We start from the raw sequence: 72,089 nt of genomic DNA, 5'->3' as shown, positions 1-72,089 counted from the left end.
ACTTTTTCTTTTTGTGGCTGGAAGAAGGATAGATTGTGGGGCTGTCAGTGTATTCCATTGTCAAGCTGAAAATGGTGCCTCTTTCCTGGCAAAAACAAGAGGCAAGAGACGACAAAAATTAAAAGTCTTTAAAGGTCACTGTTTTCAAGGAAAAATATACTATAAAGCACTTTCAAGCAATTTGCCAAACCCAAAAAGTAAAATAAACACAATTTCTCCACAAAAAAGGTTGTTTTAAACACATGAAACAACTTTTAAACTGACAGGAAAAAAGAGCGCTCCCATTTAAAAGTACAATTCAGTCTCACAACAGTCCATTAAAATACAAACTCCTAGCTTTAAAATAACTTTCCTGAACAGGAAAGTGTTATCAACAAAGAAGTTTTTTTTTAATAAATAAGTCTTTATCACCAAAGGGAACATATCTGCTCAGCAAAGGAACAGCACAAGCTGAACATTGATCTTTAAAGCCTCAGAGGAGCATACTCTTCAGTAGCAGGAAAGCTCTGAAGGGCTTGATATGCAAACCTGTCTTTGCAGTCAGCTCAGCTAGAGCTGACTAACTGTTTGGGTGTTGGAAGTTGCCCTGAAACTTTGGGAGCTGTGCAGGTGTTATATTCTAAGCAGGATGTAACACATATAGCTTAGGCTACTTCACCAGTGGTCAGTATGAAAAACATCTGTCTAAATTAATGCTACAGTAAAGTTCTAAACACATGTTTAACACAAATACTTAATTTTCAAAAGCATTTTATGGGCTAAGAAGTGAAAATAGAATTTTACATGTTTATTGTATAGGAGCCACAGCTAGTAGGGGCATACAAATGCTTCATTTTGGCTGGGTGGAATGTATAAAATAGACATATCCGGCTACATGCTTAAATAGCAGCCTAGTTCTTTTACATGCCCATATTTCTCAACTGTCCAGATTTTGATAGAATGGACAGATTTTTGCCCCATATTTATGGCCTGTTCCTCTTAAAATGTTTAGGTTTCTGGCAAATCATTGAGGATTAAAGTCACTACATAATGACAGACATTTGAGTTGTACACGTCATGTCCTTTAGAAAATAAATACTAATGCAAATCATATTATTCTAGCAACTTTCTGTGATTATATGAGCAATATGTAAAACCTGTCTTTCATTTTAGGCCTTTGTCACCCTATTATTTTTGTCTTTGTCCAGAATGAGTTTGATAAGTTGAGAGGTGTGTACAGATTTAGAATAGTTATATCATATGTTTCATTAGATGATTTACTTTAGTATTTAATAATCCTTCATAACTTGAGAGCATTGTTTGTTTGTTTGTGTTCTTGCTTTGACAGCCTTAATTTAGTGAAGTCACTTATCATTGTGGTGGTGCTGCGGTAGCGTTGTCGCCTCACATTAAGACGCTGTCCGGTTCGATTCTCAGAGCATCATCTGCGTGGAGACATGCGTGAATGGGCATACCTTCGTTGAAGGTTGTGCGTCAGGGCTGGTAACTCGGCACGTAAAAATCAACTACCAATCATTAACGGACTGGAGCGACCCCTAACCGGGAAAAGCTGAAAGACACAAACAAGCAAACAAACTTATCATTGTTGATGTTTTCTTCCTGATAATGTAGTTCTTATGAGTCCTAAAATTATCAGTGTTAATTAACCTTACACATCAAAACACTTTCTTTGTCATTTAGCCTATACACAACCTATATTATCCAGTCTAGAAACTGCCTTATTTTCAAGCAATAAAAAAGTTATTTGTGAAATATCCTCTAGATGTTAATTTTTATTTTGGAAGATGTGGAGTAATATTGTTTGCTTTTGTTAACATGTTAAGTGAACCTGTCTGAGAACCGTTTCCAGCTACAACCCAAGTCTTAGCAGGTAACACAAGGGTTAGCATAAATTACTTGGGTTACAAAACATATAGCATAAAACAAATAACTTACAACTCATACAAAAATACTTTTTTAGGCTGCGTTACATGATAATACTGTTCCAGTTAATAGTATATTGCCAAACTATAATTAATTTACAAATCATTTTGTATAAACATCAGTATGTTTTATGACAGAATAGTCTAATTGTGGTCTGTGGCAAAATATACAGTCTTTTGGAATTGTCAGAGCTTACATTTCTCAAAGTTTTTATTCGCAAGAGAAAAAAAACAGGTGAACTAAATGTTGGAAAATTATGCATTTCTCAAAAACTCAAAACTTTCTAGAACAATTAACATCAAAAATGAAGCTTTAAAAAAGCTGAAAGGCATAAAAAAACAATTGTGCATATTTTTGTGAATGGAGTCTATTACTAAATAACAGCCAATACTATTTCAGTAGAATATATTACACAGCATACGGATTCACTGTTCAAAAACAATTCTCTTCTTTCTGCAGGATAATTATTTCGCTAACTCTTTAGATAGGAAAAATGTGTATACATATGCATTATATGTGCTGCTGTCAATACTTTGTGTTATGTTATTATTATTATTTTGTGTAAAGCTTGTAGCACCTGTGCCCTTATCACGGCTCAGCCAAAGTCCTTGGATATAATACAGACTGGTAAGGAAGGACTGGTGATGCTTTAATTTTCAACTATCTTTCTGCTTTATGCACATTTCTAAAAAATGTATCTGTTTGGCTCAAGTACGATAAAGGAGGATACACAAATGAGTCAATTAAATGCATTTAAGAATAATTTTTAAAGAATGAGCCAATTAAATGCATTTAAGAATACATATTTGTCTTCTAATTTTAACAATGAAAATTAGACTGTTCAAGTGAATGTTTTTATTTTTTTTTTAATTTCAGCTCAGCATCTTATTCCAAATATTAGCCATTTACAAAAAAAATAACAGTGACCTTTTAAATTATATACCAATAAATTAAAAGAAAATATTCTAACTATGAAACTGTCCTAATGGAACTGTTAATGGAATGAAAATCTCTTTGTATGTAATATGAGATATAGTTCATGTGTGGATCATGGCCTTGAAAGTAATAATGCAAGACTATTCCATTAAGCTCATTTGTAAGCAATAATACTGATACAGTCCTACTTGGATTGTGCAATTAGTCATTTAGTGTTGTAGTATTACTGGTCTCATTTTAAGACATATTTATTAACGGAAAAAAAAATCAATCAAAATGAATCATCAGTTATGCTATATAAATTTTGTTGAAGAATGTTAAGAAAATCAAACTCTGTTTGGGATGGTATAAGAAAAAATATGCAAACTGTGGTATTTAAGTGATTACTATATATATACATATATATATATATATATACATATATATATATATATATATATATATATATATATACATATATATATGTACATATATATATATATATATATATATATATATATATATACAGATATACATATATATATATATATATACACACACACACACACACACACACACACACACACACACACACACACACACACACACACACACACAAAATCATCTGCTAGAAAACTATGGTGCACTACAAAGATGTACAGTTTCCATGAACTATAGTTTGTATAAGATTGTCTCTAAAGTTTAGCCAAAATACTGGATACTGCTAGCTGGTAACTAGGGTCTATAATGAAACATAAAGTCTTAATTAACCAAGACTCACAATATTACATATTTAAGTATCTAAAAATAAAATGGAGCAGTTACCAAACATTGGTGTAGAAAACGTCACAGAATGCTCATAAAACATATTTTTTGCAATGTGGCTGTACCCCCCTGCACCATTTTAACTTTGGTGGCCCTGTCCCTTATTCTCAATCTTTCGATATAATATATGTAAATTTTTAACAGAAAACAGAAAACAGATCTAAGTCAGGAATCAAAAGTAACAAAACCTCAGAGAATAGGGGAAAGTAAAAAAAAGCAAAGCTTACCGCTTACCTTTTCCCTTTACTCAAAGCTACCCAACCTTATAAACATTACAAAACAGCATATATAAAAAATACAACAGACACTTTACTGAAACATTATTCAAGACTTTGATGAAACAAACATGTAATTTCAAATGTCAACAAAGTATTACATGACAAACGATATTACTAACAGATAAAACAGATACTAATGACATTGGTGTTATCCATATGAAGTCAATGTGTTCATCAGAATGCATGCATATGATAACCTCAGTAATGTAACAAACATAATAAAAATGCATATTTCTGATAAAAAGTATGTATCGGCATTTGGCAGCTTTCATATTACAGATATGTTTTATTTAGAATTGCATTTATAAACCAGGCTTCTGACACTAGTAATTTATGCTGGAGTTTCTTTTTGTTTGGATGTTTAAACGTAAACACGTAAACCACAAAACATAGAACAACGAGTTGCATTATCCTGGGCCACATACATAAGCAGTCTACTGAATATTCTTACATTATACCATAAGATATGTTCTGTTGACAGTAAAGCAGATCATTACATAATTTTATATAACATTTCTCCATAAGATTCATACTATAAAAAGATCTTATGTAGCTGTGTTTTTTTTTAATACTCATACATTCTTTTATATTTTGTGTCTCTGATGAGCTTTGCAGCCAGAAATGTATCATCAGCACAATGTTCATCCTTGCCTTTTGATATTACTTACCTGGGTGTGAGCTTAAACCCTGAGTGATATTTGAACCTGGGCACCATAAGTCTGATCGTGGTTTGGGAGAAGAATGGAGCTGTATAATTAATCTTTGCCATCTGTATCCAGTTTTAACCCGTGGAAAGAAGGTTATGTAAAATAGTAAAGCAAGCTACTTCTGAAGATAAGCTCAGCATTTTTTTAAGTCCATGCATCTATATACCTCAGTATGTGTTACATATGTTTTAAACATACAGCTTTTATGTTAAATGAATATCCTTCCTTCCCTTCTGAATTATAGGGCCACATAATTGTGTACATTGCATATTAAAGCATCTATTACAATGGATATTGGATAAAATGTTAATATGACAAAAAATAAAAATTAGATAAAATGAATGTATCCTTAACATGCTATTCATCATGTTTACCTACAGCTATGCAAAAAGATGACATTAATTTTTTCAAAAGTTAGATTTTAGTAATGCATGCAAACTATGTGACTATTTCATGTTTTACTAGAATCATTTTATTACATTTTCTTTCTATTCTGTTATAAATTACATAACATTTCTTAGTATCTATATCTCACAAATTATTAATTATTTATGTATTTACAACTGCTAGCTCGCCTCATTAATTGCATACTAGTAAACCATATACCATTTAATATGCCAAGTTGCAATACTCCCAAAGGAAGCATCTGGTAAATAGATCCTAAGGATACAAATTGTACTTTCTTTTGTCTGCATCTTTACAAACAGATACTAAACAGCATAAGTGCCTTAATATCACTGTTACAAAAATGTTTCACTTATTACTGTAAGAATAATATGAGAGCATTGAACACAATATTTTTGACTATGTCTATTCAATCCTTTGTTGCCTGGTTTTGTACTGTCAAAATAAGAGACAGTGTACCACTGTAATGCAAATCTGCCAAAATAGCAACTTAAGTCAAGACATTATTTTGTAACCCTATATCTTTTTCAGAGGTAATTCATTTCAGACTATATTAAATTTACAAAAAAGTTGCATTATTTAATAAGCTGAACACAGTCCTGAAATAATTTCCTGTATATAAATGCCTATAAATACTTATAATATGTCTGACAACTTATTGTGATTTACAAGCAGACAATAATTTTCATGTAATGTAAACTCACATAAATTGTAATTAATTTGTTCAGAAAAGCAATTGCAAGCCTGCATTTACACTATGTACACATAAACATTGCAAACTGCATATATTTCAATTATTTGTATCAGGATATGTCCCAGTACTTCAACGTGCTAACCTATGTTCCATCTCATCTTCTCCAGCTACAGCTCTGCGCATAGACATATGTCCTGTCATACTGTACTGCAACAATATATTTGTCTATTTCAATAACCATATCTAATTTTAAACAAAAGAAATGAAATATGCAAATATGTAAAAGATATGCCATGTATATAAAAGTTTTCCTAACCTTTTAAAGCAAATGTTTCTTGTCTTGTTTCATGTTTTCAGTCTTCTTCCTGTGCTACTATCTTCCTAGACTGACTACAAATATAAACTAGTTATGAATAAATAAGTTCTGGAAGCTATGCAAACATACATGATTGTTCCTTTTGATGACATTTGTGCTAAACATTAATGTCATCTTTGAACTTAATTCCCTGGAATGGTGAGGGGGGGATGGGTTGCAGAGGTTAGCAGCAGTCCTTGGGTATCAGCCATGCTCTAGTGACTGAAAAGATCACTGGGAAGGTTTGTGGCAGGACTGTCAACTCCAGTCAGGGTCTCACTTGGTGAACAAATGAACTGCTTGCCTCTGAGAAACAGTGGTATCAGACAGCAGGTCATCTATATCTAAAGAAAGCCTAAGCCAGGAGGACAGAGAACAGCAGAGCTATTTGAGAGTAGTTTAGTAAAATAGAGTGGAAATCACTACTAATAATTAAATACATTTAAGTAACTAGAAGACAATTAGAATAGCACATTGTATTCCTGGAGGATATACCTGCTGATAATAACGCATTTGTGATCTATAAAGTATTTGGAAATCACATTTTTTAAATATTTCACAAAAAATGTATGCCTCGTAGCTATATAGATGAGCTTAGTGTTATGTTATGGGTCATAGACACTGTATTTAAAATTATTCATCTAATAAGTCATAAGGTGGAGTATATTGTTATGAAATAGTGATGTATGTTAGGTAACGACACCAGAGGTAAGGATGAGTATTAAAACACATTCAAAAGCTGCTGTTATTCACAAGTGCAGAGAACCCATCAACCCTTTCACTGATAATTAAGGTATCATTATATTGTTTAACTCTTTAAGGAAGTTCAAAAATGTTTATGAATTGTTACAATGATGAAAACACTGTTTTTGTGATTTCAGTTAAACAATTACAGACAAGATTTTTACCACTTCTCATAATGCTTCGCATTAGAAATGATGTTGTGTGTCTGATTGTTGTCATCTGATTGGTGTGTAAACACTCTGCAGGGGTACATTTACAGATAAGGATCAGTAACACTTATCAGTGAATGAGGCAAGGTTGGATTGAGGTTAGTGTACCCCTGCAGAAAGCTTACAGATCAATCAGAAGACACAGTTCTAAACTGTGCCACTTCTTGTTGCAAGAAATTAGTGATATCATCTTCGAAATAAATGTAATATCTATTTTATGTACTATGCTATTCCATGAACAACATGGAAACAAAAATCTAGAAAAATGTGCCAATGCAAATTTTTTTTTCTGAAAGAAGCCCAACTTATATAGTTTGAAACTAGTATTTCCTGCTGTACAAAAGTCATTATTTTCTCTTCTGAACAAATGTAACGTATCTTCTGTACTATAAATTATTCCATGAAGAGAACTCAGAAGCTAAAATGTAATGCAGTTAAAAACTTCAATACAAAAAGTCCAGGTTGTGCAGTTTGTTTTGAAAAATTAATTAATTTTTCTTCTGAACAAAGGTAACATGACCTTCTGTAAAAGTTATTTCATGAATAGATTTCAGATGCTAAAAATAAAAATGATGATGATAATAATAATAATAATAATAATAATAATGATGATGATGATGATGATAATGTAGAGCACTAAAAGAAAATAAAAACTTTATTGCAAGAAGCCTGGGTTATGCAGTTCAAAGCTTTGCTATTTCTTGTTACACCATCTCAGTTGACATTTAAAAAGAATGAAAAAAAAAATGCCTGAAAACCAACAGGGTGAAAAACTCCTTTATTTTGTCAAGCAACAGTCAAGCCCCCCGCACCCCCCAAACTTGTTTATACCAACTCCATTGTCACACCAATTCAAACAGGGAGAAAACTCCCTAAAAAGTAAATCACTGCTGCTGCACAATTTGAACTTGCACCATCAATGATTTCCTGTGGGGAAAAGCATTCATCTTTATGCCATTCGTCTTTTTTTTTTTCCTGCCACTCAAGGAATTTATCCTCAAGGCAGAAGCCTAATTTGAAACAATAAATGCAATTTATAATTTCAGCACTTTAAGTAATGCCATGAATATAACTCAGATACTGAAAATACAAGGCAAAGTGATGCAAAAATAAATGATTAATGTCTTTATTCATAGCCAAGAGACATTTACAGAAGAGATGGCTGCCTATATTTGTTTTCCATCCTAACAGCCACACAAACTATTGGAACCACTCAACTATCCAAAATCAATCAAATGCATAAAACAAATGATTCATTTATCCTGGGTACTGAGAAATAAAAGTAACAATTTTGTAAACATGCTTAATGCTACTCAGTTTCTGACCTGACTGGTAACACTGCTTCTACTTTTAAATGCAGAGAGTAATTGCTCATCTTCAATGCCAAAAAAAATATTCTTAATAACATCACTAGCTGCTGGGTTATAAATAAAAAGTAATTCAGGACTATCGAGTTGCCCCTTACTATTGTGCAATAAACTATGCAAAGAGATTGCTGTTTTTCAGGATTAACCTCAATGGTTAAAAGGTCTGGATAAGTGACTTCCAAACAATCACATGGAGACTAAAGTAGGAAACTGAGAAGTATAAAATTCACTAGCAGTTTATACCCTTAAATCTCTGTTAAAACCCCAGATGTGCAAAATCAGCTTTAATTACCTTGGCTATCCAGTCAACTACCAACAGCCTACAACCAGTCTCAGAATTGTATCACAAGGTATACAAATGCACCATCAGGCAATATCCTGTCAAACTTGTCCCCATCACAGTTGCTCCCATGCTGTGCAAGCTCCTAGAAAGTTGCTGCAACTCATATAACTGTATCTCCTCCATTACTTCTGGAACAGTTGTAGACATGGACTCAACATTTTTACGGTTATCTTGTTTGCAAGGCCATTGCCTTCATCATGATTAGACAGATGTACAATGTTTCTCTTCAGATGTACAATGTTTCTCTTCTTCTATGTTTGCTTATCCTACCTCTGATAACATCCAGAAATTAAGCTGGAATATTTCCCCACATACAGCTATGTACAACTTAGGAAAGATGAGAAACATGTAAAAAGAGCAAGATAAACAATTGTTTTATTGGAGGAACAGTCACTCTTGTTGACTTGTAAAGTCATGCCCTCACTCTGGCAAGGTAGCATCTACCTACAGAGGTAGTTCTTGCAGCCTTCAGCCATTGTCATATTGACAAAAACACAAACTTTTAAGAAAACAGTACCCCTACCTGTTCATACACAGGGGCAAATAATAGGGGAAGAGTTTAGTCTCCCAAACTCTGCTTGTCAGGTTGGAGTTGGTTAAATTCTGCAGAAGTTGCAGTTTGACAGATTTCAGTGATATATGAATAAGGAAGATAAGTTTTCTGTAGGGGTATTCCCCTTAATAGTATATAGTTTCTCTAAGGTGCTATGACCTTGGGGTTGACACATAAAGATAAATGGAAAATAGAGACCTGCCCAATCAACTCTTACAATGTGCCTGCCTGAGAGATGAGTGTGTTTATGTGTGTGTGTGTGTGTGTGTGTGTGTGTGTGTGTGTGTGTGTGTGTGTGTGTGTGTGTGCGCATGTGTGTGTGTGTGTGTGTGTGTGTGTGTGTGTGTGTGTGTGTGTGTGTGTGTGTGTGTGTGTATGTGTATGTGTGTGTGCGCACTCGCACGTGGTGTGCATGTATGTGTGTGTGCATTTTCTGAAATGTCTATATCACTCATGTAAGTTTAGGATATGACTCTTCTGAAAGAAGTATTAGACCCATTTTAAATTCATTATCAAGATCTGATATAAAATATCAAGTACAAGCCATTACACCATCTATTCTGCAATTCAGATGAAGACATGTTGCATTGATAATATCATTATTATTATTATTATAACTTTATTTATAATTTTTTATCCTATTTTACTATAGTGCCTTATGATCATAAAGTAAATTTGTGTAAGTTGAACTTACCATAACAGTAGAATTCTATTAGAATCCAGCCCTTTCCAAAAAGGCATAAATGAACCCAAGTCTGTGGTAGAGTAGACCTTGACCCTGCATAGAACAGATTTGCCATGGTGAGTACAACAAAAAGTAATAGTTTTAGACAACCATTTGGAAACAGTCTGCTTTAACACAGGATGTGCCTCCTTCTTACCTTCACAAGAAATGAACAATTGATCAAAAGATCTGAAAAATTTAGTTCTCTTAAGATAGTACCTGAATTGTATATGAATATCCAAGTTATGGAATATCCTTTCTCCCTCACTTTTTGGTTCGGGGAAAAAAAGAGGAGAGGAATAATTTGGCTAAAAGTAAATTTGATACCACTTTAGGCATAAAAGAAGGATTAGTTCTCAAAGAAATCCTGTCACTATGGAAAATGAGGAAGGGTTGACTCTCCATAACAGCTTGCCACTTATATACCCTTCTTACAGAGGGCAGATCAATCAGTAAAACTGTTTTCCATGTTAGGCCTTAAGTCAGCAAAGTCTCTAACACAAAATTAAGATCCCAAGGAGGGGCCACTGGTTTACCTGGAAGCCACTTATGCAAAAACTTTTGAAGAACATTTTGACATGAGACTCCCTTGAAAGATGAGGATCCAAGGGCAGACATGATGAAATGGCTGATAAATAAACCTTGGTAGTAGAATAAGAAAGGCCATAGTATAGTAACTCACACAAATATTGTAAAAACAGACAACAACTAGCCCTGAGTGGGTGCAGGCTATGTTGTTGGTACCAACTAGAAAACATTTTCCATTTGCAAATATACCATTTTCTAGAAGCAGGCTTTCCTGGCTCCATTAGTACCTGCTGCATGTCCTCAGAAAACAGGTGCCAAAAAGGAATTAAAACCCTACATCCAAGAAGTCAAGCTGAAGATGATTTATGCCAGGGTGTATCAAACACTCCTGTTCTTGTGTGAGTACATTCTGTGAGGAAGTTTATGGTAATTGCCTCTGGCCATTTCCAAAAAAAGAGAGAACCATAGTTGCCTGGGTCAGAAGGGAATCACCACAATACTCTTGGGGAATTCCTTCTGAATCTTCTGGAATACATTTGGTGTTAGTGAAAATGGTGGAAATGTATACAGGAACATTCCTGTCCAAAGAAAAGAAAAGGCATTTGTCATCCAGGCCTTCTTGCATGGAGTCCAGGAACAGAACTTTGCCAGAAAGGATGCAAAGAGGTCTAAGTAAGGAACTCCCCACAGATGGATCAAATTTTGGACGACTCCCTGATCTAATTTCCATTTGTGAGAGTCTGCCCCGGTACTGCTTAGATTGTCTGCCAGACAATTTTACTCTAACAGAATGTAGAATGCCTCTAGACTGAGACTGTGCTGTGAAGTTATATTCCAAACCAATATGGCTACTCTGCAAAGGAAGTACAACCTGATTCCCCCTTACTTGATATATCACATGACTGCGGTATTGTCTGTAACCACTTAAAGAAGTCCAGAGGACTAGTGATGTTTCAGAGAGATGAGTGCCTCAATCAGGTGAAGTATCTCTTTGGTATTTATATGCTTGCATCTGTCTGTGGTGTCCCACACCCGCTGCACTTTTCTCCCTCATGAAACTGCTCCCCAAGCAAAATCTGAAGTATCTGTGATGCCTGTTTTGGACCAAAGAGGAAGAAGGGGAGACCTGGATTTAAGGATAACTGTTGTCTCCACCAAAAGATTTCTCTTGTAACAAACCCCAGTACTGGGATCTGAAACTATAAAGAGTGTTTGTTCTGGGACTAAAGAAATTTCATATGCCACTATATCTTTCTCATGTGGAGTCTTGTCAAGGGTATCATGAGACTCACAGATGACATGAGACCCATAATCCTGAGGTATTCCCTCACAGTGAGAAAGTCTGAGTGGAAAACCTTGAAAATAGATCTAAATAAAGATCTATTTTTCCTTTGGATGAAAAGCTCTTTGAACTGAGGTGTCTAGTTAACATCCCAGGAACACAGTCCTCTGTGAGGGAGTCAAGAAAGACTTCTGAATGTTTTCTTGGAATCCCAGCTTCTCCAAGCAATCTCTCACCCAAGGGAGAGAGAGAAAGAGACATAGATTCTTGGCATTCTGAAAAAGACTCAGCAAAGATAATCCAGTTGTCTAAATATGGAAAATGTGGATACCCTGTAGCCTGCAATGAACTATAATTGGAGCTATAGACTTTGTGAACACTCTTGGTGCAGTGAGTATTCCAAAGGGTAAGGCACAGAACTGATAATGGGATCTAGACACACAAAACTGTAAGAAAACTTGATGTCTGGATGAACAGAGTTATGATAAGCATCTTTTAATTCCAGTGTTACAAGGAAACTTGAAAAAGGAAGAAGTAATAGGTTGTAAAGTGACATCATTTTGCATTTGGGTACTATCACAAACAGATTTAGGAATGAAAGATCCAGAACTCTTCTCCAAGCATTTTCTTCTTATGAAACTAAGGACATCCTTGAATAAAACCCCTCACCAGCTGAGAAGTGGGGACTGGTTCTACTACTACATGAGACAGCATGTGGGGAAGAAGTGGAAACAAAAGAGTCCGAGCTGCAGGATGAGAAATGACCTCCTGGAAGGGAGGAATTGCCTCATTTTTAATACTAATGAATGATTTTCAGTACCCATTTGCCTGAAACAACATGTTGCCAAAGCAAAAAATGGAGATTCAGAATTATTTTTGGATCCCCTTGACAATTCTTCTTAAATGTTTGTTTACTTGAATTCTGTGGAGTTTGTTTATTCTGTTTTTTGCCAAAACTGGATGAGGAGAAAGAAAATCCCATGGACAATTTGATAAAGGAGGGCTAAAAAATATTAAGAATTCCTCCTTTCATCACACATTTTGATCACCTCTGCAGCAGAGGGGCCAAACACTAAATCTCTATCCAAGGGAGAATTTAAAATCTAATTTCTAACATCATCTGAAAGATTTTGAGAATGCAGCCATGAAAATCTCCTTAAAACCATACCAGTGAACATAGCCCTGGAAGAAATATCAGCAGAATCATACACACACTCTGCAAACAGCAAGTATTGACCTGTGCAATAAAGGAAACTACGTTATTTAAAGCAGATGTTTCCTCACAAGAAGAAACTGCAGATAAACAATGACCTTCTCAACATGTTAGAACAAGCTTTGACATATGAGCCTGACAATTTAAAATTCTGAAAATCAAAGTTGCAGAAGTATACACTTTTTTCCCATACCTGTCAATAATTTTCCCATCATTATTAGAAAGAGTAGGATTGGAATTAACTCATTCCTTAGCAGCAGTGATGTCAACTAAGGCTATAGCTGATGGGTCAGGTTTGGAAATAGTGTATACAAATTTAAAAGACTGAGGAACTTTATACATTCTAACTGCCTTTATAGGGGTAGCTGAATGACTATCAGGAAAATTGCAGGCATTAAGACATACACCCTCTAAGGCAGACAGGACAGGGGAAATGGGTGCAAGTTCTGGAAAATCATTCCGTACGAACTCATATTATTTTCTGAGGGACTGAGAAACCTCAGTGTTCTCCCAATGAAAACATTGGGACATTCTAGCAATAGTTTCATACAAACAGAAACCTCCACAGGGAGAATTAGAAACTGAGCTCTCCTCCGAGACTCTGTCAGAAATCTGAGGACAAAACCTTGAATCTAACTCTGCATCTTACTGTTCAGAATCTTGAACCCTTCAGTAAAAGAGGAATCCATCTTTATTTTACCAGAAACTACTCTACCAGAAGTATCAACAGTCTGAATTAAACCCTGTTTCAGTCCCAGTAAACTACTCACATCCAAAGAAATTTGAGGAGTAGTAGATACATGCTTGGTTTGCTGTTTTTCTGTTTATTTTTGACAGGAAAAGTGGGGTCTGCAGTGTTATTAATGGCATCAACAGCATCCCTAAGGTTGGGCACAGCATTCTGACAAAACTGGGAAACCTTCCCTGTTCCCTCTCTCAGGACCAACAAGAGTGGCTCTCCCTTGCCCACTAGGAAGAATCAGACAGCCACAGATGATATGGCTAACCTCCAGTCCATAATGGCCATAGGTGCTACACCAGAGGAATCAGGAGTAGAAGATGAATGGTCTAAGGCACAACAAATCACCACAGCTCTCACCTACCTATGGCTGAGGCAAATTGCTAGCCTGCTTTGGTGGCAAAGGCTGTTTACTTAACTTTTTCTTTTTGTGGCTGAAAGGAGGACAGGCCATGGGACCAACAATCTGTTCCATGGTCAAGCCAAAATGATGCCTCTTTCTGGGGAAGACAATCAGGAAATACCAGTGAAACTACCAGTCCACAAACATTACTTTTTAATAAAAAGCACAGTAAAAATGCTTTGAAACACTATGGCTGCCCCACAATGGAAAAATAAACACAATTTCTCCACAGAAAATATGTTTTCAGTTAGTTTACACTACTTTTAAGCTGATGGAAGAAAATAGTACACTGTTTAAAAATACGTTATAGTCCTGAGGACAGGAGGAATGGGACTGTACACAACATTCCTAGCTTTAAAATAACTCTCCATAAGGAAAGTAATAAAACATCAACAGTAAATTTAAGAAAATGCATGTTTTTTCCCCCAAAAGAGAACTTATCTGCCCTGCAAAGGAAAGCACAAGCCGATTGTTGTTCCTCAAAAGCCTCTGAGGAACATATTCTTCAGTGCCAGGAAACCTCTGAAGGGCTTCACACTTAAACTTGTCTTTTAGTCAGTTCAGCATGAGCTACTTGACAATTTGGGCACATGGAAGCTAGCCGGCTGTTATATAATTGGCAGGATATAACTCATATAGCTAAGGCTACACAGCAGTGATCAATATGAAGAACAATTTTTTAATCTTTTTAAATACTGTATATGGTGCTCTCCATCTCCAATCAATATAATAGTCTTATATTGCCTACATGAAACCAATATCCTGAGACATATTTCATGTATTAATTTATGTCGCAGGGGCCCTTATCAGAAAAGTAAGACCGATAATTGTAAGATTCGTAAATGAAAAAAATAAAGCTCAATTAGAAAGTAAAAGCAGCAAATCGGATAATGTGATGCACTGTTATTAAAGCCTTTTTGCATGGTAAGCTTTTCTGTGACACACACACACACACACACACACACACACACACACACACACACACACACACACACAAATTTATATATTATTAACTCACAAATCTCTGTATATCACTGAGATACCGATAAGGTACTGCAGTCTCAGACTTGGTGTATATATTCAACCACATTCACATTTCCTGTCTCGATGTTCTGAGGACCATTACTGCAATCCTCACACTTTCATTGGGTACAAGGTAGTGAGATAAGAAGCTGATAGGAACAGTTTTACCTGTGCTGTTAGTTTTAGATGCTGGACTGTAAAATTAAGGCTCTTATTCAACCATTAACAAACATTATACCACATTTAAATACTTTGTCATTGTCATTGTTTGTGCAGTAACTTATTTAGGAGATAAATGTAGATCAAACAACAGCTTAAGAGCCATGCTAAAACTAAGAGAAAGAGAAAAAAGAACATTTTAAAAATCTCTCTTACAGTAACTGTTCAAACAATTTATTGTCTACACCCTTAGTAATAAGATATTTTATTTAAAACTGAGACAGTCTTCCCTCTCTTTAATGGAAGAAGCTACACTCAAGACCAAACACTCTAGTCTTACTTAATGTGCTCAGTAAAACAATTCGGAGTTTGAACTTTGTGTATCTACAAAAATCAGAAAAGCATATTTTGTATCCCAACTAATTCTAAAGTGCATATTTACTCACTCCATGGAGATCATGTAACACTTTATACCTCAGTGACTTCAGCCAGTATTGAATACAGTGCTGCATTTTGTAGTCTTTGTTCAAGTGATCTAAAGGAATGTGAGAAGCTACATTGTTTCCTTAATAGAAAAATCAAAGGGATGGAAAGCTTGAGCTATTCAGAAAGGTTCCAATGAAAGTCATTCTGTTTCTAGTACGTTATTAAGAGAAGATCACTGCCTGGTCTGGAGACAGTATCTAATCTAGCTCTGTTTGAAAACCTATGCCTGGAACCCACTACTGACAGAGCTGTTAATTGTGGTCCAGTGGTTTATGGTTTGATTCCCTTGGCCTCCATTGCCTAACAGTGTGACTTTAAGCAAGTCACTTAATCAGACAGCACTTCTGAACTGAAACTGAAAATGGTCCGTGGAGATCCAGTGCTCTACTCCAGTCAACAAATACCAGTGAATTAAATGAACAAAAATTCTTTCAGCAATAATCTTTATATGAGAAGCAGAAAATATCCACATGGGATTACAGCAATCCAAACAGAAACATAACCCTAATATGCTGTCACACAGTCTTTGCTTTGTAAGTACTATTGGTGAAGAAAAGCACTGAAGTAGCAGTAGTAGTGATGTGGCTTGTTCTAGAACCATGTTTGGGTTTTGGATGCATACTGTAGTCCTCTAGGTGTTGTGAAGGTATGATGACCACTTCATAATGTCTGACAAGTGGGTGACCATGTCAATGGTTCTGTAAGACTTAGTAAGGTGTTTTGCCCTTACCTGGATATGAAAATGAGTTTGGGGTGGGGTGGGGGGGGTTCTGTAATTGTGGAAAGGTTTTTTAACTAAAGGGTACTTACGTATTATCGCAACCACATTTTTGCGGTAATACCACTTGCTTCCTGGTGTGCCAATTTAACTATAAGTATATACAGAATCACACTGACAATGTTAACTTTATTAAAACTCATTCTTTCGGTAGGAAAGACAGTATAACATGTAAGGAATGACTGCTTGTTTCAAGCTATGCCATTTCCCCGACATCATGTCATTGGAAATACATTTTCCACAGCAATTATGTGTAACACACATTCCATATCTCAAGCCACGAGCCGCTAAATGTAATAGACTCACACGCTGACAGTTGTCCACTTGTCTACTACTTCTTGACAGCTACATCAAAAAAAAAAAAAAGCTGTCAAACTTTGCAGCATACAGTTTATAATAAGGGTGATGGCAGGGAATGCGGTGACAAGCCTTAACCCTTTTATTCTTTATTGGCACCGTTATCAGTGCTGACATGTGGGTAGATTCTGACAGCTTATCAGTGCATTACCAATCAAGAAGCGGCAAGCGCAAACAGCATAAGTCCACCAAAAACATGATCTGCACCATTTTCCACGATACCCCCTGCCTAAAACAACCTTCCAGTGTGAAGGAAAACACACTTATTGACATAACAGCAGCATCAATGTTTATATCTGCGCACAGGGAAGAGAGCGGTATTACCACGAAAATGTGGTTGCGATAATACGTAAGTACCAACTAAAGATTTATTGATGATATAACTAAGTGAGATGTTAAGGAATGTGTTGCTGTACCTTAGAAATGTCAAGTGCTGCCCAGCTGATCTTGGTTGGCCATAGCAAACTATTGATTTAAGTTAGTTGTTTGCCTCTTTTAAAGTTACTGCTGAGCAGGCAAACTTGGCTACTTAGTTAAAACTGCTATGAGATGGGTGTGGGGGTTTCTGATGGTGTAGATGGCTCTAATAAAGTGTCTGCCTGCTTGTAGGAATAATATGTAAAATATTCAGTAGCTGCAGATGAAGACACACTCTTTCAGCTATTAAGCACCAAGGTAATGATGCAATTTGTTTTAGCTCTCTGCCAAACTGTTATTTTTTTCCCAGGACAGTTTTTAGTTATCTACCAAAGTGGTTTGCATATGCATAGGTAAGAAACTTGAACATTTTGGTAAGTCTTTTGCAATTATTTCTTATGCCACCATACGTAAATAATTCTGAGTAGGATTTGAGATGTTATTTTCCATTCAAACTTCTTTCCTTTTAGCAAAGTTTTTTTTTATCTCAGTTCTCAGCCTTGGAACTGGCCTCTAGCTCTATGTATATGTAGATATTAGATATAGATATAGATATGCATATACATATAAATATAGATACAGATGTGTGTGTGCATGTGTGTGTGTGTGTGTGTGTGTGTGTGTGTGTGTGTGGTGAAAACAAAGCCTCCTAGCCCTAAATATACTATAATATCTTTCCTTTTATCAACATTTTTTTTTATCTCAGTTCTCAACCTTGGAACTTGCCTCTAACTCTATGTATATGTAGATATAGATATACATATACATATACATATATATATATATATATATATATATATATATATATATATATATATATATATACACACACACATATATATATATATATATATATACACACACACATACATAAACATATAAATATAGATACAGATGTATGTGTGTGTGTGTGTGTGTGTGTGTGTGTGTGTGTGTGTGTGTGTGTGTGTGTGTGTATGTGCACTGAAACCAAAGCCTCCTAGCTCTAAATATACTATAATATCTTTCCTTTTAGCAAAGTTTTTTTTTTTATCTCAGTTCTCAACCTTGGAATTCACCTCTAACTCTATGTATATGTAGATATACATATACATATACATATAGATATGGATGTACATACGTGTGTGTGTGTGTGTGTGTGTGTGTGTGTGTGTGTGTGTGTGTGTGTGTGTGTGTGTGCGCACTGAAAACATAGCCTCCTAGTCCTAAATATACTGTAGAACTGACAGTTTTCTCCAAAATATGTTTATTTGTGCAATAGACAAATCCAACCAAAGACACATGTAGTGGTACATACATTTGATTACCCTTTGATTGTCTTATTCACAAATAAATATTCCCATCTAACTCAGGGTTATTTTTTGATTAACAGCTTGAAACGGGTTTCTCTGGTTTTAACTTTGTTTGTTTGTTTGCCTGATTGTTTTTGTTCATCTTGTTTCCCCAAACCCATTCTGTACAAATCTCTGATTGAATCATGTTAACATATATTCCAACTGTTGATTACTACAAGCAGCTACAATAATAATCCACTGATAGATTTTAAGATATTGCATTAATGTTTAAAGCTGTTACCCTGTTATGTACAAACATATATGATGTAATAACTTATCCTGAATGATTAACAAGATGCACAAAGGACAACAGCCTAAAAGAGTGTTTAATAAGCTGATGCAATTATTTTTCCCTTAATATTGCCAACATGTTTTTTCAGAGTTCCTGTTGACATATTAATCACTGCAGAAAAGCTGCAAGAGTTGTGCTCTTTAGCTACCGCTGAAGCATATTTAGAACAACAGCTAATTCTATGCTTGAAATCACAATGTTTGGTTACTGAAGTCCATTTCCATGCAAAGGGCACAGCTATGAAGACCCAGTTGTATCACATCAGAATATGCAACAGAGCCTGATGAGCTCTGAAACATTCTGCCCTCAGTGGTTTGTAATAATGAGTGTGATACTCAATGCAGAACTTAAGGCATTTTGAATGCAACCACTGATTTTTTTCTAAAGTCTCTTTGGCCACTTACAAGTGCTCATTTTTAGTAAAATCCATACATCCTATACACTTAACACTTTCTCACAATACTTCAACACTCGATAAGAATTTTTGATTTCATGATATAAACTTCGAAAGCAAACATCTTTATGGTGTAACAACGTATTTCATATTCACCTCACTATTGGGTAATATTCCTGGAAATGGCTTATGCTGTAGAGTTATATATTCTTCACTAGGACAAACAAAATAGCGGATGAAAATATATTTTTACATAAAAAAGTACACGATTATAAATGTTTATTTAATGATATTGGACAGGATATACTCAAGACTGATATGATGGGATCTTCACAGCATGAGTGGTGATGTCACAAACATTTTTTAGAAGATTTAGTGCACCAAAAATGACATTGGTCAACTTCATTGGAAGAGAGGGCTAAATCCTTGACTATGGCTCAGGTTACCAGAGTTCAGCTGATGGGCAGGCAGTGGAGGAGATGACCTGAGAGAAGAGACGTACATTTAATAGTAGGCTTTTTTTCCCAACCATGCACAATAGTTAGCATATCAGTAGACCAGTCAGTGTGTTCTACATACATGTTGGTATCCCAGATATAGGTATCACTGACATAAAAGTTTTTAGATTTTAAAAAGGCCACCATACTAAAGGTTGAACATTACTTATGTTATTTAATTAATGGTATAAATGAGGTTAACATAGCCATATAAACTGCCTCTATAAGGTAGCTCCAGCAACAGTAAGAACTATGACAGCATCTCTGTTCTGAAGTTTAAGGGACAGCAGTTATTATGCCATGATGTGGTTTACCAAATTAGGGCCACTGCCCAGCTAGGGTCTACTTCACAATGTCGAAAGCCAACAATATCGAAGCTGATATTGTCGGCAGCACAGCATCGAAAGTGCAGAACATCGTGCAGGTAAACGGAAATCTCCGTAGGGGGAGATTTCCATTTACCTCAATGTAGTGCGGTCTTGGAGTTGGAATATTTAAGTGGGGGGGGGTGTGGGGGGTTCAGGGGGGCTTGCCTCCCTGTGTACACTAGTTAGTTTTTATTTTTGTTTGGTTTTTTTTTTAACATTATTCGATGTTTTACTACATCGATCACTATAGGCCGACCTTTAGTGATTCAATGTAGTAACATTTTGATAACGTGATATAGACACCCCAGCTACAAATCACTCACTTATTACTCAATAAACCGTCTTTCTGTCCTTCCCTCTCCTCACTGGTATCCCTATACACTCCTTCTCATAGCCTTCATAGCTCAGATCATCTCCTTGATGTTTATAAACCAAATAAGAATATAAGTCTGCTACTTTACAAACGTATAGTGTCCTCAGCCTGGAACGAACTCCCCCCAAGCATCCAGCAAATTCAACATTGTAATAGTTTCAAAATGGAGCTGAAAAACTACCTAATTAAAATAAGCTCCAGCCCTTGTCAGGCCCCCACCTAATCTCCCCCACCCCTTTTCTTTCTACCGCTTTCCTACTATCTTGTCTAACCTACATCAGTACTATGTTGTAATTTAACTTGGATACTTTTGATAAAACTGCTGGAAGATATTAGTCTAGTCTTACCATATATTTTTTTATGCAACTTGCTATAACTTTGATACTCTGTCTTTTGGCTTTATGTACTTTTCATCTGTATATATTGTTCTAAATGTTAAAGATTTTCTCTTCGGGTCAGCACTAAAAAAGGTCCTTTGGCTCATTTGGACTAACCCGGTTAACAAATGATAAATAAAAATAAAATAAGGTATGTTACAAAAACAAATATCCAGGATTATGGAAGTGCAGACTTCAGACTGCTGGGAAACACACTGATGATGTAGAAGTATGAAAGGAAATTAAATCAGGGGAACATTTCTGAGCTGCATTAAACAAAAATATCCAGTGACTAGCAAAATTTTCACACATGCCTGAATGCAAAATTTTATTTTTCATTTAAAAGTAGAGATGATAAAATAGTGGTTTCCCCTTTGGACTAACATAACTAAAGACTGCTAGATCCCTGCTATTAAATGTACCCTTTCCCTAGTTAGGTCAAAGTTTTATTGATCATTGCAAATGAATGCAGAGCGCAGCATAGAAGCATCATCAAGAAACCTTGGAGAGCTCATTGTGATTATAGTCATGTCTATAGTCAACCTAGCTATAACATCATGCCTTTTATGCAGAACTTTCAGTGGACCTTTTGCCCAAAGATGGTGGCTGTTGGCTCCAAAAAGAGGACAAGCAGTCAAAAGATACTGATCTTTCTAAACAGAGAGGTAAGAGATGTGTTCAATTAAGGCATAAAGTAGAATGTGAATTTATAGTAAGAATAAAGAAGACAATCTATAATGATGTCCCAAAAAAGGAAGCAAAGCTCAATCATTAGGCTGAGCTGGCAGTAGAAAACAAGGCAGCTGTATGGTGTGGGAAGGTAATAAGGGATGGGCAAAATCAATTACTCTGAAATATTAGGAAATGCAGGAAATTACTAGAGAGGTGGAGTTCTAAAATGCTCCAGGCAAGGAAAAACACTAAATGAGAAATGTTATCTCTCTCTTAATTATGTAGTGATAGCAACAGCGCCAGCATTTATTTATTTATTTGCTTGTTTGTTTTTATTTGTTTGTAAACCAAGTAGGTAGCTTGGTCTTAGAACCCTTTCTAGCTATGATCAACACCATAAGGCAGAGTAGCAAAATCCAATATTATGCTGACAAATGATACAAAATTGATTATATGGGAAGTCAGAGCCAACCTTTACCCAGTTGAATCTATTTATCCCAGTAGGGCTCACTCCCTCAAGGGACACTGTACTAGGCTATAACAGGGTCATTATACTTTATATGGCCCAGAGATTTGCCTGAAAGACACTACAGTGGAAAGCAAGACCTTTCCCTACTTACACTCTTGCTCCCAAAATAACTACAAGTCTCAGTACTGGAGTAGACTACATTTCCCTTCATGCATTGCACTAGTGGCTAATGTAGTATTATTTATAACTGCAGATTTCATGACTTTTATATGGCTCTGAGAGTTAGCTGGACATAGTCCCATAGTAGTTAATTTAGTTAATTACTTTTGTTAAGAGCTCAAAAAGGTTTTTAATAGAAAATTAAAGTCAGATCAAGCACTTGTTTTTTTCTGCATTGATCTAGTTACTGCTGCAGGACCAATTTAATTTGTAGACTATGGGTGAGGTCTTGTGTTTTATATTGTTCCTCTTGATGACATGGGGTATACAATTGGTTGCAAATCAATACAGTTATAAGAAGTAACTGGAATAGTTAGTTTTAGGCCATTATGAAGCTGACTATTCCAGTTAGTCAGTTTCAGAGATTATGAAAACAATAGTAAACAAACAAAAAATGTGAACAGGGCAAAGCCTGCCCAGTAGCATACAGGAAAACAAAACTGAGACTATGGGTCAGGCAACCCAAGTTTGATTAGTGGCTCAGGTATTCGATGGAGCTGGCAGGAAGGATGGGATTACCTATCATGGGAGGAGAGGACAGAGATGGCTGCAGGTTAAAGCAGACCATTGGAGCATACATGCAGTCCACCAAGTTGCCATTTGACAGTAGCCTTTATTACACGAGTGTACATGAGCATGCACTTGCAAGGGGAAAGGCATTGTGTGGTGATACCAGTTGTATGTCCCTCACCCAAGGGTGGGGCTAGGCTTATAATAATAATACATACATACATACATACATACATACTCATTGCCAGGATCCCAGGAAGGCACCAGCAACCCTTATAGCAGTCTGAATGATGACTGCCCTGGATAGCTCACCCTGGTGAATTTGAAGGTCATCTCCATATCACCACCAGGCAATGAACAAGGCAGAGTTTGATTGGGGATAGCATGATGGTTAGCATACATGAGGGCAAAAAAAAAAAAAAAAAATATATATATATATATATATATATATATATATATCAAAACAAAAGTGGGCAGATACTGTGATGTCAGATAATTCCTGATCACTAAGACTTGTGCCAGAGTGTTAGCAGTTCAATGGTATAGAAGAGAATTGCTTCTTGCATAGAAAAGCAAACTAATCCCAGAGCAGTAAAACATGAGCTGCATGTGCTCAGTGGCAGGAGACAGAGGAGGACAGAAAATGATTCTCTTGGGTGTAAGTGGAAAACAATAACAGCAACAGTTTGATTCATAAATGTTTTACAGAAGTACCACAGCTTCAGAGTCACATACAAAGTACAAAAGTGCAAGCTTGCAGAGAACTATAAGTAAGGATGGCATGCAGCATCAATGAACACAGTCAAAGGTAGATGTAATAACAATTTCATCAGCAAAACAGGTAAGAAGAATACCTTACACTTTAGTAACATCACATGGTTTAACCTTTCTATGGAGAAAATAATGTATAATGAAGAAATAATTTACAATATAAATTGTGTAGGCATGGAAAATAAAAAGTAAGGCATGAGTCGAGAAGGGAAAGAAGGGAGGCAACAAAAAATAAAGAAAACGAAAAGCAGGTGAGGAGAGAGGGAGGGGGAAAAACTTGCAGGATGAGTGTGCAAAGTGCTCTTTCACAGCAGGTTCAGGAGATCCAGGCAGAACTACAGGAGTTAGGGGACATGTTTATTGGTAACCCACAGTGCACCTTCTTGCTACAGAACAATATGGACGCAGGGTTCCAGTGGCCCATAAAACAGGCCCCTTACAGGATACCTGAGTGAGTTAAACAAACTTTTGAGAGAGGAACTGTGGTAATTAAGGACACCAGTAGTCAACTCCCATTTTAAGATGTTTCATGACAAAATATGAGCTAATAAATAAATAAATAAATATTTTGTTTTGTTTTTAATACAAACTAATAGCATATATTCTTGATACCTAATCTTAAATAATATTAAGTTTAGGAGGCCAGTAAGTGTGGGGGTGGGTGGGAAGGAGAGTTATAGTGGGAGGTGAAGGGGTCAGCTGGGGTCCTATAAAAATTGTCCAAATTGGGACCCACAGTTGCTACAGCTGGACCTGAGAGAAGGGAAGGCAAGAAAAGATGGGATAGAAACTGAAGATACCACATCATTAAAGGGAAATTGGAAACAGTGTAGTTGAACTAGAAGGATAGAAAGAAGACATTAGAACAGTGAGGACAGTTGGAAGACAGATGTGCCAAAAAAAAAAACAGGACTTGGAAAGGGATGGTAAGGCCCAGGGATATATTGCCTGAGGATATGGCACAGAAATTAGATGCATTCACTGGTGCCTGGGACAGAGGCAACAACAACAGAGGGGCTAACTGCAACTATCAAGTTGTCTCAACAGGTTACTAATCATCTACCATCAGCATTTTTGTAGGTCTGCATAACTCCCATGGGAAAATATTGTGACATTAGGAAGTGTGACATGGAGAAATTCTGAATTCATTTAGCAGCAACTAGTCTGAGAAAAAATGCTAGCTGCGGTCATCGAGTTAAAGTCACTCTGGCAAAAGAAAGCACTAGCAAACAATCGTGCGGTGGCCTGCACTCAAGGAAACAGAGCTGCCAGCCAATGTCATAATAGCTACAGTCAAATGCATACCCTAGGAAACAGAAACACATGCCAGTTAACTGCTGACTTGTACACATTACCTTTGTTTATCCTACTAAGTCCTATGTTGCTTGCATACATTGTATTCTATGTTTGGTAACCAGGTGTAGGAAAGCACTTTCTAATTAGCATTTTAGAATATCTTGTCTGTATGTATCTCCCCATTCACTGCTTATTCACGTCTTAACACTTGTCAGTCATGTTCCACGCCATACTAAAATGTACTTGTGAAATTTTTCATATCCTTGTATTGTGTAGCCTGGATCATGGCTAAAAGTAATATTTAGACAACTCCACCAGCCCAAATAACACATAAATAAATAAATGAAGTATACCAGCAGCATCCATGTGACAAGCATATTGTCTGGGGAGTAGAACAAGCATATGAAATGACTGACCATCAAATGCCAGCTGATGTCATGTGGCAGCACATATTTCAGGAAAGAAATAGAAAGAGATAGAAAGGCCAGCAGTAGCTACATGAAAGCAGACAAAGTGGAAAAAGAAGCATTAGGCACATCCATGGGAGGGCATGGATTCTGGGAAGGTGGAACACGCAAGCCCTGCATTCATGTAGCATTATACACTCTACAGACAGAACACACAAAATACAGTCATACAATAGCTTGTTTTCTGAGGGGGAAAAAGACCTCCAACAACAGTCCTATATCATAAACTCTGAAAATGAGAAATACCAGCTGCAGACATGCATGAAGGAGACAGAGAAGTTGGAGTTATATGACAACACATAATCTAAGATACAGTGACGGCACATGAAGTCAAATGCCTGAATTCATTCATACTTCATCGTTCACTCCCACATGCAGCATCATGCTTAGCAGAAAAAAATGTCAGCTGAAATCATGTTACAGCGAGCATTCTGAGAAGGAGAAGCATAGCTTGTAGTCATCTGCAAGCAGTATGACAAATAAAGATACTAACTCCAGTGATATAACCACATGGTATCTAGGAAGGAAGAACAATGTCAGTGTATGACAGAATTTCTTCTGGGAAAGTGAAGTTCCAGACAGACAAATGTCATGCAATAGCCTACAGTCCAGACTGCTGCTGGGTCACCCCTGAAAAGGATAGTTGCCCCCAGTGGGGTTAACCAGTTAACAAAAAAGAGAAGCAAAGAAAGAAAGAAAGAAAAAAAAAAGAAAGAAAGAACAATGAAAGAAAAAATGAATGAATAAACAAGGATAGACATACAGACATAAGTAGTAGTCGTGAGATGCATGCATTCATCAAACGTTATACAATACCCAGTGGCATGTGACAACAAGAACTCTGGGAAGAAGAGATACCAGATGAAGGTTTGGGGGTATGATGTCCAAGAAGGAGAAACAGCAGTGCTCAGATTGCATGTTTTCTGGGAAATGAACTGCCATAAGTATTCAAGAAGCAGTGCAGAATGTGTGAAAGAGACGGAGAGATGAAATGAGACTGTAATCACGTGATAGCATCTCTCTAGAGAAGAGAAACACCACACAAAGTTATTTGAGAGCACTTACTTTGGGAAAGATTGACATAATATAAAATAATGTGGCAATTTATACTCCAAGAAGGAGAAACATTGCCTTCAGGCATGAGGCAGCATGCCTTCTGGGAGAGTAAGAGACTTGAAACAATTATGTGGACATATGCTTTCTCCATACCTTCTACTAATTCTTAAACTTTTAAATCTAACTTCACATCTGTCTAACCTACTTAATGCAATTACCACTCAATATCTTATAGAAAAAGCAATATGTGTGTGTGGGGGGGGAACAAAAGTCCAAAATCAGGGACAGATTTTAATTATTGCTCTTATAAACTTAGAACATTGCTAGAATAACTGACTTTGTAGTAACATGCATTTTCTGAAAAATATGAAGTCTGAAACCCAAATGTCTCTCATTATTTAGTAACTTTGATACTCAATTATTTGCCTGAAAACCACAAATTGTATGAGGAACAGACCAAAAATATGAGGCAAAAATCTAGACATTCTATGAAAATCTGGACAGTTGAGAGGTATCAACACTATTAAGACTATAAATCGGGTCTACTTCACCCTGTCGAAGGCCAACAATATCGAAGCTGATATTGTCAGCACCAGAATGTCGAAAGCGAAAGTCATCGAGCGTGTAAATGGAAATCTCCATAAGGGGAGATTTCTATTTTCTGCAATGTAGTGCGATCTCGGAGTTGGTATATTTAAGTAGAGGGGGGGTGCAGGGGGGCTTGCCCCCTGCATAGAGCAATTTGTGTTGTGTTTGGGTGTTTTTTTTTTTTTTCGTGTGTGTTCGATGTTCAGGGGTTTCTACATTTTCATGTCGATTATTACGCTGTCGACAGTTTGAGTTTTCGACAGCGTAATATAAATGCTATAAATCATATATATGTATAACAAGGTTTCCTCACCATTTAAACCTTCATGTATACATCATTTAATGCTCTCATATATTAATGTCCTCATTAATTTAAACTGTAACTTTACTAACAAATATGTTTTCCATTTGCATAATGCTTTGCTTTTGCTCTTTCATATACTTCTACAATGAGATAAAACTGACTGGTGTTGGATCTCATCTGTTGTCCTTCCAATGTATTTCACATTTTTGCAATGATAACACTTTGCTTTTATCATGTACATTTCATAAGAATACCTAAAGCTGTGTATCTAAACCAGAGCCGAGTCTGAAATAGGACCTGCTGAATTATTGTTCTTGTAAATTAATAAATAAAGAGAAACACTACCTAAATTCATGTAACAGCATGCATTCTGGGAAATTAACCAGGAATTAATCAATCAGTTCGAAAATTATCAAGAATTAATCAATCAGGAGATAGGGAACTTCCAAACAGTAGACCTGTCTCAGTTTGGATTCGTCAAAGGCAGGTTATGCTTAGTGAAGCTGGTGGATTTTTTTGAAAAGGTCACCAAAGTAATGAAAGGCAAAATGGTACACATCACATGCCTCGACCTGACCAAAGCTTTTGACACAGTTCCCCACTCAGGCATAGTAGAAAAGGTCAATAAACTAGGAGTAAATCCCTATGTCAACCACTGGATTCCCAACTGCCTCAGTAGGACAAAGATAATCAAAATAGGGGACATTACCTCCACAAAGAGACCAACCACCAGTGGAGTCCCCCAGGGTACTCAGCTGGGACCTCTCTTGTTTGGCATCTACTTTTCTGAAGTAAAATCCAATACCAAAGGGTACTGGCTGACTAAGTTTGCAGATGACTGCAAACTAGGGGCAGTTGTTTTATCCCCAAATGATCTAGGCATCCTGCAGGAAGGTTTGTCTCAAATAACTAACTGTAATCAAAATCGTGGTCTGAAACTAAATGCCAAAACATGCATTATTGTATCCTTTGGGAAGTCATCTACCCCAGGAAGCTACCGCACTGGCAATACAGTTCTAAGAGTTGACCCAGTTCTTTGGGATTTGTGAAATTATGTGGACATTGACCTGACTTTTGAACAACATGTTTTCTTGTTGTAAGAAAGTCCATCTATAATGCCCAGCATTATAAACAAAGGGATTGTGTCTATATCTAGTGATATCATTGTTCCCCTTTACTCAGCCCTCATTAGACCAGTCATTGAATATAATGCCTAATCTGGCATGTATCTGTGCAGACACATGCAACAACTGGAATGCCCACAGAGGTACGTTACTAAAGCACACAAGGCCTAAATAACATGTCCTACATGGACCGACTCAATGCCCTATCACTATACTCGGTAGCCTACAGACTGCTAATAGGTAAACTGTGTCTGGCAAACTAGGCATCCGCCAACCCATTACTGATGGGTTTATTCCACATCAGCAAGTCAAATGGCATCAGAAATACATGGTCTAGAGATCTAAACCTTTTCCGCAACATCAACAGAATGATTTGGAGGGACAGGTATATTTTACAGAGATACCGCTGCTATGAAACAGACTCCCCATCCACATAAAACAGCTCTGTCCATTTTCAAGCACAACTTAGATCTATGCAAGGGAAGCAGAAAAGTTACTCCACGACGGCCCCCTGTACTACTAATGGTCAGAAGCAGCTCTTAAGTGCTTTATCACATGCATGTGATCGCTCAAATTATCTATGGTCTGATCTCAGTTATTCTCATTAGGAGCAATATATAATTATCGACCATGGAAGGGGTAAGACCAATCCATAACCAAATGGAACTGGTTATTTTGAGCACAAAAAGGGAAACTGGCTAAGCTTAAAATGGCCAGAAAGGACAGGTAGCCTAATACTTACCTATGAACCTATGACACAAAAACCCCAGCTGGTCATACTTTAGCACTCCTCTTACGAAAGATAAATCATGAGCAGGTGACTTGTAGAAGCATTCACTCTAGGAAGGAGAGGCACCAATTAAAATCATGTAACAGTCTACAGTCTGAGGAGACAACACCCCAGCCATGTGGCAATGTGTACTGTGGGAAGGAGAGACATCTGCAGCAGTAATCATATGGCAAAAAGTAAACAACAACTAAGTAATGCAATAAAGTAAATAAATTACAGCTGAAGGCTACTGACCCACAAAAAGCTATTTTATTGAACTCTAGTACTTCGGCATAAGCCTTCAAGGAGTATTTGACATTATATGACATAAAGAACTCTGATAAGGACAAGCAACAGCTGAAGTCTTGGGTCAGTATATATTCTACAAAGGAAAAGGACTGGGTACAGTCATAAGACAGCATGCAGTCTGGGAAGGAGAACCACAAGCTGCTGACACGTAACAACGTGCACTATGAGGAAAATAAGTGAAGGTTGCAGTCAGTGCAATAGATCATCTCATGTGATGGCATGTAACATGGGAAGGAAAGCATGAGGCAATGCCATGTGACAACACATTTTGGTAAAAGTTACACTCATGACAGTATGCTTTCTGAGAAGTAGTGGCACTTAGGAAGTCATATGACAACATTCAAGACAACTCATTCTGGGAAGAGATACAGCAGCTAAAGTGAAACTGCAATGTGCCTGAAGTTTGGCTTTCATTTTCTCTCATTATGCAAGTACTGTTCTGCAGGAAAGAGTAGCAGCTGGGAAAAAAACTGCCTGTCAAGATGTGATGATACCTTATTGTTCATTTGCCTATTTCATGGCTGTTTCATCCTCCCTTCTTTGACTTCTCCAGCTCGTTTGGGCCATTCAACATTCAGTTCACTTTCTGGTCTGTGGAAAATGACAGAGGGTAACAACTAGTGTGGTAGCTATGAACTGGGAAACAGTACTGAGAACAGTCACAAAAAAGAAAATGAGGAAAAGAAAACAGTTTGAACAGGTCAGTAGTAGCCATCATGAAGGAGAAGCATAGTTTCAGCATCATTATAGAAAAGAAAGGCATAAAATGTACTAGCAGTTTCAGAAACATTCTCTGTTCTCTACGTGGAGATAAACAACACTTATGAACAGTTCTGCAGCCGTGCTCTCTTGATTGGCTGAAAGTGGGACTTATCAGTTTAGTCAGTTAATGTATTACATACATTTGACAGTTTGGTACAAGTTGCTTTGGTTTTCTTCTCCATCGGGTTCATTGCTCTCCCCCTTACTACAGAAGCAACAGCAAACCAATAAAGAATTACTTTGACTGTAACCCAGAATTAAAAACATGTATGAAAGGGTAGTTTTAGTCAAGTAATTTAGAATCAGGAGTCCGTTATAAACGTCCATATATATCAGGGTGGTCTCTGACCAGATGTACCAGTGTGCTACATGAACATACATGCATGAATATATGGAATCCTGGTATCCATTGACAAAAGTTTTTCATTAAGATTTACTGGTCTGGTGCTTTTAATGCATTACTAATAAAAAGCAAGATGCACATTAAACAACTGCAGTCTGCACAAAAAGTAATTTCTGTATTTAGAGATCAGTTGTCATACAAAAGTTCCTGAACTCAGCTACACTATTACAGGGAATGGTAATATAAAGAGATGCACTAAAACAACCCAAGATGGCAATGAAACATGTTAGAATGGGTCCATGATATGGTGAAACATGCTGTCAATCCTCTTTGAAGACAATTCCCTTCTGTGGTGGATTACAAAATATCTTTTATATGTTGACTTGTATTTATGTGCAAGCTATGGCTTATAGCATAGCAGTTACATAGTCCCACTAGCATAATCAATGGAGGTTTAATTACACATGATACTTTAATTCAATTGTTTTATGACTGAGATATTAAAGGTTGTATATTGTTTTGTATTGGCTAGTCAATCTCACAGTATGACACTGAAGAATGATTGTTCTTTCCCTGAGTGGTAGCAGCCTCAAAGGGATAATAATAAAGTAATGGGGTATATGGAAATTAATCCCCACATTTGAGAGATGCAGGGTGGCTTGCCTCTTGCAAAAAAGTACTTTTGCTAGCAGAACATGAGTGCTTTTTCTAGGAGAACATGGGAACATACCCCTACAAAAAACATGCTTTTTTATGTTTATTATGTTTCATCATATTGTAACAAGCTTAAGTATTTGTTTTCAAATTATTGTGTACCCAGTTTTATAAAGTACAAGTATTCTTTGCCAAGCTTTTTTGATCCAAGCTAGGATGTTCTGGTGTCACATAATGAAAGGGAAAGCAGTAGCTTGGTTCCCAGTACATGCTGCAAGTTTACAAGTGTCTCTGCTTAGCCCAGTCTTAAGCTAGCAACTTGTTAGTGGTAGGAATAGTTCAGGTATAGATCTGTTGAGTGGTGTACAAAAGATCCAGTGCAAGCTCACTGACTGCGTTTATTCATTCATTCATTTTCCAGTACTTGGTTTATCCAAGATGGATTCTCAGGGAACATGGAGTCTATCCTGAGATTCAGTGAATAAAAGCTGGCAAACTAATTTTGGGTGTGTCACTAGTCCATTATGTGGACTACACACATGCACAAACACATACAAGCACATTCACACACACACACACACATGCTCACATGCATACAGACTATATGTATAACCACTGGTAATTTAGAGGTCTGCCAGTTCATCGACCAGCATGTCTTTGTGATGTGGGACATAAGACAAATGCAGACTGTGCAGAAGGAATTCCAGCAAAGAATCAAACAGTAGAACTGAGAGCTTTGAAACAACAATGCTAACCACTGCAGCACTGAGTTCCCCTAAGTGCCATTGATGGGGTACTGAATGTTGCAATTAATCAAACTTCAAAGATAGCACAGCCACCCTGAATGACAGTGCAACATGCCAGTCCTTTTGAAGAACCACTAACAGCAGCACATCAGTTAGGATGGTGGCTTTACTGTCAGTCATTGATGGCCAGCAATAAATCTGGTTTGCAGGCAGGAGTTTTGACGTGGAACAAGCTAAACAATTCTCCTTCCACCAAATAAAATCTACCAGCTTAGCCCAATACAGTGCATGTTGTCAAACCTATGAGCCACAAACAAGTGCAGCTTCTAAATAAATTGTACTATGAATATATGTTCATGATAGGTAGCCTGTACATGCTTCCTTAACTGATTGCTTTTTACACAAGTATACTACACATAAAAGCAAAGTTGCTATGTAATCTTTAAGAGCGTACTCAACTTAACAGGGTTCAATATACCCTGAGACAAGTATGCTTGTCACTATACTCAAAGCTTTAAGTGCACATCATTGATGATTAAAAGAAAATCCTCTGCAGTTCAGCAGTTCCATTCTATATTCTTTACTCCAAATTAGCAAAGTGATACGATGGGTGCCCTGTTGATATCATAGGTTCACAGGATCACAGGTAAATACCAGGTTAGCTGCCCTTGCAGGCTATTTTAAGCCTTGCCAATTTCCCTTTGTGTGCTTGAATTAATCTATCCCATTTGGTGAGAGATTGGCCTTACCCATCCCATGATCAATAAATTATGTATTACTCCTAATGTGAATAACTGGGATCATACCATAGATAATTTGAGGGACCAATGTATGGGATAAAGTATTTTGGATCTGCCTACAGGGAGCAGTCCTGGAGTGAATTTTCTGTTTCCCCATCCATAGATCCATAGAGTTTTGTTTTACATGGAGGGGTAATCTGTTCCAGTGCTGCTCTATTGTCTCTGAGATATACCTGTCCCTCCAAACCATCCTACTGATGTTACAGAAGAGGTTTAGATCCCTATACTGAGTATTTCTGGTGCCGTTTGACTTGCTGATGTGCAGTAAATTTATCAGAAGTGGGTCAGAGGATGCTTTGTTTGCCAAGCACAGGTCACCTCTTAGCAAACTGTAGTATACAGAGTATAGTGACAGGGCTTTGAGTCTGTGCACATAGGGCAATTTGTTTAGGCCGTTTACCCTTTAAGTAAGATATCTCTGTGGGTGTTGCATTTGTTGTACATGTCTGGACAGATACATGCAAAAGGGACATTACATTCAATGATTAGCCTAATGGGGTTGATTAAAGAGAGACACTGACACTGGCATTCCTTTGTTTATTAGCTGTGCAATATAGAAGGACTTTCTTATGACAATGGACACATTGGTTAAAAGTTAGGTCACTGTCCACATACATTCCCAAATCTCAAATAATTGTGTCAAGTCTTATGCATGTATTATCATTATGGTAGTTCCCTGGAGTAGATGGCTTCCCAAAGGATACAATAATGTATTTTTGGTATTTTGTTTTGGTCCATAATTTTAGCTACAGTTATATATCTATTTGGGACAAAACGTCCTGTAGGATGGCTAAGTCATTTGGCGATTCAATAACTGCTCCTTAGCTTGCAGTCATCTGCAAACTTAGTGAGCCAGAACCCTTTGGTATTGGCTTCTAATTCAGAAAAGTAGTTGCCAAACAAGAGAGGCCTCAGCAGAGACCCCTGGGATAACATATGGTCAGACTCTGGTGCATTAGAAATTAAATATCCTGTAGTATAAGTTTAAGGAATAAGTTTTGCTGAATGGCAAAGCCATGAGTTACAAATGGAGAGCCTTAATTCTATAGTGCAAGGTATTTTATGTTTCACAGAAAAAAATATATATAGGTCCCATTTTTTTTTTTATGCTAGAGTATTGTTTACTATTGCCTTTAGTGACATACGTTAACTGTCTATGTTTCAATGAATAGGGCTTTGGGTAATTTTTGTAGTTTATTTTTTTATGAATGGAGTGCAAACATTTTTTTCTCCTGTAGTTCAGAGGCGATTTTTCTACATGAGCTCATAGATTCATATGTAGCTACTACTTGGTCTAGGAGACCTGTTGCAGTTTTCCAACTGCCCTGGAGCATTGCCTGGTTAAATTACTTGCTAATATTTATACAATCAGCAAAGGGAAGTTGACAGAATCAACTCCTGAACTACAGGACACAGCTTATTAACAGCTCATACCCTGATCTTCTGGGCTAACTGCCAGACATATGAAGGTTGGGATTCAGAAACAAAAATTGTAACATGGCTGCCCTGTTAAAAGTGGTTTGATCAAAGCGGAGCAGCGCAATCCAAACAGGATTAAGTATACATATGTAGCAACTTAGCATGGGTGTGCCAGAGATAGTTCTGTATAAACATGCTATGGTCACTTGCAAAACTGGCACACATAACTCACATATATGAATGGTAGTATGGAAGGTCAAGTGACCAGAGCCCATTAGCAGGAAGGTAGAGTATTCACATCCATGCTTCTCCACTCACACATCAAGGCACTGCTTCAGTACAACATATGCAGCTGACAGCCAATACAAGAGTTACACAGCAAACTCCATACTTTGTTTATATTATAAATTATAAGGAAATGAGTTGATAGGAAAGTTAGAAAGTGGAAGGAGAATACACAAAAGGGCAGTGAGAAATGCAAACAGGCATGGGAGAGAAAAAGAGGGTCATTTTTATTTTTGGGACAGATGCCCTTTTAGCTGTAGATGATGGTAACTGTTAATGTGATACCCCCCCCCCCCCTTTTTTTATATTTAGAGAAGAACAGTAAAGTGGGAGGTAAGCAGAGTAAAGTACAGGTGTGAAAGTTGCATGTACCCATAACACCAGATGTTTAAATTCCTCACTGCTACAGTAGTCCTTAAGCTATATTGGTTGTGCTTTGCCCAAGATACAACAACCGTCCAGCTTCCAAAACCTCTTGATCCCTCCCATACTTCCTCTCTGACTGCTGATTAGGCAGTGCTGGGGAGGGAAAGTCAGCAGTCAGAGTGAAAAATCTTCAGGAATGTTTTGCCCAAACATTAAGAAGTAGCATACTCATCCTAAACTAGAAAAACAAGAAATGCCGACACATTTAAATCCCAACAATAAACTATATGCAAGAACAGGGGTTGGAGGGTGGGTATGGCTACTACAGCAGTGAGATAATCGAATATCTGCTGTTTTCGGTAAGTGCAACTTACTCAACTGTACTGTGTTCATTATTCCCACTGCTGCAGAAGCCTTTAGGCTATATGGCTGTTACCAAAACATATCCAGCCTAGGAGGAGAAAAGATATGGATCCAGAACCCCATGAAAATGCTCCAGTAAAGCCAATCCTGTATCTAGAAAACAATCCAGTTTGCAATGCCTTGTAAAGGTATGTACAGGCTACCATGTAGCTGCCTCTAGAATACTGCTACAATCAGCCCTTTTTGATATGCCATAACAAGACAAGGCCCTAGTAGAGTTAACCTTGATACTGCCTGGACTAGGTTTACTATGGTGGACATAATAAAAGACAAAAGCCAAAGGACAGCCATCTGGAAATAGTCTGTTTTAATATTGGTTGTCCTCTCTTTGTCTCAACGTCAGAAATAAATAGCTGATCATTTTTTCTAAAATACTTGGTTCTGTTAAGATAGTGCCTGAGCTGTCTATGCAAGTCCATAGTATGAATCCTTTCTCCTTGGTTCTGATAATTTGGATAGAACACTGGGAGATTGATGGCTTGATTAAAAGTGAACTCTGAAAAAATCTTGGGTATGAATGAGGGATTTATTCTTAATGATATATACCTTTGCCCTATGGAAGATCAGATAGGTTTCATCCATCATGAGAGCTTGCAACTGAAATAATCGCCCTGCATATGTCAAATCAATGAGAAGAACAGTTCTCCATGTAATGAATGTTAAATCTGTTTGATGCTCATACTCAAATGGAGACATAGTTAACTTTTCTAGGACAGAGCTAAGATCCTAGCAAGTAGCAACATGTTTATGAGGAGGTCTCAGGTGCAAAACTCCTTTAAGAAACTGTTTTATCAAAAACATACAAGAAAGTGGAGAATCCCTGGGCAGACATGTTGAAATGTCAACTAGCTGCACTTTAATAACAGAGTATGAGAAGCCAGAGAAGTTAGTAACCCACACGAAGCATCAGTGGTAGAAAATCCATGATAGGACATTGGTTATTGGCTAGGCACTAAGTAGAAAATCTTTTCCGCTTGCCAATATAAGATTTTCTAGTAGCAGATTTTCTTGCCTCCTTTAGTACATGTTGCAAATCTTCTGAAAAGAGATTCCTAAAAGGAACTAGAAGTTAATCATCCAGGTAGTTAACTGAAAAAGCTTGAGACTAGGTTGTATCACACTCCACCTGTCTTGTGTGAATAGGTCTAGTTTGTGATGAAGCTTGTGGTAATTGCCCCTGGCCAGTTCCATAAGAACAGAGAACTAATGATGCTGCGGCCAAAAGGGAATCACTATGTTTATTTTTGGAGAGTCTTTCCGAATCTTCAGAATTACCCTGGATATCAGTGGAAGGGATTGAAATGAATAAAGAAACATTCTTATCTATGAGAAAGAAAATGAATCTGTTTTCCACGCCTGCTTGCAAGGAATCCTGGAGCAGAATGTCTCTAGTTGTCTGTTTTAAAAGGAGAAAAAAAGATTTGCTTGAGGTCTTCCCCACAACTGGATCAAATCCTGGAAGATCCCCTCATTAGATTTGCATTCCTGTGGGTCTGTCCTTGACCTGCTCAGCTTGCTTGCCACTATACTTTGCTCTGACTGAATGCAGGATGCTTGGAGAGTTAATGAGTGCTGAAGAGTTACCTCCAAAGCCATCACTGCCAGCCTGCACAGATGGTACAACCTTGTACCCCCTTGCTTGGTGATGTAGTGCATCACTGTGATGTCTGTAATCACTTGAAGAGATCCTGGAAACCACAGATGATGAGATTTTAATGCAGGGATCACAACCAACATCTCATTGACATTTATGTGCTTTTCTCTGGCTGAGGAATCCCACAGGCCTCGCAACTTTACCCCATTGAAACTGACCTCCAAGTGAAATCTGAGGCATTAATTATCATAGATAAGAAAATATTGGAACTAACAGGTGTGACTTTATTAATGACTCTTTAGTAGTTAACTTATCGAAATGTGAAATCTCTGATGTTGTTCTGTCTGTGTTACATTTGGGACTCAGGTTCATACCTACTGCTCTACCTAGGTTACATACACTTAAAAGTGAAATATTTTTGCTTATTAGGAAGTTACATCTGTCTTATCATTTTAGTCAATGTGACAATAATAGTCAGTGTGAGTTTAATGTGAGCTCTGATGATTCCTTTTATTCATGTTATTCATCACAGGATGATCTTTTTGAATATGATGTTAATGCCTACAGTAATTTAAACACCAATACAATCCAAGTGAAGAGTTATTATATTCCCCCTTTTGTGAATAATACCATACAAAGTTATATTTCTACTTTGAATTTTGAAGTGGAATAGCTATATTGGAAGTGTATAAACAACAAATCGGATGTGTGTTATAATTTAAGTAAACAGCAATGCTTGGCCCTTTCTGAATTTTGTAATGATAGAAGCTTGGTGGTAAAACAATCAAATAAGGGGAACCAAATAGTAATTATGTATTACACCCAATATTTGGACATGTGTTATGCCCTTCTTAATAATGTGGAAATATATGAAAAATGTGACATCTCCATATATTATGAGTCTATCGAGGGAGTATCAACTTTTGCTGAAAAAGGGCCTATGGCTGGGTTATTTTATGGCCAGTGATTTGGAAAATAAATTTAAGGTTGATAACAGCAATATAGCAGTATTTTACTGTTTAGCTTAAACCCATAAGGGTCTTGAAAATCTTAGCGGTAGGCCCATTGTTTCTGCAGAAAAATATTTTTTGAAAAATATTAGTATTTTATTACATGAATACTTGAAAAAGTATGTTTTAAGCAATGCTTCCTACATTAGAGATCGTCAAGATTTTTTGAACAAGATTAAGGGGATGACTTGGAAGAATACTATGTTTTGGCTTTGTATGGATGTTAAAAGGCTCTATACGAATATAAAGGACAATATAGGGATTCAAGCTCTGTTTTATTTTTTAGGGGATTCACCATGTCGCATTTTTTGACAGAGTTGGTCTCCTTTTGTCTGAAAAATAATTTCTTTACATTTAATGAGGAAGTTTTTCACCAATTACAGGGAACAGCCATGGGGGCAGCGTTTGCCCCCATGTATGCCAACTTAGTAATGGCTAAGTTTGAAGATGACTACCGTATTTCTTTGTAAACAAGACCTAACCAGAGAATAAGGCTTAGCTTGGTTTTCCAGGGTGGTCATGATATAAGCCCTACCCCAAAAATGAGCCCCAGTTAAGATAGTCAACAACACATGACAGACGTGTTGAATTATAAAATAATATTATTGACACCCATTGACTGAGGTTATCGTGCTCTGCTTGCCATTTTCAGACCATTCGGACACCCAACTTCTTCTCTTTGCAGAAAGTCGTAAGATTCTTTCCCTGGGAGTCCTCCACAATTCTTACTGTAACCCTAATCATCACTCACACTTGACAGTTGAGATCATTGGCCCATAAGCACTGGCAGGTGGACTTTGATTGCTCAAAGTATAGACAACGCGCATAAAGCATGCGCACTTGATAACGAACGGCTGTGGTTGTGTCTTCTCTTCTTAACCGGTGCCATTTTGTGTTGCCACTCCAGTCTCATAAGTCTTCAATTAACCCCCCCCCCCAGACAAGATGAGTGCAAAAAGAAAGAGCTATTCCTCGAGTACAAGAAAAGAATCATGGAGGACTACCAGAGAAAGAATCTGACAGCTTTCTGCAAGGAGAAGTTAGATCTCCGAATGGTCCAAAAATGGCGTGCAGCATACGATAACCTCAGTCAACAGGCCAACGAGGGAAATGCTAAGAAGTGCAAGTGTGGATCAGGTCAGCAACCATTATTTCCTGAGCTGGAAGACATCATCTGTGAGTGGATTGCTAACAGGAGAGCAAAGGCTTTGGTTGTGCGCAGGGCTGATATTCCCTTGCAAACGCACCACAGTTAGAAATATCCCCAGAAGAATTCAAAGCATCACAACATTGGCTGGATGGCTTCCTTCACTGATATGAACTGTCTCTAAGAAGGTCAACAACACTGTTCAAGCTGGAAGATACTGAAGTTATTAAATGTGCACTTGTGTTCAAGTCCTTTGTTGATGGCATTGGCTTTTCTAAATGCCAACTCTCCAACATGATTGACATGGATGAAACTGCAGTGTTTATGGGCCAAGGATCTCAAACAACAATTGATCAGAGGGGTGCTTGTCAATCTACATTCCCTCCACTGGTTACAAGAGTGAACATGTTGTCTGTATTTTGGCAATTCATCTAGATAGAAAGAAAACCCCACCTATAATCTTTAGTAATGGCAAGAAAAATAAGATTGAATGTGTTTCAGGCATTTACATTCTTGAAACCGAAAAAGCCTGGTGCACACAAGCAGTTATAAGGAAGTGGGTCTATGTAAAGCTGCCACTTGCTTTTGCGAGGTGGCGAAAGAGGTCTGCTAGTCTGGGATTCAGCCAGCACTCACCGCGCTAAAGAAATTAAGAAATTCCTTGCACAGAGAAGAATAGATCAAATAATGATTCCCGCAGGAATGACTGCCTATCTCCAGACTCTTGATATTGCAATAAACAAGCCATTTAAAGACCATTTGCGCATGGAACTCAATGACTACATTAAAAATAGAATGGAGAGAAATCAGCATGGAAACTTTGTGAAGCCTAGCCTGCAAGAGGTCATGACTTGGGTGAAAAATTCATGGGATAAAATCACTGACAGCTGTGCTGCCAATGCACTACGAGCAGGCTACTTGGACAAGCAGTGATCATTTAAGAAGAGCTCTATTTCTAAGCATGACAGATTGGGGCCAATTGTTTTACAGGAAATGGAGTCGCAAGAAATTCAGGCCAAAATTTGGGGGTTGGACACTTATGACAATGTTCCAGAAGAAGATGACATGACTGTATTTGAATAACTGTGAAAGCCAAGGTGCGGATATTCTGAAGTTGAAATGTTTGTTGCACTGTTTATGTAGAATTCTCACACAACTGTTAACGTGTTACTTAGAACTGTTGCCCAATAACAGAAAAGTATGAAATAAATGTCAATTTGTGTACATGAATAAATGTCAAGTTGTGTTCATTAATAAATGTCGATTTTTGTACATGTATAAATGAATAAAGGTAGATTGTTGTACGGTTCGGGTAAATAAGGCATCCCCTGAAATACCATACATATACACCCACCACTTCTATAGGTCCCAGGTTAGTTTGTATTTCAGATTTATTGATGATCTGATTTTCTTCTGTGATGGAAACCAAGCAGATGCCGGGAGATTTATTAGTGATTTACAGCTTAATAATATGGGCTTCCAGTTTGATGGAATACAACAGGGCCCTCAGTTGAATTTTCTGTATATTAATTTAAACGGTTTTGAGACTGGCCTACATAGAAAATTTAATCAAATAAATGTATTTCTATATGGGAATAGTTGCCACCCTCGACATTTAATGTCCGTATTACCGTATAATGAGTTCTTAAGAATTCATGGGTTGTGTAGTGTTGCTAGCCTATTTTACAAGGAAATACTGGAGGCTGAAAAATGTTTATTAATAGAGGCTACAATATTAATGTAGTAATTGAGGCTAAACAAAAAATAATGGAAATGAGATATTGGCATGGTTTACATAGTAATGGACATAATATTTCCAGGGGATGAGATACTTTTGTTAGGAGTATATGTAATAATGAGAAAAATAAAAATGAAATTTATTTTGTAACTACTTTTAATGTTATAACTGAAGAAGTTGTCAAGCATGTACGACGATTATGGCCTACATTGTTGCAAGACAAAACTTTAAGACATATATTACCTAATTATGTTAATATTTCCTATAGAAGAGCCAGAAATTTGTCTGATATGATAGTACACAATCATTTTTCTCCACCAGAGGTCAGCATCAGCAGAAATGTGGATGTTTGTAGTGGCACTATTCCCTGCAATAAATGTTCCATTTGTAAACATCTGGTTAGTTCTTTCCCATATATTAATGGCTTTAGATTCATTACAAAGGGTAGATTTACTTGTAATACTGAAGGTGTTATTTATGCATTAAAATGCAATTGTGAAATGTTTTATATAGGGGAGACTTATAGAAGTTTTAAGGTTCGTCTCCAAGAGCACATCAGAGACATTAAGAACAAAAAGTTTTTTGTAAATACTTTATTTTGGTTTTAATGTTTGATATCTGTTTAGAGGTTTTAGCCTACCTTTTTAAATAATGTGTAAATACTTCATTGTCATAAATAACCTGCATTCATGTTTTCTTGTTTTTGGAAATGAATAAAAATATTTAAAAAAAAAAGAACAAAAAGTTAGACAGTCCTTTCGGCAGTCAGTTTATGTTCTTACATAACTCTAATCCTGACCATTTGAAGGGTTGTGTTTTGAAAAAAAAAATAGAGGTTTGTTTAGGGGAATGTATAAGTCTGAAAGATAAACTTTTAAAAAAAGAAACTCCTTTCATTTTGACATATGGTACTTTGAAGCCTTTTGGTGTCAACAAAGAATGTAATTGGAAGTATGCGATTTGATTATTGAATGATAGGATAATTGTTTAATTGTTTGTTAATCGTGATTAAATGTATATTTAATGAAGGTTTACAATGTGCTTTTTACTCTTGGAAGTTTGAGCAAGCAGAGGCGCTAAGATTTTTGTTAAACCTATGTTATCTTTTGGATCCATGGCCTTTTTGTCGTTATTTTATTTTATTTTTTTTGGTATTTAGTAAATATTGTCAATTGACTTGGAGTAGAGGGGGAAAAAGGAGGTATTTGTATCCATTGCCAACGGTATCCCTCCTGAACCACTTTTAACACCCTGAAGTCTTCAACACTCTGTCGCCAAAGGGGAATGTACATAGCTAGTCGCTGAGACAGATTTTAAAAGATAGGTGAAGGAATGTTAAGGATGTGGAAAAGAATGTTGGTATAGTCATTCTGAAGTTGTAGACTGTCCTTGTTTGGAAAAGATCCTCTTTTCTTTTTGTTCCCCTTTGAGGTCTCTTTTTATTTCCCTGTTATTTTGAAAAGGCATAGATTGTTTGCTTTGTTTTTTAGATCTGAAAGAGTAACTGGGAGATTTGTGGGAGGTGGGCAGAAAAAATCTTGGACACTCCCTGAATTAATTTCCCCTCTCTCATCAAACTGTTTGAGGACCGGAATACTATATGAAACAAATACCACCACCACCACCACCCCTCCCATGTATAGCTAAAGTGAAAATTTCAGACTTTACCTCATCAGAAAACTTTTAGTTATATACCCAGGCATACTTCCTCAACACTGCAGCAGTAGCAGTGGCCCTAAACATAGTATATGCACAATCATACACACTCCATGTTTAGATATATCAGAAATGTTACAAACAAAAGAAATGAGATAAGCACTACCTTCAGGAGGAAATTGTGGTAGCTAATTCTGTCAAACTGTCTGTGCAAAGAAAAAACACATAAAAAACAGATTTGCACATATGGGTCTGATAATTAAGAATTCTATACACCAAAGTGGAAGAAGAAAAATATTCTTTTGCTAAATCTGTACAATGTCTTCCTCTCTGGAGAAGATGTGGAAATGGCTGCAGGGTCAGACCTAAGGTGAGAAAAATTGTTGCTTGTTAGTTGCATAAATTTTATAAACCCTATCTGCTCTTTTGGGAATTGAAGATTATGAATCAGGGTTGTTACAGGCATCATTAAATACATCCTCCAAAGTTGACACTAATAGAGCAATAAGCATAGAACGAGGCATATCCCCTTATAACATTTCATAATATCTCCTCGGTGCAGGGGGACCATCAATTTGTTCTCATAAGAGCACCTCATCCATCGTGGCTATAATCTAAGAGAAGGAAAATTCTGCTAATGGAGGTTGTGAGGACCAAGCTTGCATTTGAGATTTGGGCTTGAAAATCCGCAGGAAAAGAAGTCCTATCCCTCTTTGTCAGAATCATCTGACATCTTCCTCAGAAATATTTCTACTGACTTTAGTTACAGGTATTGCATTCTGAGTACTTGGTTTAACCATGTTTAACAAGTTCATGGCTATGGTAAGAAAATCATCTTTTCTACATTACTTCTGTTAAGCAACATTTAAAGTTTTATGTTTTTTTTCAGGCATCTCTGATGACTGACCAGGAGAAAGTCCTTCTGCCCCATCAAAAGGTCTCTTTTCCAAGCCGCAATGAGGAGCATTCCCCAGTATATCTCTGTACCCCAGTAAAGATGGTTCTTTCATGCCAGTTCAGACACTGGAACAGACAAAGAGGAATGGCTGGCCGGTTCATGGTGGCTGAAAAAATACAGAAAAAGTACCTGCAATGGTAAACAGTTGTCAAAAAGGCAGCATGAAAAACAAAAACTCCAACTTCAGAAACACCAAACAGTTTATTACAAAAACACAAAGACCCATTGCTTTTGGGATAAGCCCCTTCCTCATCTTAAAAGAGTAACATACTTTATATAGAACCTAAACACATCATATGAACACAACCAGCCAATAAAAATGATCAACAATTAAAATATAAATTCATATAAAAAGCAACATTTTAATATATATGTATAATTAATAATATGTCTATTATATGCATATGTCAGCAGTATTGCATTTATTTATTCATTAAGACATGTTTGATAGTGACAGTACTATTCAAGCTAGGTTTCGAGTCAGCTTTCAATCTAAGGATCCAACTTTACTCATTATTTTCCAATATATTATTTATATCACCACCCCTACCACCCCTAATCTGTTTTTGTACTACATTTATCACCCTAAATTTAAATTCATGACTAATGTCAGTCTCTAGAATATGTTTACTCAAAGCATTTGTTTCTATAGCCCTACATATTTCTGACTTCTGTTCAATAATATGTTCTCTAAGTCTCTGACTACACTTCCCCACATAAAACAGGGGTATTTTACACAGGTAGCAAGATAAATTATATGTGTGGTGTTACATGTGGGTCTATATTAGAACATCGAAGTTTTAAAACATCGAATGTTCTAATACTGACCCCAAAACAGCGAACGCTGAAAATAGCGAAGCTGCAGAACACCAAATTTTTTCCTAGGGAAAGAATTCGATTGACTGTTTCTGTGGCTTCGCTATTTTCAGCACTGTGGTGGGAAGTTACACGTCGGGTTCAGGTAAGTGTGCGATCGTGTAGATGTTAGGGTTAGGGCACGAGTTAGGTGAGTTAGGGTTAGGGAGCGGGTGAGGTGAGTGTGCGATAGTGACAGACATTAGGGTTAGGGCAGGGTAGGTGAGTTAGGGTTAGGGTGCGGGTCAGGTGAGTGTGCGATAGTGACGGACCTTAGGGTTAGGGTTTAGGTTAAGGTAAATGGATAGATAGTAGTGTATGTACAGTTTAGTGAAGGGTAGATGTAGGATTTTAAGTGTATGTGTGTGGATCGCTGTTTTTTGGTGTGCTTGTGTTGTGTGTGTGTTTCTCGGAACAGTGATTTTTTTCCCAGGGGAAAAAAAATCACTGTTCCAGGTGTTCGAGATTTTAAGCTTTTGCTTAAAAGGGGTCGATGAATTAGCATTCGCTTTCCAAAGCATTCACTAATTCAATATAGACCCGTTACATGTAGCATAACAGTGGAAGGAGTACATCCTGTTGGTACTAGGATGTACACATACATTACTAGAACTTATATCTTTGCAGGAACTACAATTTTAGTAGGGAAAGGTTCCAGATTTATTTTGAGCTTTATAATTATTATTACTATTATTATTATTATTATTAACCAAATCAAAATCTTTATAATATAACCTTCTATTCATCTTTTTGCAGTTTCTGTATGCAAATCTTGGTTGATCTTCCAATATCTGTTATAATTCAGGCATAGCCCTTAGGATGTTTCAATTCTTATGTGCTATATTCTTTACATCATTAGTTCTTCTGTTATAGGTGGTAGTATATCTAATTGTATTTTATTGTATGTGCATATTGACATCCCTAGTTCAACCATTATTCACCTTGAACAATGGTGCAGCTATTCCATCCCTTCTATCAAGTACTTCACTGAAAGTACCTTCTGTAGTAGCTGTATCATAGCCTCTTTCCTGAAATTCCTTAGCCATTTCTTGCATCTGTTCCCTACATTTAATCTCATTAGTATTTAGACTGCTGACTCTAAGGAACTGGCTTTGAGTAATCCCTTTAAATATGTACAACGTGTACATACTTAAAGAATTATCTACAATAATGGTTTCACACAGGTGAATTGAAGTAGCTGTAGTAATTAAACATGATTGTACATAGCAGTTTGTTAAATCTTATTCAAGACTGAAGGGAAGAGTTTTCTTGATTAATATAATGACAGTTGTTAGTTCACGTACACTAGGATGTATCTATACTCCATTTGAGGCTTATCAAGTTTATTTGGGATGATATTCCTGAAGGTTTGTAAGTATTACAAAGTGTTTCTGTTATACTTGGAGGTGAATGGAATGCAGTTTGTGATGGGCAGTTTGCACAGTAATAATCCACCTAAAGTTAACTCATATCAAAGCAAACATGGTATTTTTATTAACTTATTTGTTTACAGAAAGAGAGTTTCCTGGACATATGGAGATTTAAGTTCCCAAATCTGAAAAGATCTGAAAAGATTTATATATTTCACATACAGCTAAATTAGATTCTAGAATTGATCTATATTATATATTAAATGATTTACATCTGATGGTCCATTTACCAGAATCTGAACATTTAATCTGGTCAGGCCATTATTTAATTCATATAACATTTTAATTTTTGTCAGCCAAGAAAGCCAAATAAAGAAAAGTTTTATCACAATGGTTTGAGAATCAGAATTTCATAGAATATATAAGAAATGAAATAAAGAACTAATGGTTGGACAGTAATAATGCTCTAGTTTCTCCAAATACAAAATAGGATGCTTTTAAACATACATAGCCATAGGAAAACATTTAATATTAATTTTATAAAGGAAAAACATGACAGATTACATGATTTAAAACAACAGATTCAAGTTTTGCATCAATTATGATAAATATTTCCCAATATGGAAGAATAATCTCTATGAACAATGTAATTTAAGAACTCAAATAAACTGAGTATCTGTTCATAAGGAAATTTCTAATACACATACATACAGATATTTAAGGCATGTGCAACAATGCACTTCATACCTGCCAGTATACCAAAACAGTTATTTCCATAATAAGTCTCCAGGTTATTCTTAACAATATGAAAACTAATGCTTGCTTTAATATAATTTGGTAGTCTATTCCATGCATCAGCTACTCCGTACAATTAGTACATCTCTTATTCCTATATAATCTTGCTTTTTTAATTTCTCCAAATCTTTTGGGTTTCTAATACCATGACGGGAATGGACCCCATTACAAAATCAAAGTACGATTAAAGTTCATGAAATTAGTATTGTTTCAATCTTTGATGTCAGCCAGAAGTGCTCTTTGCAGCATTCGCAATGTGCTCAGTAATGACTCTTTCTGCAATTCGTATGGGGTTACATGGATTGATAACATATCTAAATACGATTGTAAATTCTTGTTTATATGACCCGTTGCTCCTACTACTATTGGAACTGTCTGAGTATCTTTCTTCCACATTGCTCTCATTTCTACCTGCAGATCTTGATATTGTATAACTTTGTGTCTCTCTGTATGAAAGACACTGTAGTCACTGGGTGTGGCGATTTCAATGATTAATGTTACTTTTGTCTTCTTTTCTTGGAACATTATGTCCATTTTTCTAGCATCTATCTTTTGAACTGTTGGTAATGGGTGATCCCATGTGATATAAACTTCATCATTTTGTATAATGCTTTGTGGCTCATGTTTCAGTGTTTTTCGGACTCTTCAATATCATAATGTTTGCACAATCCCCAGTGCAACAGTCTTGCCACATTATTATGTCTTTCAGTATACAGTCCTTCTGCCATTAGTAAGTCACAACCAGCAACAAGGTTGCCTGATGATTCCCTACTACTTTTTGATAAACTCAAACGTTCTCAGAGGTAGTTGTCTCTAAATGCACTATATACCTGTATAAGGTCTCATTTTATGTCTGTACGAGATACTCTACAAGCTCAGATATTTTAGTCTTTCATAATAACTTAAATGTTTACATTCATGGATGCCCTTGGTATATTTCTTCTGTACTGTTTCCAGTTTAACCATGCTTGTTTTCTTATAAGATTTCCACATTGTTATTCCATACTCTGGTTTGCATCAAATGTAACTAGCAAACAACGATTTCATCATCTCTGATTTTCTAGACTTTATCAAACTTTTTATGCAACTTAAAGTTCTACAACTATCATCAATCAATTGGATGATATGATTAGAAAAACTCTAGGCTGGATCTACCCATATACCAAGGTCCTTAAATGAATCTACAGTTTCAATCACTGTGTGCTGTATTAAATATTCACCTTTCCACCTATGTCTCCCAGATGTCATATGACTACTTTTGATTTATTAATCATCATATTATTCCTCCTCCTGCACCCAAATGGTCAATTTAGTCAAGTTCTTTTACAGACACACCCTATCTGAAACATATGCAATTACTTTATCCATTTTCAAGTCACATGTATAAAGACTGCAGAATACCTCAGATGAAAAAGATAGATCTGAAAGACATAACTTAAAAAAATTGGCCCTAGGACATAACCCTGTGGGACACCCTGACTATAACAAAAAAAATCACCTGTCCAATGGCTGTATGATATTTGCCATGTCTTATTTATAAGTCATGTAGCTCTCCCTTTTATAAAGAGTACATCAATATGTGGTTGTTCTAATTTATTGATCAGAGTTTTCTTTATGACCCTATCAAATGCTGAAGCTAAGTCCATATAAATTACATGTTTTCTTTTATAGCTGTTAATATATGTTTTAGAACGTCATGTTACAAGTGGTTATAGATTTATTTTCAACATATACATGCTGATATATGGTTTCAAGTCCCAACCTTTACAGTTCTGACAATAAAATTTATCCAGAATAACTTTCTCCATTATTTTGTACAACATAGAAGTAAATGTATGGGTCTGTATGACTCTAGGTTTGTCCTACTCTCCTTAACAAGTGCATGTCTTCAATCTTTTGGAATTTCTCCATATTTATACAACATAGTGAATAACAGATGTAATGGTATTATAAGTTCATGCCAAAGTGTTCTCATGTGATTATCAGTAATTATTTCTCCTCTCTGTGCTTTGTTTGGGTCCAGTTTGCATAGTTCTTTTTCAATATAATCTAATTTGAGTTCAATATCTAAAGTTACTTGGATGTTACCAGGACAATTTGTCACCCGCTTTGTGAAGCCAAACTGCTTTGCATAAAATTTTGTAAATATATCTATAATTTGTTGTGTCCAAGAATAAATTTTAGAATCTACACACAGTTTATCAATTTATATGTCTTTACTCTTATCTCATCTGATGTACCTATAAAACGGTTCATATAAATATATACATTTTCTTCTAAATTTTCTTGATCTTGTCTCATACTGTGTTTATTTTTTTTCTGTCCAGCCTGTTTATTTCAATTTTCAAAGTTCTAGATCAACCTTTTTTCCATTTCTTATACTTTTGTCTTTCACCTTAGTCAAGTATCTTATTCTTATGGAAATATATATTTCTGACTTTGTTTGCCTGGAGCCTGATGTTATTTTTTTCTGCATTTAAATCATTTCTCTCTCAAACTAGTTTTCCAATTAAGCATCACTCCAGTTAGTTTTATACAGTAATCTGTTATTAATCTTCTGTGCATTGGGTTAGATTTCAGTTTGCCAGAATTACTTGGCAACAAATTAACCTTTATAACCCAATTATCACTGCACATCAATAGTGGTAAAACTTGGCATGAATTAACAGTCGTTTCCTTAGGAATACATTCAATGTCCAATATGTTTCACCCCCTCTTAGGACTTTTTACAATCTGAAGCAATTGTTGCTGCTTCTGGAGATATGTTGTAAATAATTTCCCTCACTAATGCTGTTGAATTGATATTGTTCCAGTCTGTTTCTGGAGAAAGTTAAGGCCCTAGCCACTATTATTTTCTGTTTTTCATGCAAGAAATGTATGACTTCCTCTAGGTCATCAGCACTGTGGTCTATACACCCCAACAATTGTTATATGTTCCAGGGTTGGCTTTATTGTCACAGTTACACAATCTAAAATATTGGTGCTATCACTGGACGTATAATAATCACAGATATCATAAGAGTCTTAAATATTTTTCTTTTCCTATCATGACACATCCACTTGATTGTTTGTTAAAATGTCTGTTACAGTAAAAATATTTCTATCTTGACAGAACTGGTTTCCAGTTATTGCTCTTTAACCATGTTTCACAAATAATAACATCAGTACTGTGGAAATGTAGTAAATTTTCCAATAAAAAAGATTACTAATACTACTAGCATTACCAACCATTAGGGATGCATTATATGTTGATATATGTGAACTGTTAAATTTGCAACCTGCAAAAATCCTGTCTTGTGTTTGTCAAATATTGCAATATATCTGCTGCAAAAATTCTTTACTGCGGTTTTCAGCTGGGTCAGATAGGGAAAACGCTGGCATCACAATGCAGGAAAACAAATGAAAAAATACAATTTTACAATTATTAGATATGAATGGCAATATGTCTTCTAATCCAACACAAAATAGAGGAAATAATAAATAACTATTATTAAAAAAATATGCAATCAAGTTTGGTTAAACAATCTATGTTAAGAAATTGTATTAAAAAACACCAAAGTTATTGTTTTAAGATATAGAGTCTGAAATTTCATTAGAAGAAATGAGGTGATTATTAGTTTAAAGAAAAAAGAAACCACCAAGAACCGATGGCTTTATGGCTGAATTCTATCAAACTTTTGTTGATAATTGGTGCACCTTATACATAGAATAATTAATTTAATTAGCATTCCAAGGAAAACCAATATTTACGGCTTTGGCTGAAATGGCTTTAATTAAGCAAGAAAGGAAAGATGGCTTAAAACCATAACTTTTTTGCCCAATTTCACATTAATTAAATACATTAATAGCAAAATAGTAAATAAAAAAATAACTACTTTAGTAAAAGTTTTATATCCAATGTGATTTGATTTTTATCCAAATAGGAAAATGACTGGAGTGAATTAATTACTTCAGTCTTTAATAATTACCTTTACAAAGTTAAATAAAAGATGAAATGCAATAGATTTAGTAAAATTAGATGCCACAGAATCTTTTCATTTATTAAACAGGGCTTATATTTTGAGGATTTTTGACTACTATCGAATTCCAAAACCTCTAGCTATTATATAGAATTTGTACTCTTACTCAGAAGCTTATGTAATGCTAAATAATAAAACCTTGTCAAAATTTTGTCTGTTAACTGAAGTTAGACAAGGTTGCCCTTATCAGCAACACTTTTGTTCTAGCAATTAATCAGTTGTTATGTAGATTAATGAAGCAATCATTCTTTCCCCTGTTTAGTCAGGAAACAATTTGTTTATAACATATGCAGATGTTCTCATTCTCATTAGAGGAGATCTTTATAGTCATATGCTGATTGTTTCAGAAGTAATGCAAGATGCCAAATAAGTAATTTACTATAATATCAATTACAATAAGTCAGAAAGATTAAAATTATATGTGGGACATTTAGAAATTAAGTTTTATATTCCAAGCATACAGGAAATGGGATATCTTGATTTAATAATTGTAGGGGAGTTTGTACAAATAGCAAGTAAACCTTATATGAAATATTTGATAACTTTTGATATTTTTTCTTTTATCAATACAAGTTATTTTCTTTGTTAAGAACAATAAATATAGTAAAGATGCCTTGCTGTGTTTAATACTGTTTCCTTTACAAAAATATATTAATTCCTCATACAAAAAAATGGAGTTTTCAAGTCAAAAGGCTGTCTGTAAAATTTATGTGCAGAGATAGCTCCAGTAGTATACGATGGGAAACAATAACTGCCCCTCGAAGACAACGAGGTTTAACATTGCCTAGTATTGAGAAATACATTATCTGAAATATGTTTGTAAATGTTGTGAATATTCAATATTCAGAGAAAACGGTATATAAAATAATAAAAGGCAAATTAACTGATTTTTAAATCCCTCTCCCAAAATTATTGAGTAAATCAACAGAATTTATATTTATTTATTACTTGCCTAAAATGTATACTTTATAAATATTAAATGGCAAAATCATCAAATTCAATAATGTTGTCCTTTGATAATGTTTTTGATACATGCTGTTAAAAAACAAACATGCAAATAATTTATTTTACAAAAGAAAGAAAGAAAGAAATATCCAAATTACAAGACTATGTGAGGATTTCAACATATGAAAAAATATGAAATTATTAATATTAAAATACAAATAAGTATATTTTATAAAGTTGTATAGGAAATACATTCAAATACAATATTATCAGGAAAAAATTAGAACATTGTTGCTCAACTGCTTTTAATGAATAAAGTTGGTTAAAATTGATTAAAGACATTTATGTAAATCATAAGTTGATAAGAGATAAACCAATTCAATATAACATTGTATGTGGGATACTCTATACTCCTAACAGATTATTTAAGATGCATATAAAACATTTTCCTATCTCTTGGCACTGCCAAACTAAAATTGCAGATTTATACCATTGTTGAGGTATATGTTTCCAAATACAATGCTATTGGGAGAAAACACAGGAAATATCAGAAAACTGGCTGAAAGGAAACAAATTATTTACACCTGAAACATTTTTATTTGATGTATTCAAAATTTATTTGAGAAAGAGTACAGTAAACATTAATTTAATATCAATGGTAACTAGGTGAATGATATTAAGAGCTAAACGATTTGTCTGATGCCTATATTTAATCTCCAAGAATGATGGAGTTTGTATCATGAATACTTACACTGTCATAAAATGACTGCATAAATATGAAAATTAAGGTCAAATTTAGGGATCAGTGTTCAGCAATGCAGTTGATTCTTGCTGTAACATTTTTTTTCTTTTCTCTTTTTCTGTTCCTTTTTCTTTATTTTATTATAATTTGTTTTCATTTGTATGCTTTTGTATGAAATAAAAAAATGTACTAATGAAATGCCTAACCTTCTAAAGGTAACAGTGTATAAGCAGATATCATACACAGTGCAGCAAATGGTAGGATATGAGTCACAAATACCATGCCTTAGTTTACCATCAGGAATACACAAGAGTCATAATCCCTGTGGTAATATTGTATGTTGACAAACATAAAATCAAGTGTACTGGTACACACACAACAGCCTGAAACCCATACCAGGCATACTTGGGAAAGCGATGGGCAGTGGAACGGGCACTAATGCAATATGACACAACAGGCAGAAAACAGCAGCATACCTGCCAACCTCTTATCCCAAGAAATCTGGACAGAACCTAAAATAATGGTGGGACAAAGGCCCAAAAGTAGAAACAGATTTTGAATACTGCTCTTACAAAATTAGAAAGCTGCTAGAATACATTTTATAAAGCATATGACATCTGAAAATCATATGTAGGTCATTAATAAGTAACTGCATTCTTCACTGAGTTGCAAGAAAATCACAAATTTTATGAGGAACAGACCAAAAATATGAGGCAAAAATATGGACATTCTGCAAAAATTTGGACAGCTGAAAGGTATGAACAGCAATGCTTAGTTCCTGCATGGTATCAATGAACAATACAAACTGCAAAAGTACTCCATTGGAGACCACCCTTAATCTCATTGCAATACCCAAGGTCAGTACACTTTGCAACACAATGGTACTGTCAGGCATCTATATGAGATAAAGCAAAACAAAACTACATGCAATGATTATATCATTTATCAGAACTGCAAACCTAAGTAGTGCTGTGCTAAGCAGGTGAAGCATATATATATATATATATATATATATATATATATATATATATATATATATATATATATATATATACATAGATACAGGTATGATGGCGATGCAATTTATACACCCTGACATCCGGACAGTTTTTCCTGCCTCCTTTGGCAGGTGAATATGTTTTCTTAAATCTCATCAGGTGCTGAAAGACACAAAACAGAAAATTAAAAAAAACATGAATTAATTACTTTTAGTAGGTAGGATTAATTTTGTAAAACCAATCAGTTGGTATTCATTCATATCGTAGTCCTCGGGTTGTCTCTCCCTAATCTGCTCATCTCATTGGCAGACGTTAGGGTGGGAACTCTTCAGGTCACTCTAGTTGCACCAGCACTACTCACAGACTGGCTGATGATTGACATTACTCCTGTCCCTGCTAAGTGTGTACCAAGCATTCATCTTTTGTATGTCTCCCAGCAGGTGGAGCTGATGATGTAGTGGTGCAGGTGCAGCAGGTGGAAAAAGATATTTGTGTTTACATGGGAGTCCTTCCAAAGTCATCCTTTCCAGAAGCCCCAACCACTTGCCAAGTTGTTATCAGGTGGGAAGTAGTAGCTAAGATGCATCAATACATATCATGGAAACTATGTCACATAAATCGATGGGAAGCATGGAATTACAAGTCAGCCTGATGCCAATGTTCAGTAACATGACCACAACAGATATCAATAGAGGGAATGGGAGATGCGTTCCCATTACACATGGTATTGCAACTCTTTCACCATACACAGGATAATAGCATGACAATATGCTGTTATCCATGGCACTGATGTGTCACTGCTCCCCTAAAGGCCATTTGCTGAGTTGCTAAGGCCACATGCACTTGATTGTAATTGAGTTGGCTCTGCAGTGGGATAGAGACCCAATATCGTCCTATGCTATGTGTGCAGATCAGAAACATTTTATCAAACTTACTTCATAAGCATAATTGTTGTGAAGGTGATAGTTTGACAAAAGCCTCAGTTGTCATTGAGGTGCTGATCACGTTATTAACACTGCAATAGCATATGGAGCATTGGTGTGTTATACCCAGTCAAACCTGTACAACAGCTGCTGTGATAAATGGACACAGACCATCATCAGCTGTGGATGCAAACTAGATATACTTACTGTACTGGCAGGGTTGGTGAACAGTAAGCTGCAGACAGTGATACTGACTACACTGGGAGGTAGAAAAGAAGAACAGTCATAGCTCCATCCATCCTCAGCCCACCAGGTGGCCTGACAAATGACGATTGCTGGAATAAATATGCTGGGTGGCAGCACAGATAAAGAGGGATTTGTTGGAAAGCACACCATCTGTTACAGGAGTTCAGCTTACAAACACACACACACACACACACACACACACACACACACACACACACACACACACACACACACACAGGGGTGAGGTAAACACCCCTGCTAAATGGGTCAGGCTATGGATGTGTTGCCTGTGGAGACACAGGTCCTTAAAGACAGATCACAGGCTACAAGTTCAAATACAATCCCTCTCCAAGCAGATCCAACTGGATAACTGTGTGGATATGGCCTGCAAAAACAAAGTATATTAGGGGTGCCATTTATTGCAGCCACAGCTGCAACAGTGGTGGTTGACTGCAGAAGCTGCTATGCAAAATATTTATGCCCCCCCTTGCACAACTTACTGATGTTTGCTATCCATAACCCTAAGCCTGCACCTTTTTTTAGAAAAACCTTTTCTGTAACACTACCAGAATACAAGACAGGCTGAGACACACACTCACACAAACAACCACACACAACACTAATGCTATGCCCTTACCTAACCCTTACTCCTAATCTGCCAACACTTGCACAAACACATCCCCAAGCCTAATACTAACCTATTTACATCTGCCTATAATTTGAAATGTCTACATTCTGACCTGTCAGCACTTTGATACTGATACATTCTGAATAGTCTATATTCTAATTGGCAGCAATATGGATGTATATGTATATATATATATATATATATATATATATATATATATATATATATATATATATATATATATATATATATATATATATACATATACATATACATATATATACATATACATATATATATATATATATATATATATATATATATATATATATATATATATATATATAGAGAGAGAGAGAGAGAGAAAGGAAGGCATATATGAAAACATATAAGAGATAACAGTAGCAGAAAAAAATACAAATGTTAGTGATAACAACAGCGGTATCAACACTGCACTGTGTAGTGGTTACATATATATCAAGCAGTAAATAATAATTATTATAATACCATTTGATAACCAGGTAGGTTCACTGGACACACACAGTTCCTTTTCAGAGACAACCCAATGGCAATGTCTGGTTAAGTGACTTGCTCAAGCTCACACAGTAGGCAAAGATCATCTGAGGTAATTACACCCTGTACCACAGGAACTACAGCTCGCAGCCTTAATTGTCTGCACCAGTTGCCACTTAGTAATAATCTAATTAAGCTTAAGCAATGATTATGGAGAAATGGTTTGAGGAGTAAAAATAGAGAAAATTGTAGCAGAGGAGGATATACGTGGAGAGGCTGTCACACCTTGGGGCAGTAGTGTTTTAGTGCAACTAATAGAGTCTATGTACATTTTGCGTAGTGTATCAAGTTAAAAATAAACAAGAAAGGTTCGAGTGAAAAGGGAACAACTGTCTGTTTTAATGTTCATAAGTTCATAGGTGTATTCTAGACTAACAACAACATAGACCTTTTTAATCCTAGTAATGTATCTCAAACCTATCTCACAAGTTTAGGAATCATAATATTATGCTAAGGCATATATCTAGGCTTGGATTTGCGTGGTCAAGCATTTACAGGCTGCGCCTGTCCAATAGGGAAATAGATGCCAGACCAGGGTTAAATTTCTGGTTCTTAACCCACTGGTCCAAATTATGCTTGAATTGGGTTAGGGAAGAACTCTGCATCACATGGATGGAAAGCCTGTTCCAGAGAAGGTGTAGTCACTGAGACACATACCAGTCCCTCAGACATGTCCTATTTATGTCACAAACAAGGTTTAAGCACTTAGATTGGGCATTTCTGGTGCTATTTGTTTTGCAGATATGTAGACAGTCCATCAAAGCAGGGTCCAAGGATGCCTTGTGCTCCAGGCATAGATCACCACTCAACAGTTTGTAGGAGACTGAGTACAGGGATAGGGCTTTGAGGTCATCTGGGTAGGACATGCTGTTTATGCCCTGTATCCTCTTTGTAAGAAGCCTCTGTGGTGCTCCAGTTTTTGCATGTGTCTGGTCAGGTACATACTGAAGGGTGCATTGTACTCAGTGATTGGTCTGATGAGGGCCAAATAGAGTGGAATTATGACTTGCTTGGACCTAGATGCCATACCCTTGCTTGCAAGTTGCTCAACATAGAATCATTTAATTACTACCATAGACACATGATGGTCAAAGGCCAGGTTACTATCTACATATGTCCACAAAGCCCTGACTACAGGATCTACTCTTAGGGTGTGTTATCAATGAGGTAGTTTCCAGGAGTGGCCAACTTCCCAAAGGATACTATCGTGCATTTCTTGGCAATGAGTTTTAGACTGAGGCTTTAACAGCAGTTATTTGTCTGAGTCAGCCCATCGTGTGGGATTTTATTTCTTGGGAGAATCCCATGACTGTACCTAGTTTGCAATCATTAGCAACCTTGATGAGCTAGAGGCCCTTGATGTTGTCCTTGACCTCATAAAAGTAGATGCCAAAGAGAAGTGGACTTAGCATAGAGCATTGAGGGGCTCCACTAGTGACTGGCCTCTTTGTAGAGGCTGACTCCCCTATCCTAACTTCTTGGGTCCTATCTGAGAGCCATCTAGCTATCCATCAGCTGACAGATGGGTTTATACCTAATGCCATGAGTTTATCTACAATGCCCGAGTGGGTTATTATATCAAACAAGGTAGGCAGCATGCACTATTTTGTCTTTCTCCATTGCCTTGGTAACCTTCTCAAAGAAGTCTACCAGGTTAAGCAGATATGATCTGCCCTTGACAAAACCAATCTGGACTCTATCCAGTCTCTGAAGATTTCTTATGTCACTGTTAATCATTTCCATGATAATGCTTTACATGGCTTTGTATATGAGAGTAGTTGGGCTTATGGGACTATAGTTTCGGTGGTCCGTAATTTGACTGTTGCAGTTGTCCATTCAAGTGTAACAAAATATTTCTGGAGACTGTTGTTAAATAGTGATTCTAATGGCCCTGATAGGTCATGCTTCGTGCTATTTAGGAGGTATCCTGGGATAATATCGGGGCCCACTGATGTGATATTCTTAGCCTTAGAGAACATGTCAGGGACCTGTTCTCTAATAATAGATAGAGCATGTGTTTGATGGTATTTCCAGAGGGGTGGCTGGGGGAAGAGAGAGGAGCAAAACTGGAGCTGAATTTGTTGGCCAATAGATTTGCTATAACTTTTGGTTCAGTGTAGGTGGTTCCATTTACAATTAGTTCTGCATATTATTGTGTGCTGCCTTTGAGGTTTCAGACATAGCTAAAGAAAGCCTTATAGCTGTCCTTGTCTTAGGAGATTATGCTTACCTCAAATGTGGCTTTAGTGGACTTTATTTCTCCTCTGAATTGCTTGTTTAGATTGATGAGAGGTTATTTATCCTGCCGGGCATTGTACTTCCTTACTTTTACCATACCATTTTTCATTTTGATGTACACCCTAATTACATTGAGATTCCACCAGGGTAGTTTGTTGTTTTTTGTTTGTTTTGTGTTTATCCCTAGTAGACATAGCTGTTTCTATGCATCTAGGAAATATGATTGCACAGGTTCTCTTTGAGCAATTTTGCATAGGAAGCAGTGTTCTCAGGGCTTGGGGGCACTGGAAATTATGCTCAGTTAATAGTGAAAAGTTTGCCTTAGAATAGTTCCTAAATGTTCCAGGGTTAGCAAGGGTCCTGGGTTTTCTTTTATTTCAAATGTGACAGTTTTATGATCCAACCTTAACAAAGAGGGCATTATACTGGGGGAGCATCATTTTCTCTTGTTACTGAAGAGCAATATGTTCTTACCCTTAGTGGACATATGAACTAACTGGTACAGGATGTTTGTGTTGACAAAGTCCAGGAATCTCTGGGCTTGTACGATGCCCACTTTATAGTATGTTTCCACTCTGTATGTATATATTGTATTTTGTCACTCACTCCGCATATGTCATTTATCTATTGCCTTTACACCCTCAAGCCAACTATTATATTCTCTTTGTATATAGTATGTGTGTGTGTTTATTTATATATATATATGGTTTCACTTCATATACTCAAAATGCTGAAATCTCGTATTTCAGCATTTCGAGTGCATGAAGCCAAAACTTTTGAATAGCAAAAGTGCATAAGCGTTAAGGCGAACATGTTGAATCTGCACTTATGCAGTGATGTTACGTTATGGGAAGTGTTTGTTTGGGATGTTTGTGTTCGGGCTTTCAGGTGAGTGAGTGTATGTGAATGTTTTTGTAAATTTTGTGTGTGTGTGTGTGTGTGTGTGTGTGTGTGTGTGTGTGTGTGTGTGTGTATGTGTGTGTGTGTGTGCGCATGCCCACGAGGGACTGGAGAATGTGTGTGTTTTGAGTTTTATTGTTTTATCTGTGCAATCTCAGAGTTAGTATATATAAATAGGGGGGTGTGGAGGTGCAGGGGTGCTTGCCCCCCTGCTTATGTTTAGTGTAGGTATGTGTATGTGTGGTGTTTTGTTGTGTTTTTGTTTTTTTGTGGTGTAGGTGTTGTGGTTTGTGTGTGGTGTAGTGTATGTGTGTTTGGGTTTGTGATTTCGGCTTTGTGGAGTTTCGGTGTTATGATGGTTTCGACTTTATGCACTCGAAATGCTGAAATTCGAGATTTAAACATTTCGATTATATGAAGTGAAACCATATATATATATATATATATATTTTTTTTTTTTTGCATTTTGTCAGTCACACATTATATCATGTTCCAAGAAATGTGATATAAACTGCAGAACCACCACAGGAATGGAGAGCCAGTCACACAAACCACAAATGGATAAACTTTGGAAACGGAAAGGTTTATTCCACAAATAAATTTCACAGTTAAGGGCTTTCTTCCCTTCACATATACTGGACTTCCTCAGAACAAGTTTTAAAAAATATAATGTCATGTATCTATTATGTTTATCCCAAGCTAAGCCTGAAATAGGTCGAAAGGGATCAGTGTTCTATCCTGGTTAACAAATTCAAAATAATGAAATAAAATAAGACAAAATAATAGTGGGGTAGTTAAAGTCACCAATGAATATAGTATGGAGTTGAATGGTGAGGGACTCCAGTAAGTTTAAGTAAGTTGGATCATAGAAGGGGACCTACAGCTTGCAAGGATATGGTATGTGATTTGGTGATTTGGAAACAGAGAAGCTCAAGTGTATCATCCTATATGAGGTATGATTGTCTTTGATGTAAATCAAGGCACCTCCACCCTTAGTCCCTGCCTCCAGTGACATCATATAACTACATCTCTCTAATACTGTATCTGTTTGATTGAGAATTAGGAGGTTACATGAGACAACTGCTGAATTGCCTCAGGATGCCCATTTCCACTAGGCTAGCTGCAGAGATAGCGGGGAAGCGCACGTCTATGGCTATAGATCCACATTACTTGTTATGCAAGGGGATGGTGTTGGAGAGGTCTACAGCTTACTTGGTTGCTCTAGGAGTATAGATTCCTATCAAGGCTACCTAAGACCAATCTTCTAGGTGGGTGCTTCTCAGTGTGCAAACTAGCAACTCTCTGTGCAACTAAATATTAGGGAATTTGCAGGTGTAGTTTTAAAGGTAAAATTTCAATTCTAGGTTCCTGTGTCTGCCTAGGGCACTGCTAACTGCAGCTGTGAGATGAGCAATGTCATGCCAATGTAACCACTTTATATAAGCACAGAAAGTCTCAAAACAAGCAGGCTATTCCTCAGCCAATCTCAACAACATTCTTTGGTATTTCAAACAGTGACCCTCAACTCAGAAAGGACTCCTCTACCACAGAAGAGAAGACCAAAGACATCTTAATATAAAAGCACTGGGTTCCCAAAACAAAATAAAACACAAATCACTCAAAGTAAGACCAACAGAAAAAGTTTACTGTCACTTAGTGTTTTCATCAGCAAATGCAAAACAGACTTCACCAGAGTGACAAACAACTCTACATGTGCTCAGTATAAATGAAACTAAATCACATGATCAATTACATCATATTTTAAAACTCAGTTTAAAACTTATTAAATCATGACTTTTCTATTTTTTAAAGAAACAGATTTTATATTAATAATTGCATTCAAAGCAGGAAATTTGTCTGCTTTCAATAATAACTGGCATCTTGCTTGTCTAATTTCTAACCTATTAAATTAATCATTACTTCTAAAATCATATTCTTCATGATCTAGTATAAAAAGTATGTAAATCCTTAGCTTTCAGAATCTTTAAATAAGGCATTATTTTTATTTTTTGTTTGAACAGCATAAATTCATAAATACTTATCTTGTTGTCATACCTACATAAAAAGCTTCACATATTGATCAAATTGCAACATAAATTATACCCTTTTGATTACAGGTATACTGATATTTACTATCTGTTGTTTTATTAATAATATTTATTACTAAATTTGGGCTTTCATTTGTAAAAGTTACACACTCCAAATGTATTTGTGCCTCTACTTTTACTTGTAAGTGGTCTGTTAATCTTGAAATTAACTCAATCTAATAATTATCTTAATGAATAATTATTTGTATATGTTAAACAGGATTTTTCACCAATGATATTGATTAGTTCTTGGTTTCCTTCGAGAATGTTCTAATTTTTTAAATAAGTTCTCTAATGACCATGTTATCAACCATCATATCCAATATACAAACTCTTTTACTAATATTATTAGTATTATTATAAATTAGTAAAAAACAATTGCGAAAGCTCTCCACAACCACCAAATAACACAAAAAGAGAGCAAAATGCTATATGAGAGGATGAATGGCCAAAATTTAATATAAATCCACATTCAAAACAATTATTATAAATTATTTTCTCTGTACCATTTTTAATTACATTTTAACAACAAGAGAACCAGCTTGTAAAACTGAAAGATGTTTTGTTTTCCTGTCTCTATAAACTTTAACATTGCCCTTTAATCGTGTGATACATCCTTGATCCATAAACATCTCAATGATATTGTTAAATTCAGACAATTTAGTATCATGAGTAGCCAGTCAAGAGATTCTAATCATCTGTCCCATAGGAATATTTTTCTTCATAAAATTTGTATGTGCATTTTTAAAATGCAAGTAGTTATTTACAAAAGTTGCTTTTCTAAACACACTACTAACAAAAAAATTGTTAATGTTTTCTAATATCTAGAAACTGAACATCACCACTATCTCCTAAAGTAAATCTCAAAAAGGAAGTAGTATCAAGAAGTTGGCAAATAAAATATTTAATCTGAAATAATGAACCTTTCCAAATAAAGGAAAGGTAATCTCAAAGTCTTTTGTAAAAAATATATGCTTAAAAAGTTCCAAATTTTCCAAAGTTTGCTGTTCCCACCAATCTAAACCAAGTTAGCATAAGAGAGGGCCACAGAAGCCCCCATAGTTGCTTATTTAGTTTAAAATATTTGTTGATAAATGCTAAAAAATATTATTTAAAACAATGTCAATGAAGGTGCAACATATATTGATTTTTACATCATTCAAGTTTGTGTTGCATGTCATCAGGAACCTCAAATAATCAATACTGTCTTTGTTTGGACTACAAGTATATAACGAGTATGCATTACTGTGAACATAGCTGCTAGGCTGCTACTGGTTCTACTTTATTTAACCGAAAGCTGATTCCAGCGAATGCAAATCCATTGACATAAATGCATCAAACCGCGAAATAAGCAAACTCACAAAACTGCGAAATTACCTCGAAATTCGAAATGTGGAAGTATTTTGGTTGACCCGCCTGAGCTACAGATCTGTAAGGTAAGTGTGCAATAGTTATGGACATTAGGGTGCGGGTTAAGGTAAGTGCATAGATAGGTAATGTAATATGGGTAATGTATTTAACGTTTAGTGTAGGGTTTGAGGTAGGGGTTTGGTTAGTGTATGTGTGTGGTTTATTTATTTTGTTTGGATATTGCTCCGTAGGTAAACCACAAAAATAGTAAGGGATGAGAGAATGAGCACGACCAGCTCTTCGACTTGATGTGCTCTTTAAAATCAATTAGGATTGTGTTGGCTAATTGTTCATAATTGGCCTATTAATTGTTGTATTTAAGTTTACATTACACTAGTGTTCAACTTTTGTCTGAAGAAGGAGAGACATTGTACTCTCCGAAAGAGCTTACTAAATAAACTTGTTTTTTAGGTTGAAGAGCTGGTCGTGCTCATTCTCTCATCCCTTGCTATTTTTGTGGTTTATCTAGTTTGTCATTTGCTTTTCTGGAGTTCATATTGCTCCATAGGGTTAGTGTGTAGTAGTTATGGACCTTAGGATTAGGGAGGGGTTAAGGAGAGTGCATAGATAGTGGTGTATGTGGGGTTTAGTGTAGGGTTAGAAGTAGGGTCTTGGTTGGTGTATGTTTGTGGTTTATTTATTTTGTTTGGTTGGGTAGTGTGTTTTGGGCGGTGGGGTTGGCCGAGTATGACAAATCAGTATTGAGTTTCGCAGTTTTGTGAGTTCGGTCATTTCGCGGTTTGATGTATATGTGTCAGTGTATTTGCATTTGCTGGAATCAGCTTTCATTTAATTAAAGTAGACCCGCTGCTACTCACTAGTTTGTAGTGTAGGAGCTTAATAGTATTTTAATTCTGCCTGGTATTGACAGACAGTGGGCTTTAGCATGCATGTGGCACTGGTTTTCTGTCTTGGGAGCAAGTGCAATAAATGTACATATGTTGCTTGCAGTCTGGAATGATTTCTATTGGATGGAATTGCTACAAGGGAGAATATATATTCAAGCCATGAAAGAAGTACTCCTTTTTTATTAGCATTCCTGTCTTCAGGGGAAAGAAAATGGGAAGTCTTTCTGGCCCAGAACAACTGAGAGTCAGTTTTTGATTTATTATGTCAAAGTATTTAAAGTGTTGAGCTGTCTCTAAGCAGTTTAGGTTACTGGTTGTAATATTTCAGTCTTCAGGAAAGTTGAAGAAGGTTTGTCTGGTATCAAGTATCATTCATTCATTCATTTATTTATATTCAAGATAGTCTTGTTTTGGCTAAGCCAGGATGACAGATGACTTAGCTTATGTTGGAGTTCTTTCTTACTGTGATGCGAGAGTGGTGGGACCTTATAGATTACCATATTTTCAGTATATAGGATGTTAGGGATTTGAGGCCAGTCTCCTGGATAAAAACTGATGAATAAGGAGAACAGAACTGGGAAAATTGATGAGCTTTGTGGTATCCCTGCATTAACGGGAACTGATGGCAACATGGAGTTTCCTATTTTGATGGAGGAGAGTCTGTCATTTCGGAGATTTTTGAACCAAGTGAGGATTTGGCTACTCATTCCAGACTTGCTTAATGAGTCAAAAATGAGGGGGTGGTCAACTACGTCAAATATTTTATTAGGTCAGTGAATACCATGAGGTAACCCTTATTCATACCTGCTAACATGTCAGAGTAGTCTGTATGCTTCTGCCATTCTAATTGCCATGTTGTTTAGGGGAGAGGAACTTATAGGAATAAAAATAGTTGCATAGCTGAGAGTAGATATATTTTTTTTTTTATATTTTCACCAGGGTTGTTAAGTTTGAAATGGGCCAGAAGTTATTTACTGAAGTAGGTTTTAATGTTTTAGGGTGAAGTTTGATTATTGCATGCTTCCATGCAGAGGACATAATGTTGTGGGAGAAATAGTATTTGCCAAGATATTTGAACCAGGAGTAAAGGCCATCAGACTAGCAGGGGTATCCAAGAGGAAACTATGGAGTGTTTGATTTCTTTAATTGAGATGGCTTTAAAGTAGAACAGAGTGTAGCAGGGTGGTTCTGGAGCTGGGTAAGGTTGATTTTGAGACAGCAAAAGAGGGGGGTGATTGGAAGAATACTTTAAGAAAGTCAGACGTGTAGAGATTTCCTGAGGTGCAAGGTATTATATCACACACAGAGGGAGATGAGGCAGGTGTTTTTCCTATTATTTTGCAAAGTACCTTCCAGAAAGTACAGTTGTGCACACTTACTATAAATGTAGATGTTCAAGTGTATTCACTGTTGCAGTCATCACATTTGGGTTATCTTCCTGCAGGTAGCCCTCAGTCGGCTTGAATACCAGAGTCTTGGGATTTCTGCATCGGATAGTGTTGCTTCTTCCATGACATCAGGACGTCATGGGTATAAAACATGCAGCCGATGCCATTACATCAGTTTTTCTTGCCCCAGATGTCAGGAGCCCCCTAAATAGGAAGCAATTACATGGTGTGGAACACCCCCAGCAAAAAGCAAATACTAGTGATAGAAGCTATGCCAAACAAAAATGACAGGTAGAAGTAAAGAGAAGTCAGGGGGCTGGAGGGAAGGTAACCAGGACTGCAACAGTGAATACGCTCGAACATCTACATTTATGGTAAGTGTACACAACTGTACTATGTTCTTTGTGGAGAGACATTCACTGTTGCAGTCATCACATTTGGGTTGATTCCCAAAGCTGAGGATGGATGGAGGCAGTCAAGAAGCATTATGACTGGCAAGCAGGCCCTGCAAGACTGCTGTGGCAAATCCAGCTCTGGATTTAGAAAAGATAGGTAAGTGGTAATGCTTGGTGAAGGTGTGTACCAAGCTCCAGGTTGAGCTTCCAGGATATCCTGGCAGGGACTTCCCTGAGAAATGCTGTAGAGATTGACGTAGCCCTAGTGGAATGTGTTCTGACCCCCTGTGGGGCATGTTTCCCATTATGTTTGCAGCAGAAATGGATGCAGTGTGCTATCCATGTAGAAATGGTTTGCCCTCTGCTCCTGTAGCAAAAGACTAGCAGCTGGTCAGATTTCCAGAAAGGTTTAGTGCTGTCCAGATAGAACCTAAGCTGCCTGTGCACGTCCAAGGAATTCAGGATCCTTTCCCCCATATTCTGAGGATTAGGGAAAAAGGAAGTCAAATGAATGGATTGATTTAAAGTCACACTAGATACCACATTTGGCATAAATGATGGGTTAGTCCTGAGGGAAGCCTGTCTGCATGGAAGATAATGAAGGATTCCCTGGCCATAAGGGCCTGTAATACAGACACTCTTCTTGCTGAAGTGATGGCTAGAAGTAAAGCTGTTTTCCAGGAAAGGAATTTTAACTCTGCTGAAGCAGCAGACTCAAAGGGTGGAAGCGTGAGTTTTTCCAATACAAAGCTAAGGTCCCAGGCTGGAGTAGGAGCTCTCCTGGGGCATCTTAAATTTTTGGCTCCTCTCAAGAACTGTTTGACCAGAGGATGAGAGAAGAGGGGTGGCTCAGTATTAGAATGAGCAGAGATGGCAGAGGCATGCATCTTACTTGAAGAGAAGGATAGGCCTTTGTGAAACATTTCTGTTAAGTAATCTAGTATATGAGGAAAGCTGGGCACATTTGTGCCCATTCCTTGAGACTGGCACCAAGAACAGTATCTTTTCCACTTTACTGAATAGGATTTTCTAGTAGTAGGCCTTTTTGCTTCCAGGATGACATCCAGCACCTGTTTACTGAGGGTTCAGGGGATGAACCAGGCTGCTAGGTTCAGGGTTTGTAATTGAGGATGCAAAAATTGGCCCTCCTGCTGGGACAGCAAGGAGGGGGTGTGAGACAGGTGCGAAGGTGGCAGTACTGTCAGACTGCACAAAGGTGGGTACCAGTGCTGGCATGGCCAGTCTGGTGCAGTCAGGACTGTCATTGGCTCATCCTGTTTGGTCTTTAGTAGAACCTTTGAGAGGAGGGACAGAGGGGGAAAGGCATAGATTGAGAGTTTTTCCCATGTAAAGGACAGAGCATCCACTTTCCATGCATGGCTGAGGGGAGTTTTGGTGCAATATTTGCTCAATTGTAACCTCTGGTGGCCCTCCACCTGTGGATCAGCAGCTTGAATTAGATTTCTGCTTAAGTCATCTGCCAGTGAATTTAGTTTGCCTGGCAGGAATTGAGCTTGCAGGTGCACTTGGTTGCTCAAGGCTGTGTCCCACAGAGCCATGGCTAACCTGCAGAGTGGGTAGGAATGGATTCCCCCCCACTTGTTTATGTACCACATAACTTTGGTGTTGTGTGTCTTTATCAATAGTTGCCATGTAAGAATAAGGCGCTTGAAGGCTGTCAGAGCATTCTGTACAGCTAACATTTCTTTTTGATTGATATGCAGGTGCACTTGTTTTGGGCTGCGTTTGCCTAGAATATCTTGTCCTGCCCTGTGAGCCCCCCATGCATACTCTGATGCATCTGTTGTTAGGGTTTGGGTGGCAGGGGTAGAGTGAAAGGGAGTCCTTTGTTGTGGTAGCAGGCCTCTGGCCACCAAAGAAACTCTGCCCTTAGGCAAGGAATGATAGGAATCATTGTTTCCAGGTCCTGAGAAAGTTGGCACCAGAGACTTTTTAAGTACCATTGAAGTTTCCTCATATGCAGTCTTGCATATGGAATTAGCAGAGTGCAAGAGGCCATGAACCCTAGGGCTTGCAGTATTTTTCTTGCAGATAGCTGGGTTTTGGTGGCCAGTAGATTGAAATACTTTGTCAAATACATTAGTTTTTCTAGAGTGAAGAATGCCATCTGGGAAGCTGTGTTAAATCTTGCTCCCAGGAATACAAACTGTTGGCTGGGTACCTGATGTGATTTCCTTTCGTTGATGGTGTACCCCAGTGAAGTTAGAAGTCTCTTTACAAATGTCAGGTGCTGGAGTAGCGATTCCTGACTGTCTGCCTGAATCAGGTGATCGTGCAAGTATGCGTAAATTTGAATTATTCTCTGCCTGTAATATGCAATGGCTGGAGCTAGGCATTTTGTGAATACCCTGGGCACAGTAGATAAGCCAAAGGGAAGTGAGGAGAACTGATAATGCATACAGCCTGCTCTGAAATGTAGGTATTTTCTGCAAGATTCCCCAATGGGGATGTGCAGGTAAGCTTCTTTTTAAGTCTAGGGTGGCTAGCCAGGAGTCCTTGGCTAGCATAGGAAGCAACTGTTAGAGAGTAAGAATCTTGAACCTTGGAACCTCCAGGAAGGTGTTGAGAATAGACAGATCCAGGATAGGGCACCAAGAGTTTTCTTTACTGGGTACCAGAAACAGTCTCGAGTAAAAACCTTCTCCCCTATGCTCTGCTTTGACAGGTCGAATAGCCTTGATACTGAGAAAAGAAAGTACTTGCTTTTGGGCCTCTGCCCACTGGTATGGGGGAGGTCTAGCCATCCGCTTGGGGTTTGCAGTGAGTGGAAGTAGAATCTGTATCCCTGGGATACAATGCTCAAGACCCATCTGTCCTGGGTGATGTACTCCCAGTTTTTTGCATGTAGGGCAAGTTTTCCTCCTAAGGGTGCAAGTACTTGGGCAAGGCTTGAAAGAATTAAGAATAAGTCATAGTGAGATTTTACCATAGGATGTTTGCTTTCTACTCCTTGTTTTAGAGGTGGGAGCACTCCATTGCTTAGATTTGTGCATACCCTGAGATTGTAATCGTGGTGGTATGCTCTCCTTGGGTTAGGACTGAGAAGATCTGGGAGTGACTGGAAAGGACCAGTTTTTAGAAGGCCAATGCCTACTGAATCTAGGTGGCTGTACCTGTAGGAAATACTTAACAGTTTGCATAGATTTAGCTTTTTCCTCCATCTTTTTGTGGACTTCTGCTTTATTGCCAAACAGGCATTCTTGATTTAGTGGTGCATCTAGTAATTTTGCTTTGACATAGTCTGGCAAGATATATTACTTAAGCCAAGCATGCCTTCTAAGAACAGACCCAGTGACAGCAGCCCTGCAAGATGCTTCTAAGGCATCAAAACCACATTGCAAAGTATGTTTTCCAACTTGGTTAGCAGAATGCATTAACATGTGTAAATCTTTATGTTCTGCACAATCATGAATCATCATTTTCTGTTTAATTAGCTCCATAATATGTTGCTGATACTTTAACAAATGAAACTGGCAATTTAAAGCCATGATGGCAAGAGCAGCAGAGGTGTATATCTTCTTACCCCATCTGTCTAAAGCCCTAGAGTCCCTGTCCGAAGGGGTAGGGCTTTTGGCTATTTTAGCCTTAATGCCTTCATGTCCCTGGGAAATGGTCTCTGGATCCGCAGTAGGATTCTTAAAGAGAAACTTGTGGGAGCCAGGTACTCTGTAGTACCTGTCAGGTTTCCTGGCTGCTGGAGGCAAGGTATCAGGGTTAAGGCTGGATTCTAAGAAGACATCATCTGCAATCTCCAGAACAGGGGGTATAGCTAGAGACCTGTGCTGAGGTAAGTCTAAAAATTCTCTGAGTCTCTTTTTGGACTGTGAGTAGTCCTGGCATTCCCAGCAGAAATGCTCCGTTAAGGTATGCAAGGTTTCACCAAAAGAAAAATCCTCTGGAGGGGAGACAGAGGGGATGGAATCCTCTGCATCTGAATCCTCATAGATGGAAAAGGGAATGCCCTGATAATCAGAGAGAGTAGAGTCATCAGGCTCATGGTCTGTAGAATCAGAAGGAAAATCAATCCTTTGCCTTAAAGAGGGGGAAGGCTGGCTTCTCCTAATTAAAGTTATAAGGTCATCAGCCATTTTAAAAATTTGTTTCCGTGGCTTGAGCATGCGCTTTGGTTGTCGGTTTTCTAGGCGAAGTGTGAAATCTGGGCCTGAGGAATTCGGTAGTTTTAGTCAAAAACAAAGATGTCAGTTTAATACAAACACCAATAGGTTGGAATACACCCTCAGAAGCCGGTGCCTGCACAGCGGCTCCGGACCCATCCAAGGTAGAGACATCCGCAGGTTCCATAGTCGAAGAAGCAACGCGCGGCATACCAAACTCCGAAAGTGTCTCAGCAGAGGCCTGTGAATCTGTAGAAGTGGGTATCAGGGGCTGCAAAGGTGCCTCACTGAGTACCAGCCTATGGGGTTTGTCTCTGTCTTTATCCTTACGTTTTTTTCAGAAGATCGGTAGTCGGAAGGCTTATCGAAGCCATTTCGGAATACGAAGAATGAGAGCAGAAGAAATTAGCGACAAAAATAGCCCGACGATGAATAGTTTGGGCATTGAACATCGTGGTCTGGACCTAAACAGATGACGCAGTAAGAATGAAAATCTCTGTGAGATATTTGCTTTCCACGGGCAAAAAAATTATTAACTTTTTCTGACATTAGTTAGAGCAAGAAAAAAGGACCCCCAATGGAATACGTATCTTTTAGAAGACTTGAGGTCTGAAACACGAAAAACAAAAATTTCAGGAGGCGGCCGACCGGCACTTGCGAACTGCTTCTGCTTTGGACACTGCACGGCAAGAAAGACTGATGTAATGGCATCGGCTGCATGTTTTATACCCATGACATGCTGACGTTATCGATGAAGTAACAGCATCTGATGCAGAAATCCCAAGACTCTGGTATTCAGGCCAACTGAGGGCTACCTGCAGGCAGATAACCCAAATGTCTGCAACAGTGAAATACAAAGAACAAAGTTTGAGAGTGGTAAGAATTTTATTTTCTGAGGGGAGTTGAGATGTGTGGATTTGTATTTGCTAGATGCCTCATGGGCAAGGTTGTTAGTAAAGTGATTAATTCTCTGTTGTCATTAGAGGGGATCTTTTTCCAGTCTTTCCATGCATTATCTCTTAGTTTAAATAGGGTTAGGAGCCCTCTTGTAATCCAGTGAATTACAGCAAATTTGAAGACTCTAGATATTTTTGAGAAGCGTTTCGGATGAAATAGAAGTAGGAGGTTGGTTACATTTGTAAAGGCCAATGAGTGGCCTGGGATACTTGGATGTTATTAAGGAGCAATTAGTGTAAGTCAGGTCTCTGTGTAATGCTGTATTTCTTGCACTGTTTTTATGGTAGAAAGAGATGAATACTAGCAGTCTGTTTAAGGAAGGCTTGCATGGGAATGAATTGAGGAGAAAAGATCAGGGAACTGGACATGATTAAGTTAATTAGTGAATCTGACCCTGACCAAAGTTTTTTTTCTAATTGTATTTTTCACCATTTGTGTTACTTCAAGACTGAAGAGTAGAGCCAGTGTGTCTGATTTTAGGAGGCCTAGGAGACTTACAAGTCTCCAAGGATAATTAAATTGTCTGATGGTTTTGTGTTGGTAAGAGGTGTGTCTGGGAGTGTTTTGATTTTTTTATGTTACTTGGAAGGGGGGTATATGTAAGGACAATTGTAATGGAATGGGGAGTAGAGTCTGAAGGTAAGCCATATTTTCATTTGTAGTAAAATGCCACCATGTTTCCTATTCCCTGGGCAGGCATGAAAGGCATATTTGTATCCAGAAAAATTATAGCTAAGGTCAACAATGTCATTCTTAATTCAAGAGTCTATGATACCTACAGAATCTAGGTTGTAGGCCCCAAGAAATGTGAACAGGTCTTCTAATCTGTTTTTTATGCTACCAGCATTCAATAGGGTTCCATTTAGTTTGTGGTTATAGGAGCATGTGATGCAATTTGAGTTAATTTTACTTGATGTAGTGTGGTCCTAGGTTGGTTTTAATGTTCTTTTGGTTAAAGAGAAAGTAAATTAATGTTGTGAGGTATGTAGAAAAGCATAAATACTACAGGTTTAGTTTTCAAATGAAGGGTGCTTTTTATAGTAAATGTTTAATCTTTGGTGTAAGTAATATGAGGAAGTGCCTGGTATGAGTAGAAGTGGTAGAGAAGGGATTGGAAGTGTAGGAGAGGGTAAAGATAAGTGGATGGTCAAGCTTAGTGTGATTAAGTCACATAGGAGAAGACTGATTTGTTTGCAAAGCTGACTGAAAAATGGTTGTAAGTAATGTCAAGGGAATCATGCTTATCCCTCCTGTTTGAAAAGTAAAGATTTAGGGGAGTGTTTAGAGACAGAAATAGTGTGAATGAAGATGAGATGGAATTTGTGTTTGCAAACAGAAGGAAACCTGAGGTTAGATATAGCAAGGAAGTGTGAGTAACCTACAGGAATGGCATTATAGAGCATAACAGTGAGTGTTGGTGCATATGGCTGCTTTGAGAATGGATCTGAGGTGAAGTAAGAAGTGTTTAGCTTTAACTGGTGCAGTTAGTGAGATAAATAAAAGATGACGAGGGGGGTATAAATCTGAAATGTCAAGGGGTGGCTAGGGAATTAGGGTGCGAGAGGAAGGGAGTGAAGTGGGCAATATCCATCCCATGTAAGTGGGAGCCATTCAGTTTGTGCATGCCCAGTTCACAATGATTCTCTGGTCTGAAATCAGGTAAGTAAACTTAATTGTGGATGTTTCCCTTCAATTTTTTTTTATTGAGCTAAGGCAAAAAATTAGTTTAAGATCATAAATAGTAAGATGTGCACAAGAAGGGCACTACATGTAATTAAGTACACCTTTAGAAAAAGGGGACTTTGACTTAGCCTTCAGAAGTATAGCAGTGGTGGGTATTCCCCCAGCTATGAGAGTGTTTTTTTTATGAATAGCATAACTCTTCCTCTGGTGGTGACATGAATATTTGTGCCTCTGCAAGGACCACCTATGCCCCTCTATATGTGCATGTGCCAGGAGAGCTACTCTCAGTAGCTTGGGTGATCAAATCTAAGTCCTCCCCACACTAGCTACCTGCATCCTGATATACCTTTGCATTCCTCCTCAGACTCATTAAAGCAGCGACAGGGACTACCACCCCCAAAGATATGCTCATTCATTTACCCTGCCTGCTCTGTCA

This window comes from Protopterus annectens, chromosome 9.part0 (assembly GCF_019279795.1).
Source record: "Protopterus annectens isolate FY-2018-M chromosome 9.part0, PAN1.0, whole genome shotgun sequence".
Lineage (NCBI taxonomy): Eukaryota > Metazoa > Chordata > Ceratodontiformes > Protopteridae > Protopterus > Protopterus annectens.
The sequence above is the reverse complement of the archived record's forward strand: the minus strand, read 5'-3'. Positions refer to the sequence as shown.